We start from the raw sequence: 72,089 nt of genomic DNA on the forward strand, positions 1-72,089 counted from the left end.
AATTTGAATTCACATCCTGAAATAATCTTTTAGAATTATAGAAACTATTTTGTTTAAACTAGGCCTTAAGGGAGCTACTTAGGAAACATAAATATGTTAAAATAATTCTGTGAATAATTTACATTCTGTGGCATTAAGCTATATCCTTCGAGGGAAGGAAATCGTCAACATGTATAGCACAGAAGAAGGCTTTTTGGTCTGTTGGTGTTCCAGCTAAAAGGGACCATTTGGCCAAATTCTACTTTCCACTTGAACAAAAAACTGCACATGCCAGAAATCTGAAACAAAAACAGAAAATGTTGAGAACATTCTGTCGATCTGGCAGCTTCTGTGTGGAGAAAAACAGTCAATGTTTTTGGGCCTTTGTCCCTTCATCCCTGTCTGTTATTTAAAACACAGTTGTTCTATCAGAAGCAGCCCCAATGCAGTCTTCAATGTAGCTGAGATATTGGATTCCTTGACTCCAGCGAGACTAAGTGCAGACTCGGTGGTTGTTCTACTGAACACCTTTGCTCAGTCCGCCTCGGCACAAGAGATCTCCCAAACACTTTAACTCCCCTTCCTATTCCGCTAATGATCTTTCTGTCCTGGGCCTCCTCCATTGTCAAAGTGAGGGCATGCGTAACTTGGAGGACCAGCACCTCATATTTCGCTTGGGCGTTTACAACCCAGTGGTATGAATATTGAATTCTCTAACTTCAAGTAACCCTTGCATCCTCTACCTGTCCCTCCCCCATCCTAGTCATCGTACTAGTTTCACTGTTGTCCCATTGAGTTCTACTGTGTGTATAACTCATTATCATCTAGCCCATAGCCAACAATGGACCATTGTGGGCACCACCTTTCCTTGATCACCGTTGCTTTTTGCAAGTCTTCCATTCATTTGTCATAAATAACATCTCTATCTTTCCCTTTCCCCTGACTCTCAGTCAGAAGAAGGATCTCGACACAAAACTTCACCTATTCCTTCTCTCCAGAGATGCTGCCCGACCAGCTGAGTTACTCCATCTTTTCGTGTCTGTCCTCAATGTGCTTGCAAATATCTCGACTCAAAGAGTTGAGGGGTGATAGCCAACATAACAAAGTGATGGGGAGAGGCGGGGGCAAGAGCTGTCATGCGATCGTTGGATCCCGAGGAGGAGGGGGTTGAACGTAGATGGAGTCAGGTGGGGGAGGGGAGAGTGGAAGTAGTGACATAAGATGAAAGATTACATGGAGCCAACAAAGGATTGCGGATTATGGAATCTGATAAGAAAGAAAGAGTGAACCGAACAAATTAAAGATGGTGGGCCAAAGGGAACAATGAATGAGGAGAGTGAGTGGATACTGGCCTGGTAGGTAGGTAGGTTTTGGAGGGGAAACAAGCTGGTTGATAGGGGGCTGGGCTGTAAAGAAAAGTTGTGTGTGAGAGGACTTGGGTAGATCAGAAGGAGACAGAAAGGGAGTGGGTTACCTGAAATTTAGAAAATTAAATGTTTATGCCATTGGGTTGTAGTCTGAATATAACAGTCAGAAATTCATGATGCATCTTTATAGGACTTTAATTAGGCCACATTTGGAGCATTGCTTGCAGTTCTGGTCGCCCCATTAAAGAAAGGACGTGGAGGATTTGTTTAGGGGTATCTTGGTTGGCATAGGCGAGTTGGGATGCAAGATCTGTCTCTATGCTGTGACTCCATGACCCTAACGATGAGGTTTGAAAAACATTCACAACTTCAATGATGGTGGAGCTCAACGTTTGTGCAAGATACTGAAGCTTTTATAGTCGTCCTGAGCCAGACGTGTAACTTCAGTTGTCTCTTGCTTGGGTCCCCACATTACAGAAGGCAGTCCTCGGGCAACTTGATGAAGTGAAATGATGTCAAGCAGAGGCTTTAGGCCCCAGCAACATCCCATGTGTTGTTCTGGATATTCGTGATCCAGAGCCGTTTGTACCTCTAGCCAAGATGTTCCAGTAACGTTACAAATCTGGCATCTACTCAAAGTGGGGAGTTGCTCAGATGTCTAACGTGTCCAGTTCACGCTAAGCAGAACAAAAACCAATCTAAACAATTACCTCTCCATCAATCTACTCTCAATCAGAGCGTTGGAATGAGTTTGGACACAGCTGCCAAGCACACACTGACACATAACCAGCCACAGATGGTCAGTTTGGGTTTGGCCTGGCCCTGCCTGGCTCCAACCTTAGTCCAAACATGGAAAAGAACTGAATTCCAGAGAACCAGACAATCACTGTAATCTTTATGAACAAATTTCTCCTCATCTAATCATTCAACCAATGATTTAACAGCTCTTTCCTATCCACACTCAAGTCTTTGTGTAATTTTTATACACCTCCAATTTTCCCCATATCTGCCGCAATCTCAAAGGAAATAACTCCTGCTGATTTAATTTTTCTTTAGAGCTAACATTCTGAGATCCTATCAATAAGTTTGTGAAATTCTTTTGCACATTCTCTGGGGCAGTTATATCCGCTTCGTATCATGGTGATCACTACTCCAGCTTTGGCGCATCTAGTATCTAATACAGTTCCAATATAACCTCCCCACTTTTAGGGGAAAAAAGCATTTTTAAATGTCTGATCAAGCTATGGTTATCATGGTTTAGGGCAATGAAGCTTGCTTGAAAATTATTTGAAACTAAGCGGTGGTAGAAATTATTTTATAGTTGGGAATGAATTCTAAAGTAATTGGGATCAACTCATTTTGCTCGCTACTTGCCCATTTAATACAACAAATCTGTGTGGTATCAAAACTTCTTCTTATCGAGTCCACATCACAAGATTAGAAATTGTTCAGCCAGAGCTGAACACACTTCTCGGCATCTGCAAACAGCGGCGTCTTGCGCTACTTGCGCTTCTAGTGTGTAGTGGTGGAAACAGGGCCGCGATTGTGAACGCTCTTTCATTTACCCCGTGTCAAAAGTATAACAGCACGGTTGCATAGTGGTAGAGTTGCCTCCTTACAGCGTCAGAGACCCGGGTCCAATCCTGACTATGAGTGCTGTCTGTATAGAGTTTGAACGCTCCCCCCCGTGACCGTGTAGGTTTCGCCCGGATGCTCCGGTTTCCTCCCACATTCCAAAACGGTGCAGGTTTGTAGGTTAATTGGTTTCTATAAATTGTACCTCGTGTATGGGATGTTACTAGTGGGGATCGTTGGTCAATGCAGACTCGGTGGGCCAAAGAGCCTGTTTCCACACTATATCTCTAAACTAAACTAAATGTGAAAAATATACATCTTCTAGATGCGCAGGGACGCATCCACAGTGATGTGATCTGGGGTCATCGGGTGTTTCGGGTCTCACAACATCAGCCACCCTTGCCCAGGCGACCCAGCCGGGGTTGATCAGGCCCCGACTTGCATCCCAGCAGCAAGCCCACGGATCAGCCATCTTAATAACTACTCTGCAGGGGTTGGGAGATTCTAGTGCGCGGAGGGACTGGGTCTCTGTGGGGTGAGTCCTGGCCGGGCTCCTTCTGCATCTCACCAGGTTCAAGGCCTGCACGCTGCACCTCTTTCTCCTTCTCCAAGCATTTCATTTTCGCCTGATGGAGTTTTTGGCCATGGTGGTTCATTAGGCCTTCCCTGAGCTTTATTGGGTGTCTTTCTCATGAAAGACACAGACTGGGGAGCTAACCTAGCCTGTCCCGCAAACTGTCTCTCCAGTAGTCACCAAACTATTCTTGGTTGTCACCCAGTCTATTCCTAGGTGCCACCGGCTGAGCCAGACTTCAGTATGAAATATGTACATTTTCTAGATGCACGGGGACGCATCCTCAGTGATCCTCAGAAATAAGAGCTATTGGGAAGTTTGAGTGTTTTTTTCCAACCAGCAGCTTTTTTCCATTGTTTGTTTGGACAGCACCACTGTCCACCTCGGGTTTCAATGACAAGTGGTGGAATATTTTTTCGTCTTCTATTAAATCAAATTCTTAAGCCATCTTTCGTCAATCTTATCTACTCTTTCTTACTAGTTGCTCTTTATGGTGAGGTATGGGTGTTTGGCTCCCTCTACTGACAGTTCCCAATCCCACTGTCTCCCCATCACTTCTAATACTCTGGATATTCTGCCACCTACAGCTCATGTTTTGATTCACCATGTCAAATTCAAAGGATGCAAAGGGTGTGAAGCGCACAAGAACTGCAAGATGGTTTATAGTTGAATGGCTTAAACGAAATAGTAAACACTGCTACACCAAAAGCTCATGAGCTCATATATTTGCACAAGAATTCAGTGCACACACACATTTGTAACAACATAAAAAAATGCACAATACAAGATTTCCGTGCACACGAACTACTAAGAATTAAAGGGAACATTGATATCAAGAGATAAGGGATTAGCAGAGAAAAGTGACACTGAGGTTACAAATATCCAGCAATTATCTTATTGAAAGGAAGCAACGTCTAATCTTATGTTCTTGCGTCAGTGATTCTCAGTGCTGTCGGGATCATGAGAAATGGCAAGAGGCAGGCATCAACAACAGAGTCAGATGAGTCTCGACTCCAAAACCTTACCCATTCCTCTCTCCAGGGATGCTGCCTGTCCCGCTGAGCTACTCCAGCATTTTGTGTCTATCTTCAACAACACTGATGTTGATTCCTGTTCGTCCAGGTAAACTTCCTGCACTGGTGGACCCAGGGTACTGCTGGACCCAGACAAATTTCAAATCACCTCAATGTTATTTGGTCCTTCGGCCTTTTGTGAGTCTAGGGACTGCTGTGTATGAAGGAACTGAGGATGCTGGTTTAAACCGAAGAGAGACACAAAAAGCTGGAGTAACTCAGCGGGACAGGCAGCATCTCTGGAGAGAAGGAATGGGTGAAGTTTCGGGTCGAGATCCTTCTTCAGTCTGAAGAAAGGGTCTCGACCCGAAACAACATCCATTCCTTCTCTCCAGAGATGCTGCCTGTCCCGTTGAGTTACTCCAGCTTTTTGTGTCTATCTTCACCAACAGCTCATTATCATTGACCACACAGAATACCCTGGTAGAGATTAAAAGCTAACCTTGTATGAATTGAGCTCAAACTATGTTTCTTTGATATCATTAAAATAAAACCTCTTTCTATCTCAGCAATTTATTTCCTGCAAGAAAATTGATCCTGTATTCTGTGTACACTAGACTGACCCATACTACAAATAAAACTGTTGTTTACATTTCATCCAGGCTTAATAAACTTAGTTTTAATAGAATGGAGGTGTAGGATAGAATTTATCATTCCGCAAAATTTAAAATAAAGCAGGTTATCAGAAAAACCTCTTCCAATCACACATCCAGAAAGAATGCTGCTTATTAAAGAGCCCATGTTGAATAGACTGCCATCTGCTGGTGCATTGTGTCCACGTTCAGTATGGTTAATGTTAGTCATAAGATCATGTGATCTTAGGTCATTTGGCCCATCAAGTCTACTTGCCATTCAATCATGGCTGATCTGTCTCTCCCTCCTAACCCCATTCTCCTGCAAATCATGAAAGTCCCACTTGCATTGTCCTCGACTATATCCAGTATTTTGAACGTCTTCGACTGTTTCCAGCATCTTCATGCAGCCAGATGAGTTGAAAGGTCTATTGAGGCTGCCTCCTTCCTTCCTTCACCTTCTGCTTCCAGCTAGTGAAGGATTGTGTATGTTTGTGAACATTTGCAGTCACAGGGATTGGCCAAAAAAACATCCCCAAAATGACCTTCTTCAGAGGTTTTGCCATGGCTTGTTGATGCCATTAAAACTTGGAAAGGAACATTATTATGAGATCACCAGCCCTCACAGGGAATCGAAGGGGAGAGACACAAAATGCAGGACAGGCAGCATCGCTGGATAGAAGGAATGGGTGACGTTTCAGGTTGAGACTCTTCTTCAGACTCAATGACTTCTGTTTCCCAGGCCCCCACTCCCTCATCTTTACCATATTATGAATTACAGGGAATGGAGGGGCATGGATCCTGTGCAGACAGAACAGATTAGTTTGATTTGGCATCATGGTTGACAGAGACACCAGGGCCTGTTCCACATACTTGTTGCATTGTTGCTAACATTTGCTCCAGTAATATCCATTCATGAGCCCAAGGTTTACTGACCTTTGTATATGGAACAGAATTTCGGGCAAGGAACTATTTGTGAGAATGTCAATGGAAGAAAGAGAGTGTTCGTACCTTGTAAAATTTAATGGAAGAAAGATATTTGTGCCTGATAAAAAATGTTATGGTGCAGCGGTTGTATTGCTGATCCTGTTAGGGTTGAGTTCCAGAATGTTTGTAGTGCTGTTCTGGTTGCAACTTTGGAAAGTTTAAAAGAATGCAGCAACATTGTTATCGTGTCTGAAGTTGGGTCCAGACCAGAAAGGTCAACCATCCTTTTTCTCCAAAGATGCTGACTGACCCGCTGAGTTACTCCAGCACTTTGTGTCTATCTTTGCCTGTAAGTATAATGGGCAGGGTTTGCAATGCAGTAGCCACTTAATTCAAGTCAACTGTTAGAGAGGACTGGAGTAATAGCTGAGTTGCATGAGGAAGCACTTACACTGGAGAGAAGATTCAGTTTCAGTTTCATTAAATCATAGCACATCTATTACTCACACTTTTCCCCTTTCATCGACGCATACCCCCTGGATATCTCAGGTTTGATCGTTTCAATTAAGCTAGTCTTTGGGGATGAGAGCATAGATCAAGTCAAGTCAAGTCAAGTCAAGTTTATTTGTCACATACACATACGAGATGTGCAGTGAAATGAAAGTGGCAATGCTCGCGGAACAACAAAACAACCAAACAAATTATAAACACAACCATAACACACATATTATTTTACATAATAAATAATAGAAGGAAAAACGTTCTGTAGAGTTAGTCCCTGGTGAGAAAGGCGTTTACAGTCCGAATTGCCTCTGGGAAGAAACTCCTTCTCAACCTCTCCGTTCTCACTGCATGGCAACGGAGGCGTTTGCCTGACCGTAGCGGCTGGAACAGTCCGTTGCAGGGGTGGAAGAGGTCTCTCATGATTTTGTTTGCTCTGGAGTTGCACCTCCTGTTGTATAGTTCCTGCAGGGGGGGTGAGTGAAGTTCCCATAGTCCGTTCGGCCGAACGCACTACTCTCTGCAGAGCCTTCTTGTCCTTGGCAGAGCAATTCCCGAACCAGATGGTAATGTTCCCGGACAAGATGTTTTCCACCGCTGCTGCGTAGAAGCACTGTAGGATCCTCGGAGACACTCTGAATTTCCTCAATTGCCTGAGGTGGTAAAGGCGCTGCCTTGCCTTACTCACCAGTGCTGAGGCGTGTGATGACCATGTCATATTCCATATTCAGATTTCCATGGCCTTGCGTATATGTGTAGTGAAAATCCACAGGCTGGATTATTAATGCAAAATTTTAAAATTAAATGACCTCACAGCAGGGATGAAAATTGAATTTAGCAAGTAATCCAAAATTTAAAAAGCAGTTTCAGTAATGATGACTACAAACTAACAGAGTCTTCGAAAAACTGAAGGCTTTTGAACCAAGATGTCACCTGTCCATGTTCACCAGAGACTCTGCCTGACCTGCTGACTCTTGGCTTTCTTTCCCCCAAAATACATGATGAATTAAATGTGAATAGGCCAATGGCCTACCATCTGCACCAGTGGATGGCAGACACTGAGATGTTGCAAATATCTCCAACACAAGGTAGGAAGCAGCCATCTGCCTCACTTTGCTCTGAGGTTGCAGTTGTGATTGGAGGAGCAGGTGACTGATTTTAGTCACGAGACACTATTTGCCAGCTAGATGTGGCTTTAGTGATTATCAATACAGCGGTACAGCATCAGCACTAGCAACCCATAGCTATTCATTGTGCTCAAGGGCAGGGAGTCAGTCCCAAGGTTCCGCCTCACCAACCACACACACCAATGCAATAGCTCGTGTATCTACAATCAATCACCAAGGACAAAGAATGTCTGGTGATTTTCTTTTCGTGTTCATTCATTCACAGGACGTGGACATTATTTAATGCTTGTCCCCAGCTGCTTTTGAACTGTGCGGTTGTTAGGCTATGCCATGGACTGAAGTCAACCACATTGATTTGGAAATAAGAGTTGCATGTAGATCAAAATGAGCAATAACACTTGTTCGTCTAATGGCCAATTAATTCCATGAGGGAAATCAGTAATGTATCTCGATGTTAGCGATGCCTACGGAATTCTGTGCAGAATGGTCTTCTGCTTTGCTTGCATGTTAATTGAGAGTACTGGAGGCCAAGTATAAATTGAAGCACTATGATCTAAAGTGCTTGCTGAATGACCCCCCCCCCCCCCCCCCCCCCCCCCCCCACCACCAGAAAACACATCTATGCTAACACACCTGTGGATGTTTCCACTAGTGGGAGAGTCTAGGACTAGAGGCCATAGCCTCAGAATTAAAGGATGTTCTTTTAGGAAGGAGATGAGGAGACATTTCTTTAGTCAGAGGGTAGTGAATCTGTGGAATTATTTGCCACAAAAGGCTGCGGAGGCTGTCAGTGGATATATTTAAGGCAGAGATAAATAGATTCTTGATTAGTACAGGGGCCAGAGGTCATGGGGAGGAGAATGGGGTTAGGAGGGAGAGATAGATCAGCCATGATTAAATGGCGGAGTAGACTCCTATCCCTTATGACCTTATGCCTACAATAGCTATGGTAATAACGTTGTCAGGTTGTTCAGAATGGTAAGAGATTGGTTTGAATTTTGCAATGCCTGTTTGACTTAAATTAGAGTTAAGATTTTAAACTTGGTGTGGTAAAGCCAATTTGCTAATCCTCAGCCATCCACCATCACCAAGCCCAATAAATGAGAGAGGCAGCCTTAACAGCTTCCATATTAAAACTAATTCCCTGGTTAAAAATAGATTTCCTGAAGAAGGAATTAGAAAATCAAGCAATGTGTTTTCATCAGAAAACACAACAGAAATTTAGTTTTAGTTGCTTGTCTAAGTGAGCACTACAAGCATCAACAACTTTTGTACTCTCACTATGTACAATTTTGCACTCTCAATATTGACTTCCATTGAAATCAAACCGATTAAACATTGGGAGTTGATTCTATCCGGAAGTGGCGGCGCTGTTGACAGCTGCGGCTCGCCTGCAACCCGTCAGTTTTTACTTTTTGTTGTTGTTTTCTTTTGTCCTGCTTTAGTTACATTTTAGTTTATTAGGCTGTGTATGTGTGTGGGGTGGGGAGGGGGGAAACTTGTTTTTTGTCTCTTCCTTTGGGGGAATGCGACTTCTTCTTGTCGTATCCCCCTTCTTTGCCTCCGTCTGCGCTGAGGCCTAATATGCGGCCTCCAACTGCGACCGACCTTGAGGCTCCGGAGGCAGAGCCAGTCAGGACTTGCCAACGCGAGGCTGGCCGACTTTGGGGCTGAGGTGGCGTTGGTGGCCCGGCTTCGGGGCTGCGGCGGCGTTCCCCTGAATTCGGGGCTCGGCCGCAGGCCCAGTGGATGACATCGTCGGGAGCTCGCGGGTCACAGGTTGGTGACCTGTTTTTCTGGAGCTCCCGCAACTACAGCTGCGTCCGCTGGACTGGAGGGCGGCAGCTTCGACCACCCTGGGCCACGGAGCTTGAACCAGCCCGTTCGCGGAGCACGGTTGAACCGCGGGACTTGCCATCATCCAGCGGGGTCACAACAACGGAGGCCTGGATCGCCTCAGCGCAGAGGGAGACCAAGGAGGGGAGACATAGATTTTTTCCTCCATCACAGTGGGGAGGTGCCTGGTGAACTCACTGTGGTGGATGTTAATTTGTGTTTATTGTGTGTTTCGTTATTTATTATTATATGTATGACTGCAGACACGAAATTTCGTTCAGGCCGAAAGGTCTGAACGACAATAAATGAATCTAATCTAATCTATATTTGTTTTATGCATATGGCTAAAAGGTTCACTTCTTTACAATCTGGTCTTCCAACAAGGTCTTCTGAGTGCAGTTCTGGTCATCTCATTACAGGAAAGATGTGGAGGCTTCGGAGAGGGTGCAGACATAATTTACCAGGATGCCGCTAGATGAGAAGGTATCAGCTACAAGGAGAGGATTGGCCAAATGTGGATTGTTTTCTCTGGAGGGTTGGAGGCTAAGAGGAGACCAGATACAAGTTTATGAAAGGCAGAGATAGGATGGATAGAAGTGTCTCGACCCGAAACGTCACCTATTCCTTCGCTCCATAGATGGTGCCTCACCCGCTGAGTTTCTCCAGCATTTTTATCTACCTTGGATGGGTAGTCAGAATCTTTTTCTCCCAGGCTTGGAATATCAAATGCCAGATAGACAGCTTTAAGATCAGAGGGCTAAGTTTAAAGGAGACTAGACCAAGTGCAGACCCGTTGGGTCTGCTCCCCCAATGGTGTGATCCCCCAACCCAATATTCCACCATGCACCCGTCTCCTCCAATGGAACTGAAGCCGTTCTCAAAAGTAAGATTCCAGCATTGCCCTGCCTCTTTTAAAAAAAAATCAAATGGCACCTCCCCTGCCTGCTGCAGCAGTGAAAAGTTCAGTGTTCCTGTCTTGCAACTTTGTTTCGAAGTGTGTTGGAAGCTGACATGTAAATGGAGAAGCCTGTTTATTTTTGAAATACTTGGGGGTGGGAGGGGGGGGGGGGGGGGGGAGAAGGATTTGATGAAAAACGTGTACTTCAACATGACGAAATGAAATGAGGAGCGGACACTTAGAAAGAAAAGCAAAATCTCTACCGAATTGGAAAATATCTCGGAGATTGAGCGTCTGGATTGGGCGTGGCAATGAATCAAAGGAAGAAATGCAGTCGGCAGCCGTACATGCAAATGAATCCATTCCGATTGGACATCTGCGAGCATCGGCCATTCCGATTGGACATCTGCGAGTATCGGGCACGAATCGAAAGGCAGGAAGGGCGCCGGTCGGCAGTCGGTCGGATGGCCCCAGAGTTTTATAGATATAATATAGATGAGCAGGGCAACACAGGGTGTCTAGTGACGGGAATGTGCTGCCATGGTGGGAGCAAATACGATAGAAGTGTTTAAAAGACATTAGATGGGCACGTGACTATGCAGGGAATGGAGAGATAATTTGCCATTATGTTCGGCACTGATATCATGAGCTGAAGTGTTTTTTTTCTGTGCTATATTGTTCTATGTAAAAGTTTAAAAAAGATAATATACCAACCTGAGGATATTTATTTCACAGAGGTTCCGACTGGCATTAGGGCACTAACACCAAAATAGTGACTAAAATCTCGAATAATACCATTTAATAGCCACTAATGATCTTTTTAGGCGACTGCAGGAGACTATGCAGTTGCCACATGTTCTCAGGTGGTTGCAGCGGGAGAGTTGCCTTCATGGTCGTGAGGAGTTCCCGCGTTCTGGGACAAGTTGAAAAATTAACGGCGACTAGAATGAAGCCGTCAGGGAGAGTAGCGAGAATTCTCGTGCCGTAGGTGGGTTGCCAGGAGGTCAAAGGTTCTCATAGGTTGTAGCCGGTGGTGACTGGTGAATTTCATTGGCTCATTGGGAGAAAAAAAACGTAAGCAGTAGTTTTCAGAACCAAGGATAAACGACCGGTAACGTTAATGTCGGCCAAGTTTCACAACCGCGTGTGTGTGTGTCTGCGCAAAATGAAGAATCAATATTTGTGAACCATATTCCAATTTTATTAAGTTGAAACAATTGTAGAAACAATTGCAAGTGGAATTACAAAATATCCTACCCATTTTATAATTATTCTGTCTGAATCTCTCTGTAAATGGACAAGACTAAAACAGTGATAGATTATCTGCTTTCTGACGGAACGTTTCACTGTAGTTTTTGCTTGTATTTATATTTTCCTTTAATACCACTGAGACTTAATCTCTTAAATCCATCTGTAGATTGAGCAGCTCAAATATGAGACTTTAGTGATGAATGCTGGTCTGATCCAGCCAACTTGCACCAGAAGTGAGTTAAGGCATGTGTGAAACATTCATTTGAAAGAAAGAAGTATGCTTATTCAAACTAAAAAAGACCCAGGAAGCAAGACCGAGTATTCTGACTTCTTTAAAAGGTAATTTACAAAATAGATACAAATTCATTTCTTAGTGTTTGTCTAATATAAAATATATGACTTGGGGTGGTCGCATTATGTCAAAATAAACAGCTAGCTTTATTTGAGAATAACGTTCGCGGAATCTGCATAAAATGCAACAAATTTTGTAAGAATTATTTCACCGCAAGTAACCTTAAATCTACACTAATGCCATGGACAGCAAATGATTCAAGCTGCCACGCAAACCAAAAGCATTTCATAATTAGGAGATTTTCCTGCACAGCAAGAAATAGTTTCAACCCTTCTCTTCCATTGCACAACTGAACACCATGTCACCATATCCAAAACTGTAGTCAAAATACCACTTTAAAAATCACCATTGTACAGTGTTATGCATTAGCAGCTGATCAGTCGCCAAAAGTTGATCAGAATAGATAGAATAAAATACAGATAACGCAAATACTAAGAACTTATTGGAAAGCATCAGGTACTAATATATATTTCATATTCATTTATAAAGAGTGTTTTACTCTGGCTTCCAATTGAAACTGTTTCATCAACATTAAATTGGTAAACCTAATTCAATGAGCCTATGGCACACAAAATAATTGGTACAAAATTAATTGTGTTTTACCACAACCAGAATAATTATACACTAATTTGCAATGCTCATACAAACTGCTTTACAGAAACAGCACACTAACAGTTGAAAAAATCCAGCTATTCGCCAAAAGAAAGATACTCATGTTGGACATCCTAGGTCACTTATTTTTGTAAACCAGACTTCTAATGATTATTGTTTTAGAATTCATGCATAAATCATTTCCTTTTGCAAACAAAGTAGTCCTTCTCGCATCATTTACATCAGTGCATAATATCACCAGTGATCCTTTTAAATTCCTACACTAGCAAACCAAATTACAGCAGAAACTGCTGGTGCAAAGATGTTCCAATTTCCCAATTCACTTATCACCGTAAATGAATGAATGGTGTGATACTCTTAGTTAATCTACTAAATACTCAAAACAGTTCAGACATATTTTAACATAGTAGGCTAATGTTGTCAGATATTACCACATATCAAAAATGAAAAAATGTGCCAAAATATGAGGTATCAAGGAATCCATCAGTAACTTGGAACGATTTTTTTTGTGCCCTCAGCTCATTACATTTTATTTATGCATGGATAACCTAGTTTGCAGAATGAGTTTCATCTAGTATTCCTTGACCAGAACAGAACATGGTTGTTTCATTATTTCTTGATGATATTGCAGTTTCAGTTGACATTACCACTTCTGGGGAGAAATGTGATTCAATTTTATAGTTCATCCTGAAAAAGGAAAATTATAACAAATATGAGGAACACAATTTTATTTAGTTTTAGTTTAGAGAGATACAGCATGGAAACATGCCCTGCAGCTCGATCACCCGTTCACACTAGTCTATGTTATTCCACTTTCGCACCCACTCCCTACTCACTAGGGATCAATTCTACAGAGGCCCAATTAACCTACAAACCCGCATATGTTGGGGACGTGGTAGTGAAAAAGGATCAAATCCAGGTCGATGGCACTGTGAGGCAGCGGCTCAAGGTTGCACCACTGGTTGCCCCTATTTAACTAAGTATTCGTAGATCAAATTACAATAAAAATCCACGGAGCTTATTCTTCAGCGGAGCAAATAGACGATAAATCTTAAACTTCAAGCTGGAGGATCATTTGGGGACATGTTGGTTTCCCGAGAGCCAATTAGAAACTGGATGTCCCCGACAAGTTAATCCAAGAAAATATATTGAAATTATTACATTTAAGAAACATCCAACTCCAAATTGCTACTTGCTCTGGGTTTGTGTCAACAGGACAGGCAGCATCCCTGGAGAACATGCATAGGTGATGCTTTAAGTCGGGGCCCCTCTTCAGACTGGTTGTGGCTGGGGGGAGGGGGGGGGGGGGGGGGTAGAGAAAGATAAAGGGGCACAGGATAAAGCATGGCAGGTAATAGGTGAAGATAGGTGAGGGAGTATTTTGTTAGGCAGAAGGCTGGTCAAAAGTCAGAGATGAAACTGATTTTATCCCCACCACTCCTCCATCTGGCTTCACTATCTGTAACTCTTCAATCCTTTTGTCTCATACCTTTTTAATCATCTCTGGCTTTTGTCCAACCATCTGCCTATCAACCCTCCCATTGGCAGTGTTGACCTATACCTGCTGGGCTTTGCCCTGCCCCTCCTCTCTTCTAGCTTTCTATTCCTACCCCCCACAACAACAGTTTGAAGAAGGGACCTGACTCGAAAAGTTACCTTTCCATGTTCTCCAGTGATGCTGCCTGACCCATTGAGTTACTCCAGAACTTTGTGGGGTTTTTTTTATCCAAAGGGGATCACAAGCATCAAACCTCCCTCATTCTGTTGCATGGCACTGCAATCTAATCTACACTGTTTAAAAACGGATAGTTCATAATTACCTTTTTTGTTGAAAATGTGCCCATCTTTGGTTGCAGCTCATCTAATCGTTTTCTTAGTAGCTCAGATATCACTTTAGTATCTCTGGTGTTTATATATTCACCTGTGGCACTTTTCTGTAAGGTACAACATTACATACTTCGCTGAGCAAAACTACATATCACAAAATTGTGGACAGTACATCAGTAACCAGGAAGTATATATACATTTATAATTTACAATGACAGAATATATCGCCATTGTTCTTGACAATGCAAATCCCTAAATTTCAATATGGAAAATGGAAATTATATTTTTAGATGCAGAATGGAAGCTGCTGTATATCCATCTTTATTTTGGCCACGTGACCTAGGGTAGACATCTATGAATATGTGCTTTGTATTCATTAGCATATGCATTTGTGTAGGAGACTTAGGGCACAATAAGTTATTTTGGCTCCCTGTCAGCTATTTTCCGGTAATAATTTACCATATTGACAGCAAAACGTCAAGAAAGCTGATTAATTGCTCTTCCATTTGCTTTTTTCACAAATGGCATATTATCACAGAGCTTAATGTTAAATTCTTCACAGAATATTGGAACTGAAATTTGATGGTGCAATTATCATTTGAATAGGCTCTTATATACACCAGTCATTTCTCGGGCTCAGAAAGTAGAACAAAATGTCCAATGTTAATTTGTGTGCAGTAAAATTACTAGTCTTCAAAAATCTCAAATGCCACATTTATTTCCCTTTTTCCTATTTGATCAATCCAATCTCTCTTTCCATTTTTTGTATCTAATTTGACTAATTTACCTTCTTTCCTGCTTCTTCATTTACCTTAATCTTGGCATCATGATCGGTACGCACATTGTGGGCCGAAGAAGCTGTTGAGCTGTACATCTTTACATTTTGGTAGATAAAAGGAACTGCCAAAGGCAGCTTCTCCGGCGAATATGGATAGGTTGCGTTTTGGGTTGGGGCCGTACTTCAGTCTAAACATCATCTATCTGTGTTATCCAGGGATGTTGCTTGACCTGCTGAATTACTCGAGCACTTGGTGTCCTTTTACATTCAAATCTTGTTGATTAAAGGGAATTATGTAGCTGGCCCCAACCTCAGTTGACCAATTGCCACATTGCCCTCGTTTCTTTGTTGCCAGCTTGCTTTTCTAGCAGATTGCAACGTAAAACTCATTTCATACGAATAAATACCTATAGCGGCCAGCATGTGAAGCCCCAGACCAACAATATCCAGCCCAATTGTTTACCTTCTTTTCACCTTGGAAAGGATAGAATTTAACTGTAGGATATGCTCTGATTCCAGCAGTTTGACAAATATGTGGGTTATTCTGACAATCCATCTTTCCTGCGTTTACTTTGCCTTTGAATGACTGAAAGAAAACAGCATTTATATTAAATGAACAATGAATGATCTGTTAACATTCTACCAATACCACATTTTTCATATTATCCATGTCAAAAGTAGGCATTCAAAAGACACAACACTTTTGTAAATGTCTTCATTGTAATGCTAAAGTTTAAACTGGATACTTACAATGTACAAAAGGAATTAGCGGGTATTTAGATCATGAATAGCACTTAGTAGGCCCACTATTTCAATGTATTATGGGGGATAGATACAATGAACACACTTAACTATACAAAATTCAATATGAAGTTGAGGATTCAATGGTTATTTAGGAAGTGTGAGATTTATTCCCAGCAGCAATTAATGTACTGGCTTACTCACATTTTTGTTCTGTTCACAAAATACCCTTGGGCCAAGAGGAAAAAGTTCAATTGAATAGATTGAAAAACAAACTCAAATCCAATCCAGCTGTGAGGAAATGAATGGAACATGAAAGACACAATTGAACCACAGGCTTAAAATCCACTGCAGCCAAATAATTTAGTTATATTTGTGGAATGTCCATTGCAATATTTGTTTTACATGTTACCAACAGCTTGGTGCAACAGTAGGTGGTATGAACTACAGACGCTGATAATGTGCTGGTAATCAGTTCCAGGGTGTGCTGATAGTTGTAGATATCACTACATCCCTTGGAATGGTTGTTTGTTTTAAAACACATATAGGAGTGAGAAAAATGTTTTTGCAGAAAAGCTATGCAAAGATTAGCTTTTTAAGTTTGTGAAGGAGCAGGCATGGAAGACAAACTCATGGCATTTACAAAAATTGAAACCAGGCTTCTTTGTCTTGATCAATTTCACAATTATCACCATTGTCTGCAGGTCACATTGTATAAAATCCATTTACATTTGGATCAAACTTCTGGAAGTTTCTAACAGCAACATGGAAGCGCCATCACAGTAATAACAGTAATTCAAAGAATTCCCCACCATTATTTACCAAGCCAAGTATGTTACCTGGAAGTAAATTTCATCACATTGGAAGATCAAATGATTTAGAAATACCGCACCTGCACTTGTATGCATGATATAAATAATCAGTCCACCCTTCCAGAAAGATTTTCCCCTGTTCCTCAGAGAACTAATAATAGAGTAAACTCTCACTTTGAAAATTGATCACCCTTTCTGAATATTCACAAGTATATTCAAAACAGCATGGCAAAAATAGATCTCTATCAGAACTAGTTTGTTCATCTTCTTTGTAAACAGAAACTTGTGAATTTGAATAATATCACTCTACATATAGTTCTGCTATGATGCTACAGTTGCTTTATGGAAAAATAATTGTGTCAATGGGGAGGGTTAGGAGCCAGAGAGTTTCATGCTCGTAATAACAAAGATTTTTCACCCCACAGGATTTCCATAATTAAAAGGTCTTATTTTTGTTACTGCAAGCTAATAATACTAAAGGTTGTATGTTACTTTGTTTAATAGGGTATCATTGGATAAGTCAATAGAAGTGTTAGAATTCCGATTACTGTGGGTGGGGTGGGGTTACATATAAACCTTTTCACCAAAAATATTTTTTGCAAGGCAATTTTATTCTGCTTGTCAATTTCCAAAGTAGCTTTTAAATAGTTCTCTTGTTTCTTAAAACAATTAAAGAATCAAATTATTTTGTGCAAAGTAAGAGCTGAACTTTCAGTAAACCACATTTTTTTTCTCTCCCACAAATTACTAATTTTGTTCCATTCTGTTTGTCGTTTTTATTGCACAATCCGCAAGCATTGTCAATTTTCATTTCACTGCACATCTCGTATGCGTATGTGACGAATAGACTTGACTTGACTAATAACGGATCATGGAATGTCTTAAAATAGGTAATTTCAGTGAGTCCATCATTTCAGCCCTATTTTCTCATAATTAACATTGTTAGTAGTTAGTATTGTCAATAAATTTGCAATGCCACAAATATTGGTGGTATAGTGCACGGTGAGGAAGGCTACCTACATTTATAACGCATCTAGATCATTCGGGCAGACGGGGCAAGAAATGATAATAGAATTTAACTCTGACAAGTGTGAGGTGTTGCATATTTCTCTCCAACTCACACTCGTGCCCGAGCCAAACTACTGACCGATTGTGTATAGCTGTGGCCCAAGTACTAATTCCTGCACTAGTCACATCTACCAACCTGAGAAAGACTTGTTTATTACTATTCTTATTTCTGTCTATTAAGCAACTCTCAATAATTGGCACTGTATTAACCCCAAGTTCACTTGCTTTACTCTCGTTGATCTATCTCTTGCATGAGACCCGATTTAAAAAAATCTAAAAATCCAAACGAAATGAAATGAAATGATTGAAATGATTCAATTAATTGTCATTGTCAGTGTACAGTACAGAGACAACGAAATGCATTTTTAGCATCTCCCTTGAAAGGGAGACACAGGGCGTCGCGGTGTGCCCGCGTCACCTACTGGGTGACACCTTACCTACATCACACATCACCTACTGGGTTTTCCTTAGCTATTATACGTCGCACCCTCAAAGAATTTCAATAGATTAAAGAAATATGATTTCTCTTTTCTAAATTCTGTTATTCTTTTCCAAGGTGGCCTGTTATTACAGCCTTCATTGTACATTCCCTTACGACTGGTGATATAGACACAAAAAGCTGGAGTAACTCAGCGAGACAGGCAGCATCTCTGGAGTGAAGGAATGGGTGATGTTTCAGGTCGAGCATTCTTCTCGACCCGAAAAGTCACCCATTTCTTCAGTTTTAACCAGCATCTGCAGTTCCTTCTTACGCCTTAATACTGGTGTTGGTGATTCCCTTTTCCCTCTACCTCTTTTTTTAGATAGGGAGTCATACCTGGACCATTCGAGGCCCTGCAGAATGTTGAGAGAGGATGAACAATGTACTTACTAGCTATTTAGCCCTTTCTTTCTTATGCTGGGATCAAGATAATTGGTTCCATGGATTTTATCAGCTCCCAGCAATGTCACTTGAATCTTTAGTATTTTTGGAAAAACTCTGTGGCAATCTTAACCGAAGAAAACAATGTACCTGCTTAATTCCTATAGCATTTCCACATTCCCCATTATAAATTATCCTGCCCCTGTCCGTAAGGGACTCCATTTGTGCTCACTACTATTGTTTACCTACCCTTAGAAGCTTATACTTTGTTCTTCTTTTTACATTTTAGAGATACAGTGTTGAAACAAGCCCTTCTGCCCAAATTGTCTGCGCTGCCCAACGATGACCTTGTACACTAGCACTATCCTACACACTAGGGCAATTTTGACAGAAGCCATTTAACCTGCAAACCTGTTAGTCTTTGGAGCGTGGGAGGAAACAAGGGCACCCGAGAAAACCCACGCAGGCACAAGGAAAACGTACAAACTCCTTACAGACAGCACTCATAGGCAGGATCGAACCCGGGTCTCTGGCACTGCAAAGCAGCAACTCTACCACTGTGCCTCCCTTTTATTATACTTTGTCTTACTTTATTAACTTATTTGTCCTCCTTTACGGAGTTCTAAAGTGTTTTCAGTCCTCAGGTAAACTGCTATCTCTACTAAACAATGCATATTCTGCAGAAGTGTTTTTTGTGCTCATCTGGCTGAGTTCGGAAAACGCACAGTCCTCACTGAATTTCAGATAGTGAGGAGTGAGTCCATGATAGAATTTTAAAATAGTAACACAAGAGATGGCAGATGCTGCAAGAACAATCTGCAGCAAAAATTTATTTTACCATCTCCAGCTTTTTGTTCTCCAATTACCTCTACCTGCCTCTGTTACTTCCGTCATCTGACTGTGATCTGCTAATCAACCCATCCTCATCTGTATTTGCATATTTGTTTGCTAGCTCTTTCCTTTTCCTCCATGTCTTTGTACTGGCTACTTTCCATCTACCGTTCCAGTCCAAATGAAGGCAACATGTCAGCCGTCCACCTCTCCACAGACGTTACCTGACTCGCTGGGTTCCACTAGTGCCTCTTTTTTGTTTCTTTTTGCTGCAGAATTAAATGATTTTGTGGGACATGATGAAGATTGGCAAGGTAGATAAATGGAATTCTACCAGTTTGCAGCAGAGGTTTGGACGAGTTCCGATATAGCGAGGGTAAAAAAAGTGAGATTGGTGAAGAAATGACGGAGCTATTTGGCAGAATACAAAACTTGCAACCTCAGCCTTACAATCTCACAACCATTCTTCACCTCATCAATTGAATGACACAGACATTTTATATATTCCCTTATTTTATCAAAAGAATAATGTAGAAAGATAAAACTATTCAACATCATTTTGCAAAAACATTAAAGCACAGAGTATGAAGAAAGATCTCAACCCAAAACGTCACCTCTTCCTTTTCTCCAGAGATGCTGTCTGACCCACTGAGTTATGCCAGCATTTTGTGTCTATCTTCAGTTTAAACTAGCATCTGCTGTCCCTTCCTACACAAGCACAAAGAAACATACCGTTCGACATTGCAATGACAAGATAATTACCTTAGCAAGAAGTTCAAACTCTGGAGCAAAGTTCTGACAAGGACCACACCAAGGTGCATAGAAATCAATGATCCAGTGGTCCTTTCCCTTTAATACTTTGTCTGTAAAGTCTGCTGGTGTTAATTCAATGGAGCTTTGAGGAAGGAACCTGGACAAATAAAAAGTCAAGTTTGAAACGGAACTGCAGTTGCTGGTTTACACAAATGGCCACAAAATGCTGGAGTAACTCAGCAGGTCAGGTAGAATCTCCGAAGAACATGGATAAGTGAAGAATGGTCTTGACCCGAAAAGTCACCTATCCATGGTCTCCAGAAATACTGCCTGTCCCGCTAAGTTACTCCAAAGCTTCATGTCCTCAAATGAAAGTTGATCAACTAAAAATTGAAGGTGAATATTTAGCAGTTTGTGCTGAGTGCCATTTATCTCCACCTTCTTTGCACTTAAAGTTACATGAAAACATTGCATGTAGAGGAACTCTTTAGCCTGTTCAACCAAATCATAGCTGAACTGTATCTCCACCTCATTTTCATATCCTTGATCTGCACCCCATGATCTTAATCGTATACTTCAATTCGTTCATTGTCCACCATTTTTTTTGTGGGAAATGAATTTTAGATACCTAGGTAAGACTTAATAGCCATTCTTAAATTTGGATCTGTATAAAATTTGCAATGATTTTTCCAAGGCCCTGTACAGAAACACTACTTTTTCCTTTGCATATCCTAACTCCCTTCAGATATCACCCAACTTCCATAAGACTTTGTGTTAAGTCATAGTGCTACTGTGTGGAAACAGGCCCTTCGGCCCAACTCGACCACACTGGCCAATATGTCCCAGCTACACCAGTCCCACTAGTTTGGTCCATATCCCTCCAAACCTGACCTATCCATGTACCTGTCTAACTGTTTCTTAAATGTTGGGATAGTCCCTGCCTCAACTACCCCCTCTTGCAGCTTGTTCCATACACCCACCACCCTTTGTGTGAAAAAGGCACCCCTCAGATTCCTATTAAACCTTTTCCCCTCCACCTTAAACCTATGTCCTCTGGTCCTCGATTCATCTACTCTGAGCAAGAGACTGTGCATCTACCTGATCTATTCCTCTCATCATTTTATACACCTCTATAAGCTCACCCCTCATCCTCCTGCGCTCCAAGGAATAGAGTTTCAACCTAGCCAACATCTCTCTATAGCTCAGATCCTCTAGTTCTGGCAACATCCTCGTAAATCTTCGCTGTATACTTCTGCATAATTTTCATGCAGACTCAAAAAGAACTTCAGCCTACTAAGTCCTTTTGAGGTGTAATCACACTTGTAATCCAGGAAATGAAACGGCCTACTTTAGTCTAGTTTGGAGATACAGTGTGGAAACGGGCCCTTCAGCCCACCAAGTCTGCACCAACCAGCATTCACCCATACAAAAGTGCTATCCTACACACTAGGGACAATTTTACAGAAGCCAATTAACATTCAAACCTGCACGCCTTTGGAATGTGGGAGGCCAAATTTGGACCAAAATTGCACTCTTGAAGACTGAAACGGGTCGATTTATTATGGGGAACAAGGAAATGGCAGATGAGTTGAACAGATACTTTGGATCCGTCTTCACTAAAGAGTCTTAAGAGTCACAAACAATCTTCCTGATGTACCAGTGGCCAGAGGATCTGGGGTGATGGAGGAACTGAAGGAAATCCACATTAGGCAGGAAATGGTGTTGGAGAGACTGATGGGACTGAAGGCTGATAAATCCCCAGGGCCTGATGGTCTGCATCCCAGGGTATTTAAGGAAGTGGCTCTAGAAATTGTGGATGCATTGGTGATCATTTTCCAATGTTCTATAGATTCAGGATCCGTTCCTGTGGATTGGAGGGTAGCTAATGTTATCCCACTTTTTTAAGAAAGGCCGGGGAGAGAAAACAGGGAATTATAGACCAGTTAGCCTGACATCGGTGGTGAAGAAGATGCTGGAGTCAATTATAAAAGATGAAATAGCGACACATTTGGATAGCAGTAACAGGATCGGTCCAAATCAGCATGGATTTACGAAGGGGAAATCATGCTTGACTAATCTTCTGGATTATTTTGAGGATGTTACTAGGAAAATGGACAAGGAAGAGCCAGTGGATATAGTGTACCTGGACTTTCAGAAAGCATTTGATAAGGTCCGACATAGGAGATTAGTAGGCAAAATTAGGGCACATGGCCTACTCCTGCACCTATTGTCTATTGTCTAATCTAGCAACTAGTTTGTGTGGGTATTGCAACTTCCATTGCTCAGCAAAATCAATTACTTTCATGGAACATATCTCACTAATTTTAAGAGACGCTTATATCTAAATTAAACGTTAATCTTAGATATGCGATCTATGCTACTTTTGTCTTTTGTTCGAATCAGAAAGCACCATACAATAATCGAGAGCTTGTTTCATTTGCAAAAACTGTTACATTTTAAGGTTTGATCATTAATTGGCTGCTAACAGATTAAATATTTTAAGGTATTAATTTTCAACGTCAACCTATAGTCAACCAGACCATGCAAACTTACCCCAATGCCCAAGACCCAAGCGACTGTGCATTCCTGGACCAACCATTATAACTACTGTAGGAAGAAATAAGAAACTATTATACCTAAATCAAAAGATGGAGCTGTACAGTGCCCTTCATAATGTTTGGGACAAAGAAACATCATTTATTTATTTGCCTTTGTACACAATTTGAGATTTGTAATAGAAAAAAAAATCACATGTGGTTAAAGTGCACAATGACAGATTTTATTAAAGGCCATTTTTTATACATTTTGGTTTCACCATGTAGAAATTACAGCTGTGATTATACACAGTGCCCCCCCCCCCCCCCCCCCCCCCCCTTGAGTGGCCAAATCACCCGATCTGAACCCAATTGAGCATTCCTTTTATATGCTGAAGAGAAAATTGAAGGGTACTAGCCCCCAAAACAAGCATTAGCTAAAGATGGCTGCAATACAAGCCTGGCAGAGCATCACCAGAGAAGACACCCAGCAACTGGTGATGTCCATGAATCGCAAACTTCAAGCAGTCATTGCATGGAAAGGATATGCAACAAAATACGAGACATGACTACTTTCATTTACATTACATTGCTGTGTCCCAAACATGATGGTGCCCTGAAATGGGGGGGACTATGTATAAACACTGCTGTAATTTCTACACAGTGAAACCAAAATGAATAAAAATGCCCTTTATTAAAATCTGACAATGTGCACTTTAACCACATGTGATTTTTTTTCTATTACAAATCTCAAAAGGTGGAGTACAGAGGCAAATAAATAAATGATGGGTCTTTGTCCCAGACATTATGGAGGGCACTGTGCATTAACTAGGGTTATTCAATTACCAAGAATTGGTTTGGTCAAAGTGATGGATAACATGTTTGACACAACTACTGAAGGATTGTAAAAATTCTCTGCCCAAGATAGGTTTTCCCAGGTAATGTTCTTTTTGACATTTCACCAGTGACTACTGGAATGAAGATTTATTTATTCTGGAGCTTGACTCTCAATTAATCTTTTTTTCTTCATCCATGCAAACAATGTCGTTCATGCCATTGACCAATCCAAGCCTCTGCTTTATTTCTCGCAAGGACCTCAATTGTTCCAAGGCTTGATGTTCACAATCCTCTTGAACTGACTGCTCCATTGCAACGTTTCAATCTTCAATTCACCTTAAATGTATTACTGACAACCTAATTCTCATCAGCTAGTGTTTTAATGTTCAACACTTTTGTGTTCTGGAAAATCAATTAATTCTGCCTGTGATTTCTGCTATATACAATTGCCATATTTAACTCAATCTTTAAGATTCCCTGAAAAGTGAATATTTCCAGGGCAGTAAAGATTCTTTTTGCAGATTGAAAATTCTGTACCAGTGAGAATCTCTATTTCCAACTGCAACTAATCTTTATGGAGAACATTAATTTTTATGCCGAATTTTGACAGCTACATTCACTATGAGATAAAAATATCAACAAATCATGACCCTTATAACCACCATATTTAGCAGATTTAACCTAATTATAATACATTTTCAACACAATGCTCCAATTTGGACAAATTAGATTTTCCACAACTGAATGATTGTTTACCTCATCAACTATGCTTTCCAGTTTCCTCATTTAAATACACTGTTATCCTGGGCAGGTAATTAGACATACACAGCATTTGTAGCACGTGCCTATCGTCAGTGCTTTTATTGTGATGGCACTACTTACCGGCACCTCGACGTTAAATGGCACTATTTTGTTTTCTGATCAGGTGATATGTATGTTTACAAGAAAAGCACTGCTTAAAGTTAGCAGAAATCTAAAGTTAAAAAAACAGTTTTAAGCAGAAACTGAAGAATTAGTGATTCTGGAGTGGCATGGTAGGGAATGGTGCTGCTTTGTGTGGAGTTTGCATATTCTCCCTGTAACCGTGAGGTTATCCCCAGATGTCTTGATTTCTGCCCACATCCCAAAGAAGTGCGAGCTGGTGGGTTATTTACCTCAAGTGCAGGTAGATGGCAACAGAATCCCAGGATAAGGAGTGGGGGGGGAAAGGTAAAGCGGCATGTGAGAGAGAATAGGTTATAGGGAAATACAGTAAGTGGCGGAATGGAATTGAAGGGAAGAGCTGCATATACTCGATGGTTTCCTATTTCAGAAGGAAATATGAGAATTATGAAATTGCAACTTTCACGCAAGCCATTACTCAAATGAGGTTAAATTGACTATCAATTAAATAGTTTCACAAAGTACACATGAAGCTTTTTAATAATACATACTGGTATTTATAGGCATTATTAGTGTTCAGTGGGAAGAGTCGTATCTCTGGGTAGGCCTGCACATTTTCTTTCTGACACAGGGAATGGTACTTCTGACAGTCCATGCTGCCTACTTTGACCGTTCCATTTAGCATCTACAAAGAGAAGCCAGCTATACATTAGTACCCAAAATAATTTAGGGAAAACTGAGCCTTGCGAAATCTACTGGATGCACAAATTTGAGTGTTGCAATGACAAGTACTTACCCAGGTACATAACTCGACAATTATACATTGAATATCATTTCCTTAGCAGATTGAAATAGCAAGTTTATGGATCAATATTAGCTCAAAGCCTTTCAAATGTATCCATCTTGTACTGACATTGGGAGACTGGATCATACCTGTAGGTATTACCCTGCTTTGTAGCTCCATGTGTAAACTAAAATACATTGCTTTCTAAACAATATTTGACAGGTCACAGGAAGATTTGGTTCTATGCTCGGATCCAGTGACCTACCTTGCTGAACACGGCACATGGTGCAGCATATGCAGAAGTATTTAGCAAAACACAACACTGAGTTCTTTGCCACGTTTATCTTTCAAACTATCACGCATTCTGTTCAATGCAACAGGACAGGTGACATAGAATCCTCTCATAACTATTATTTGTGATGGAGAAAAAAGAAAAAGAAACAATAAACTTCACCTTCCAGGAAAATGCAAAAGTCAGTCAGTTAAAGCTCATATCTTTTTTTATCTCCAGGGCAGCTCCCAGGCTCTGGAACTCCCTCCCCCAACTGATCCGCAATTCCGTGTCCCTCACCATCTTCCAGTCCCGCCTCAAGATCCATCTCTTCACCTCTGCCTATCCTTAGCCCCACGTCCCCCTCCCTTTTCATCTGTGCATTAATTGCCTCATATTATGTTTTGAATTGAATTCTGTCTTTACTTTGTGTACTAGTCATGTCTCTACTATTTATTTCATTCCTCTTACATGTTTTTCCTCTACCTGCTACATTTTTGTAAGGTGTCCTTGAGACTATTGAAAGGCGCCCATAAATAAAATGTATTATTATTATTATTATATCTTTATCAACTGGTTAGGTATTTATTAAAATAAAAAAATTGTCCGACTTTAAGATAGTGACATACATGGTCTTTTTTTAATCAAATGTCTGTTTTGGATCATACTAATTGCTCACATGGTTATGAATGATCAGAATAAAATGTATTTGTCTTTTCAAGCACGATAAGGCCAGATTGTTTAGAAAACTTACTTCTCTTATCTGTTTGAGTCAAGGTCTCAAGACAATGAATTTTACAAGCTTGATTCTATAGATTCGTAATTGAAAGTTAAACAGTCTAATTATTCAAAACAAGAGATTGAAATAAAATGGCACTTTCAACATAAATTCAAAAGGAAGCAATTAGCATAAATTCAATTGAACAGATTAGTTATCAAATTTAGAGTAAATTGATTCACTTTTTCCCATATCTGCCCAAGTTGCTTGTTCCATTTCATTAACTGACCAAAATTGCATTTTTTTCCGATTCCTTATGACAAGCAAGACAATAGTTGAAGATGACACAAAATGCTGGTGTAACTCGGCGAGTCAGGCAGCATCTCTGGAGAGAAAGGATGGGTGACGTTTCAGGTCGAAACCCTTCCCGAGCTCACCCCGAAATGTTACCCATCCTTTTTCTCCAGAGATGCTGCCCGGCCCGCTGAGTTACTCCAGCACTTTGTGTCTATCTTCGGTAGAAACCAGCATCTGCAGTTACTTTCTACACAAGACAACAGATGAGACCATTTGATGTAAATGGGACGTAAACTTTTCATGAGTATCACAGTCAAAAGGTACAAATGCACGTACATCTTATTTTTCATAAATGAAGTATTTTAATAACCACCATTGATTATGCAATATTGCTCTTTAGCTTCTTTGTTTATGTTATTCAGAGTAAAATTATTAGTGGCAAAGTGTGAAATAACAAACAAATGATTACGCACTGTCTTGTTAAAATGAATGCATTGGGTCAAATTGGGCTTTCCTCATATTTTCTCCAAATTATTAAAACTTCATTTGAAAATATTTTTCAAATGAGTTTGTATCACAAATTCAACCAAATGCAGGGGAAAAAAAGTAGTTTGAAGCTCCTTTTTGTTTCTCCTGTAGGATTCCTTATCGGATTTGAAAATGAGGTTATAATTGCCTTATTTAGCCCGTTGATAAAGGCATTTTGCTTACCCTAGCCATCTTCTTCCATTCTGGCATCAAAGCTTGGCAAGGACCACACCATGGAGCATAGAAATCCACCATCCAAACCTCATCTTGTCCTCTCCGTCGAACCAATCCTTCAAAGTTTTCTGCTGTCAGTGCAACGACTGAGGGATTTATGAGATCCTATGGAAATAGTAAATGAAAATAACAAGAAAAATCACTAGCAAATTTAAAATGGTTATGGAAGCCAATTCATTTTACATTATAGCTTCATACCTGTATAAACTCCAAAAGTTCAGTGGCTGTGTGAAGGCCCTCATATTCATGTACATTGGACTGGTTGAATATCAATGTTGTTGGATAAGCTTGGATACCGTGCTTGAAAACAACATAAAATAATCAATCTTTCTTCCCCCAAACACGTTTTTGTTTTACTTTCTTTCTTTTGTTATTTCCCTCACCTCACTTCCAAAATTATTAGCCCATAAGATCCACCTTTGGATCCCAGCCACTTCCCTAAATTGTTGACCATACAGTTTTTATCTTCTTACCTCAAAACCAGATATTTAAATCCCACCTTTCAACATTTTTATCATCACCCCTTTCCTGGAAACCTTGCCCTCAATCCTCTTGCGCTCAAATAATTGAACCATTTCCGCTCTCACTTTCCTCTGCAAACTCCTTGATCATGCTCTTATCCCTCAGATTCTGTCTCTCTTTATTCCCTTTATTTTCGATCACTCTGACAAGATCGATGCTTCTGGTACAGAAGGGAAACTGTTCTTATCAAAATCACATCCATGAATCCATTCTCATCCTTGACAGTCTATGATAACAGAACATCACAGTATGTTCTTCCAATATCCCACTTTATCCAGCTTAGCAATGCAGCCTGCCATCTAAGTAAAGGATATTGATTTAAAACTAATGCCAGTGACTAGCACACATAAATCTGGGCAGACAGTCAAGTATTGTGGGTGTGTTGCAATGCCTACTCTCTCTCCCTATCCTTTGGCTGTTCTCTCACATAGCCTTATCTGCACATCATCCCCTCTCAATCTAGTTCCACATATCGTGAAATGCCAAGTTATTACCTTTTGCCTCCACATATGTTCATTAACTTGTGTGTCCTCCTTCCCTCTGGGTCCCCAATTCCTTCCCTCCATTGATCCCATCAGAGTGGTTCCACTCCCCCTCACCTCTCAGATTCCATAATCTGCAACCATTTGTTGTCCCCATGTCTCCTCTCAGCCTCTGTTCACTCTTCCTTCCCCCACCTGACTATCTGCCAATCCACCCTTCTGCATCAGCTCTTGTCAGCTTTTAGACTATAGGCACACACAGCAGAAACAGGCCCTTCAGCCCACCAAATCTGCGCCGACCAGTGATCATCAAGTACACGAACACCATGCTAAACACACAATGGACAATTTACAATTTTACCGAAGCCAAATAACCTACAAACCTGTACTTCTCTGGTGTGTGGGAGGAAACCAGAGCACCCAGTGTCACAGGAAGAATGTACAAAACTCCGTATGGACAGCACCCATAGTCAGGATCGAACCAGGGTCTCTGGCACTGTAAAGCAGCAACCCCCTTATGCTGGCCATCCTTTCTCTATTCCTTCAGTTCGGAGTGGGTTTGAGACCCTCCATCTAAAGTATTGACTATTTTCCTCCACAAAATGCTGCCTGACCCGTTGTTTCCCCAGCCGTTTGTTTTTCCCTCCAGATTCCAGCATCTGCAGTTTCTCATATTCCCAGCCCATACTCTTTTCCGTACAATTCCCCACTCGTTCACCCCCTGTATTTGCTGGTCTGTTCCGATTATATTCCAAATACATCTGATTTAAAATGTTTATTTACAACTCTTTGTGTATTTGGCACAAACTATCCTACTCGGGGCTAATGGAACAGGCACTGAATCTTTGCACATGTTTGGCATTTCTGCACCTCGTCCTCCTACTGTCAACTGCTGTGCCTACAGGAGTCCAGCCTCTACCCCATCAAATTCTCCATTATCCCTCTGTCTTTATCTCCCTTAAACGCTCATCACAACCGCTGGTTTCTTTGAAACAAAAGAGACTGCAGATGCGAGAACCCAGAGAATCTCCAGGTCTGAATGCCGACATGCCGACAACTCCTTCCCCCACTACAGACGCTCCTTGTCCCACTGAGTTTTGCCACCACATTGTTTGCTGCTCCAGGTTTCCATTATATTTTTCAAGCAATTCTGATGCTTAAAATAAATACCTGACAAAAAAAATGCTTGTACTCACTGTATTACATAAATTTTCATGGATCGTACAATCCAATGTTCCAAACTTAAGCTGGCCAACCAGCTGCTTGGAGGTTTTACGTAGTTCTGGTAAAAGGGCTCGACAAGGAGGACACCACTAGAAATGAGAAAGCCGTACATTTTAGATCTCACACAGATGATATTATGCAGTTCATCTCATAGAATATTATTGGTTTCACTGTTTTATAGCTTTATGCATGCAACGTATGTACGTGACCCATTATGGTCATCATTTATTATACACTGCCAGAGAATGTTTATGAATTTAATGAATTACTTTTGCAGAATTAACTCCAAGTACATGCAAAAGTTATATTTTCCCATTGTAACATCAGGCATCATACAAAACATTAATTGTTTTGATGTGTGCTCATTCATAAAATAAATTGATAGAAACTTTTTGATTTTAATACTGTCCTCAAAGCTTATTAACAATGTTTATTTTTGAGCTGGACTCAAATAAGATTTAAATTATTTCCCCTGAATTATGCCATACACATCTCTATTAGGTATAAATGACATACCCAGAAAGCAAGTATCATTTTTTTTCATACACTGAATCCTAGCAACAGGTTACAGAAGTGTGCTTCCAGTATATGGCAGTAGAAGCTTAAAGAACAATCTAGAGATAAACAATGTATATACAATTACATTGAACAAAAATAAAGCCAGCAATAGTCCATGCCTCCATTGAGTACACAACCCTAAAGAAGAGCCCAATATACTTTTACAAAAACATATGTATAATAATAAATAAATAATACATACACTTACAAATCTCTGTAAAGTCCTAGACCATTTCTTCAGGTCAGGTAAATGAGCCTTAGAAATGCCTGAATACATTTAACACCGTTCATTGGCTTTTTCCAAGTTGTGATAGGGACTTAAAAGCAAGCCTTTACTTGGCATTCCAACAACTTTACCACATTTAAAAGCATACGCTTTATTTCAAAAATGGCTTCATTAAAAGTAACAGTGATTGACCATGCACAGATATTGTTTATTATACTTTTACACCGTCAAAGAGGCAATCTGCTCACATTTTCTTTGTTTCCTCTCTCTATTCCATCCACAAAAAAACCAAACCTTATTTAACTACTCTGCTCTAATATGCACCTTGGTGAGTTACAAGTAACAGTCCTTGTGTTAGGACAAGGTTGATAATTAAGTTTAAGCAAAAAATGTAAGTGATTTTTATTTTACGATATGATCGAACTTTATTCATCCCTGGAGGGAAATTGGTCTGCCAACAGCCATAACACACAAGGTACACGAAAACTGGAAATTAAAATTTAATTAAAAGTGAAAAAAAAGATAAGCGAGTTGGCTGGCTGACAAACAAACAAACAAACGCAGACTTATCCCCAGGGCAGAGGATTCTAAAACTAGAGTCTCCCCCCCCCACACCGGGTCCCCTTTGTTCTCCCGACGGTCCACTAATGTCGGATCCTCCATTGTTCCTCACGGTCTTTAAGTATGTAATGGGATAATTAGATTACATTCAAATGTTGGAGGGTGCATTAGCCCATGAAATTACCCAGTTGGCAAACACTGTTGATAAGCAAGAAAGAGCTTACAGGTGCAAAGAAGTCCACAAGCCAAGGCTCTCTCTGGTTCTTCGGAAAGTTCTCTGGATTTAGTGTGATGACAGGCGCATTGATGCTCTCCCTGGCAAAGGACACAATGTCGTAGAGAACCTTCTTACCTTAAGATGAAATACATTGTGAAATAATTAGATTAATGAAAATAATGTAAACAATTAGAATTTTCATATATTAGTGAATGAAAATCTGGAGAAAAGATGACTTCTTTGTGGAGACGTAAATGCTACATATATCTTAGGAAAAACTCATAAGTATTTCATCTCCAATAAGTTACTTCTCAAAAGCTGTTGCACTGTAGCCAAATGCCATGGCCACTGTAGCCAAATGCCATGGCCAATTTGAATACAGCAAGCTTTCACCAACATTAAGAAGATACAGGGTCAATTTAATTTAGTCATATGGGTTAAAATGGCAATTTCGTCCAGCATTCCAAGATAAATCTTTTTTGTATTCAAAATATATTATTTACCCTCATATCAACCCAAAGGAGAGGATATTATCTTGATACAATGGGTCTTCTGAAAGAGAACCATGATTGACTACTTTATTTCAATAAGAAATTAAGTTGAGCAACCTTAACTTGTCGTTAAAGTTCAACTTCGACCCTTTCTGAGGCCTTGACATTTTGCTAAGAGTTTGTTCAGCTAGCAATGTTTGTCCTTTCAGATTATCATTAAAGCCTTGGACTGTGCCATTAAATCATATATGACAAATATCTTACCACTGAGCCAAAACAATGAAATGCAAAGCAAACCATTAAAAAAAATGTATGCTTTCGAATTGTCAACGCAACCCAGACCATTATGCAAACCAACCTCCCTTCTATTGGCTCCATTTACATCTCACGCTGCCTTGGCAAGGCCAGCAGCATAATCAAGGACAAGTCACACCCTGGCCACTCCCTTCTCCCCTCTCCCATCGGGCAAAAGGAATAGAAGTGTGAAAACGCACACCTACAGTTTCTTCCCAGCTGTTATCAGGCAACTGAATCATCTTACTGCAACCAGAGAGCAGTGCAGAACTACTATTTACCTCTTTGATAACCCTCGGACTATCCTTGATCGGATGAAAGCATAAGTATGTAACGTGAGTAAGGCAGTACATGGGAAACTGACCCTTCATTGCTTGAGCACTGAATACAAGAGAAGGAAACTTAACATAACATTTATCAGGCCTCAGCTAACATACTGCATATAGCTCTGTTCACCACACTGTAGAAAGGATGCGACAGAGTTAGAGGGGATGCAAACAAGATTCACCGCGGTGTTGCCTTGGTTGGAGCTTGTTATTAATCAGAGAGTGGATGGGTGTGTCAGTTTTCCTTGGAGTAGAGGGTGCATATTGTGGTATATAAAATTATGAGAACAGATATAATAAACTGCAGGAATCTATTCCACTAATCTGAGGTAAATAAAACAGAAGGGACAGATTTAGGGTAAGGGTTAAGAGATTTAGCAGGAATTGGAGGGGGAACTATTATTTACATAGCTAGTGGCGAGTGCCTGGCATGAATAACCATATAACAATTACAGCACGGAAACAGGCCATCTCGGCCTTACAAGTCCGTGCCGAACAACTTTTTTTTCCCTTTAGTCCCACCTGCCTGCACTCATACCATAACCCTCCATTCTCTTCTCATCCATATGCCTATCCAATTTATTTTTAAATTATACCAATGAACTGCCTCCACCACTTCCACTGGAAGCTCATTCCACACCGCTACCACTCTGAGTAAAGAAGTTCCCCCTCATATTACCCCTAAACTTCTGTCCCTTAATTCTGAAGTCATGTCCTCTTGTTTGAATCTTCCCTATTCTCAAAGGGAAAAGCTTGTCCACATCAACTCTGTCTATCCCTCTCATCATTTTAAAGACCTCTATCAAGTCCCCCCTTAACCTTCTGCGCTCCAGAGAATAAAGAATAACTTATTCAACCTATCTCTGGCCAGAGAGAGGAGGGGGGTGGGGGGGGAGGGGGGAGTAGAATTGCTAACAGCATTTAAGGGATGTCTTGATGAGCATTTCAGTCGCCTAGGCACAGAAGACTATCGGATTAATATGGATGGGTGTTCACTGGTTGTGGATGTGCTGGGCTGCATGGCTTGTTTCCATGCTGCCTGCCTCTATGACAACTTTATGACCAACTGGGACTCTTACCATAATGAATTTCAAAGGCATGTGTTCCACTGCCTTTGAATATTACAACACAAGGCTGTCGTATATAGAGGTTCTTGCAGATTTGTGGTCCTGCATGGCAATCAAAATTTCCAACCTGGAAATACATCATTGTTAGTGTTCAAGTATTTATTTCAATTGCACGTCACAATTCTAGGAACTTCTCCGCTGTAGCTTTAAAAACAAATCTCCAACATAAACAGAATGACAGGAAACGATGCATAACCAATCCTCCTCGAGTTATAAAATGCCATTCCTGAAAACTCTCCATGGAACAGTAGCAGCTGGCAAATTCATCCTATTAGTCTCCCAAATGCTTGTTTGTTCATACAAGCTGTTTGCAAGCTGGGGGAGGATCTGTACTAGAAATTGGACACTTTTAAAGTTTCATGTATTGGGGCAGCCATTAATTTTGCAATGGCAACTTACAGTTGGGTCTTCGTCCTAACATAATGTTTGGGACGAAGAACCATCATTTATTTATTTGCCTGTACACAATTTGAGATTTGTAATAGAAAAAAAATCAAATGTGGTTAAAGTGCACATTGGCAGATTTTATTAAAGGCCATGTTTATACATTTTGGTTTCACCATGTAGAAATTACAGTTGTGTTCATAGACCTCCACAGCTGGTGACAGAATTTATCTCTATAATTCACTCTATAATAAAGAAAAATTCCCAAACACCTGTCCGACAGATCAGAAACACTTATTTGTCAATGACCACTGTCCACAGAAGACTTCATGAACAGAAATACAGAAGCTACACTGCAAGATGCAAAATAAGATGGCCGGATTACAGTTTGCCAAGTGTTTACAAATACACAGGCATTTGTAATTGCATGTGTAAAAGAGCAACCATAGTTCTGGAAAAAGGTCTTGTGGACAGATGAGACGAAGATTAACATCAGAGTGATGGCAAGAACAAAGTATGGAGGAGAGGAGGAACTGCCCAAGATCCAAAGCATACCACCTCATCTGTGAAACACTATGGTGGTGGTGTTATGGCCTGGCATGTATAGCTGCTAAAGGTACTGGCTCGCTTATCTTCATTGATGAGACAACTGCAGATGGTAAAAGCATAATGCATTATGAAGTGTATAGACACATCCTATCTGCTCAAGTTCAAACAAATGCCTCAAAACTCATTGGCCGGCGGTTCATTCTACATCAAGCCAATGATCCGAAACATACTGCTAAAGCAACAAAGGAGTTTTTCAAATCTAAAAAATTGTCAATTCTTAAATGGCCAAGTTAATCACCCGATCTGAACCCAATTGAGCATGCCTTTTATATGCTGAAGAGAAATCTGAAGGGTACTAGCCCCCAAAACAAGCATACGCTAAAGATGGCTGCAATACAGGCCTGGCAGAGCATCACCAGAGAAAACACCCAGCAACTGGTGATGTCAATGAATCGCAGACTTCAAGCAGTCATTGCATGCAAAGGATATGCAACAAAAAACTAAACATGGCTACTTTCATTTACATGACATTGCTGTGTCCCAAACATCATGGTGCCCTGAAATGGGTGACATTATATATAAACACTGCTGTAATTTCTACATGGTGAAACCAAAATGTATAAAACCAAAATTTATTAAAATCTCACAATGTGCACTTTAAACTCGTGTGATTTTTTCTATTACAAATCTTAAATTGTAGAGTACAGATGCAAATAAATAAATGATGGGTCTTTGTCCCAAACATTATGGAGGGCACTGTACAAGTTTAGAAGTAAGAAAGCAAGTTAAGTGATCTTAAATCCTGCTAGAGATTTATTTGATGTTCAATGCCATCTTAAGGACTTATCAAGGGCAGCACAATAGTGTAGCAGTAGATCCTGACTGTGTGTGGTGACTGTGTGGGGGTTGCAAGCATTTTAATTCTATCATTATCAGGTTCTTGAAACAAAGTGTACAACCTTGACCCTACCTCAACTTGGTCTACTTCTTGCACTACCATAGACAAGCTTTTCTTTTCTAATGTCTTGTTTTTGCATGTTTCACTGGGTCTATGTGCCAGTGATGCTGCTGCAAGCAAGATTATTCAGTGTACCTGTCTGTCACTACAATTGAGAATATGACAATAAACTTGACATGACCTAACTTGCCATAGATCTGGGATTAAATCTAGGCATCTCCAGTTCGTACAACTCAGATTTTACACAGTAGTCAAACCTTACATCTCCCGACTTATTTAAGTAGATTTAAACTGCTGTACCTGGATGTTATCACTTTGTAGAAGTCCCTTACACTTTTTAAACTCGTATTCACCAGTCTCTGTTGTGTCACCAAATTTAAAGAAAACCAGCCATCGATGGTGGGCTAACTTGCTCTAGAAAAAAATAAAATACATTTTCTTTAATTGCTTTGTCAATCTTATTTTGATTCTATCATTAATCTTATTCCAATTTTCCCTTGGCCATACCTGGATTGAATGTTCAGTGAGCTTCTCCAGATCTGGTAAATGCTGCATTACTTCAATGTAAATTTCTCTGGCATCCAGGCTGTGGAGAAACTGTTGAAAAAATGATTCTCTTAAAAAAAAAAAATACAGCAATGTACAAGAATGGTATTCTGATGAATTGTAAAATACATTTACAGATTACTAGACAGATTAATCATTTGTCCTATCCCCACTGGAGGTTTCTACATTCTTGCACCGTTGGTACGGAATCCAGATCGATAACCACATGAAAATGTGACAACTTTCCAAATATTGAAAGCTGAACACAATGAATTACCCCAGTGCTTTTCCTATCCTCCTGGTTATCTATCCACTTTCCTTTTAAAAGCCAAATACCCCATTGCAGAGTAAAGCAAAATGTAGGATGGACTCTCTTGAGCAACATCTCATTCTGTCAAAAAGGCTTGTGGTTAGCTACAATTTTATCTGGACAGCTTTCACTTATAAACAGATAACGATTGCTTCCTTAACTGAAGAGTTTCCTGGGAACTGCATGAGGAATGACCATGAACGTGGTCCTGTGCTTCTTCACCAAATAGAGTGACAACAAGCGAGTTCGGTATTCCGACTATTGATCCCCAGGTCATAGGTCACTCGCCATAAACATTGTTGCTAGCTGAGCAGCTGAACCTTGGTTTCATCCGTATTTTCCAGCTTTGATTCTTCTAGGTAAGAAAATACTGCTTTCAAACTATGAATTGGTTATATTTATTGTTCCTTTGCACAAAGCTACGATGATTTTGTCGATTTTATTGCTTTATGCTTTGGTGTGTGAGTGAGGGTGCAGACCTGCGTTTCGTCCATGGTCGGTGTTGGGCCCGGGTCTCCGGTGCTGCGGGCGCTATTGAGTTGCTGCTGGGCCGTCCCCGTCCCTGAGCAGGGGCGGCCGGAGGTGTCTGGGGTGGACCTGATGGCTGGCGGGGCGCCGGCCTGGACTGGCAGCCGGCGAGGAGAGGTGGCGCTGACTCTGGCTCGACTCTGCTCCGACTCCCAGGGGGGCCGTTCCCCGGCGGACCATGGAACGTCGGCTGCGCCTCTCTTCTTGTCCAGTGGCTGTCAGTTGGCCCCCTCAGTGCTGGCGGGGGCCGAGCACCATTCATCAGCGGGGATGCACACGGGGTGCTGCGGTGGCTCGGTGAGTCGGGCAACATCGCTGGAGAAGGATCTCGACCCGAAACATCACCCATTCCTTTTCTCTGGGGATGCTGCCTGACCCGTTGAGTTGCTGCAGTGCCTTGTGTGTATCCCCGTTGATGGCTGGTGCTGGTGAATTGGTTATATTTATTGTTCCGCACAAAGCAACGATGATTTTGTCGATTTTATTGCTGGTGCCGGGGGGTTGACCATCGGCTGCTGGGTGGGGCATGGGGTATGGCTGGCAGTCCCCGGCCCATCTGGGAGTGGGTTCCTCGGGAGTTAGAGTGGGGTTGGGCTGGAGTTGGCGTTTCTTCTCCTCGCTGGCTGTGGGTCCGGGGCGGTTGGTTGACCAGGCGGAGTTGAGCTGTGGTTGGCTCTTCTTCTCCGCGCTGGCTGTGGGCCTGGGGCCGCAGGTGTCCCGTCAGCCGAGAATGTCTCTTCCCTGTCTCCCACTCGCATCTGCCCTCTCTCTCGCTCTCACTGTTACACCGCACTCTCCCGCTACCTGGCACCCTCCTTCCTCAGATTAAATATATTTTTACACGTAAATTATGAATATAGATAAGAATTTATACACAGTTTATACAGACAGTACTTTGTTCTTCGCTTTTTCTTTATGGTGAATGACCTTTGACAAATACCATGATTCCTTGCGTTTTTCATAATATCGAACTCACTTATTATGCAGGAAAAGATAAGATCACAAGAGCTCTATTTTGAGGAGACAATAGGTGAAAATGGTACAGACGGTTTCAATACAAATGGAGGTAAAAGTCAGCTATTTTTACAACAGGTTTAGGTGCATTATTGTCATGTGTATGAGGTACGGTGAAAGTTTTGTTTTGCATGCTATCCATTCAGATCAGATAATACTACACATAAATACAATCAAGTCAAACTCAAACGGTTGGCTCAGTGGTGAAACGGTAGAGTTCCTGCCTTACAGCACCAGACACCCCGGTTCAATCCTGATAAACACTGCTGTCTGTACGGAGTTTGTACATTCTCCCTGTGACCACGTGAGTTTTCTCCAGGTGCTCTGGTTTCCTCCCATACTTCAATGTTGCACAGGTTCGTAGGTTAATTGGCTTTGGTAAAATTGTCCCTAGTGCGTAGGATAGCACTAGTGTAGGGATGATTGCTGGTCAGTGTGGACTCAGTGGGCCAAAGGGTCTGTTTCCTTGCTGTAATCTCTAAAGCTTTTCACCATACCTTGGTGCACATGACAATAAATAAACTAAACTAAAACTGAAGTCTAAAGTACAATAGATAGAGCAATGTGCAAGAGACAGAGTGCAGAATGTAGTTCTTAGTACAAAGGACACAAAACTAAAAGCGGGTATTAAGCCACGCTCTGAGTTTGGAAACAATGTAGATAAGATTGGGGTTGGGTAGACAATCAATGTCATGGACTCTGCCAGAGATCTAGATGGAGCAGTGACATTGTGGCCACTGAAGATCATCCCCATTTATGCCAATGGTGGACAAGTCTCAAACTATGATCACCCAACTGTATGGAAATGGATTTTGCATACAAATACATACCAAGATTTTGTCTTTCTGTTTAATGGTAGATCCAGGTGGAAAATAATACGTTGAGCTGGAGGTTATCTCTAACTCTGTGCAAAGTTGCGCCTGAGTGTTGCAATCCATCCAGCCCACCTTAACAAGACCTTCCTGCAATGGAAATAAATTAAAATTGGAATTTGTGTTTCCTGTCAAAGGGTTTATGGAAAGAACAGGTGCTGTAATAATTAATTTACTATTTAGTTGCATGATCGCTCAAAATAAAAATGGGGGGAAAAAAAATCTGGAGTGTTGTATTAGTCAGAAACCACAAATTTCATTGCAGTTAACAGGACTACTCCCACTTATGTCATGAATTACCATGTCTTTCTGTTGACACCCAGGATATGGGAGTTCACCAATATAAATTTGACATACATCATGCTGGAGTGCTAAAATGCCATGTAACCCATATTAGGAGGAGTTAGAGGTTGCCATATGGTTAGAGGTTGCCATATTTCACACTAGTTCAATCAAATAATGGACAGCAGAATGGACTACTTTATTCTTTCAGATGTAACTTAAATCCAATAAAACTTCAGGCAACTGTCTATTGCAGCGAGGCACTCATGCAGGCCAGCTTATCATATTCACAACATGACTCAATATTGTGTCATGATGGCATGCAAGGGTTGAGCGAGCACAAGCCAGTTTCCAATAATAACTAAATTTTTCAGCTGAGGAGGTTCAACAGCTAGTCTTAAAGCTGGAAATTACCTAAATAGCTTTAAGTGAGAACACAGGGGAGGTACAGGGGTGCAGCTGGAGGAGCACCAAAGACCTGGGTTCGAAACCGACCCCAGGAGCTGCCTGTGTGGAGTTTGGATCAAGTGCTGGGCTCTGATACTTATAAACCATAAAAATATAAATATTGTAACTGACATGCATTGCTCATGGAATAAATGGTAGCAGAGGCAAAACTCCTGAACTAACCAACAACAAACACAACAAATACAAACTTTAGATTTACACTTCTCCACAAGTATGTGTTAACTGTTTATCCTTCATTTCTGAGTGACTATTGTTAATGGTTAGAGGTTGCCATATTTCATCTGCAAGTTTAAAGCATATTAATCTAGTCATGATACTGAGGCTAAAGTTGATTTATGACAAAACTAAGGTTCAATTAATGTCCATCAAATAGAGTTTATTGCACAGTAGCCAGAAGTTACAATAGACAATTTTCTCTCCCTGATGTGCCTGGACCTATAGTGAACCTCTTATCACCACAAATATTAGGAATTAACAGTACACAAATTTATGCAATTAGAATCACAAAATATGTTTAAATTAGTCACAAGAATTGAATAAAAATTAATGAATAGTGCAATTCAAAAACCAAATCAATATTGTACAATAAAAAGAAATATGTAAGGACATCAAATGTAAATTTCATAACCTCCAGCCTTACCAGCATTCCAGCTAACTTAAGTTGGGTCTGTGATGACAAGCAATCTAAAATACAAAAACCAGCATGAATGATTTCTATCTTGTTCCATTTTGTTCCCAGTAACTTAGTAATATTATTTATAGTGAGGTTATTGATACATAGTGCCATTGTCGAGATTAAGATTTTACTTTCCAGAACTCACCAGCAGAATCCATATTACTGTAATCACATATTATTAGTCTCCATCACCTTAAACTGTTCAGAACAGTCCGTTGCTTTCATTGCTTTACATTCTCACCTGTTTCCCCCTTCCCATCCGCCACGCTGATTATGTTATCATCTCCCATCGTTCTTGATTATTTACTTTTAAGTTTAGAGATGCAGCGTGGAAACAGGCCCGTTGGCTACCAAATCCACACCGACCAGCAAGTTCACACTATCCTACACGCACTAGGGACAATTTACACTTATACCAAGCCAATTAACCTACAAACCTGTATGTCTTTGGGGTGTGGAAGGAAACCGGAGATCTCTGAGAAATCCCACGTGGTCACGGGGAGAACGTACAAACTCCATTCAGACAGCACCGGTAATCGGGATCGAACCCGGGTTTCCGGCACTGAAAGCGCTGGAAGGCAGCAACTCTGCCGCTGGTTCCTTCTAGTACTACATTCAATTTTCTTCATTCATTCATGCAGCACTGACCTCTGCTACCGATGCATTATTTATTTGATGAGATTCTATTTACCCATATTCATTCAGAGTTTATCAACAGAGTGCTTGGTTCATTGGCTTTTCATTTAGGATCTGATTAAAAGTTCCACGTGATTCAGTTGGCAGTCCAGTTCTGATAATTGCTAGAATTCGGATACTGGACTTAGAAGTGGACAGAACAATTAAGTAAAATAAGAAATTGAATATCGCTAACTCCATTATTTGATAACAGCAACTTTATTTTGGGGATTAGGCTATAATTTAAGCAATAGTATGAAATTAAATACATTTCTTACCTTCTGTTTCGGCACAGAAAGTCACCAGCCACCCAATTCCTGAAGAGTACGCTGAATTAAAAGCACTTGCGAGATTTCCTGCCAAGAAGTAATTACAGTTATGATTCAAGCAACATATAACATTCCATTTCAATGTTTGTTTATAAGACTAGAAGCATTGGTCACATTCAAATGCCTTGCCTACTTGTTTGTTATTTATGCATGACAATAAAATTGGTCACAAAATGCTGGAATAACTCAGTGGGCCAGGCAGCATCTCTGGAGAGCAGGAATGGGTGACGTTTCGGGTCGAGACCCTTCTTCAGACTAATCTGAATCAGTCTGAAGAAGGGTCTCGACCCAAAACGTCACCCATTCCATCTCTCCAGAGATGCTGCCTGTCCCGCTAAATTACTCCAGCATTGTGTGCCGATCTTCGATTTATACCAGCATCTGCAGTTCTTTCCCACACATAAAATTGGTCACGTTTTGTATCATCCCATTCTGTCCTGAAAGCAGGATCTGCGGCTTAAGATTGGAAATAGGCTCATTGAAATACTAAAAGCTTCAATAAAAATAGTATAAATAGTGTATTTGTTGAAATGGCTAACTTTAACCACATCTGAGAAATATATGGACCCCTGAGTTTTGAGTTTTTGGAATAAAATTTCAGTAACAGAATTCTATGAACACAAAAATCAAATGACATGGCTTCTTCTATTATGGATTCCCCCCCCCCCCCCCCCCCCCCCACCTAAACATTGTGGGGTCATCTGCATGGCATATATAATGGACCTCATCTAATCTTATCTGGGTGAGGAAAATTGACTCTGTGTACACACCGGTTTAATTTTGAGGTAAGGACTAAACTGAAGAATATTCTTCATAGAAACATAGAAAAATAAGTCTGATTAAGTACCTACCGGCCCATAATTCTGACACCTGGCTCGTGACATACTTCATGGCAAATGTAACAAGTTCCTCATTTGAGCGTTCTCCAAAATATTTCACTGGACTCTACAAAAATCCAAATCATTATGAGAATTAGCTTAGTGATTAAAGAATTGGCTACAAGTAAATTCATTCCATTGTTCTCAATTCTGAATATTGTTAAAAATTTCAGGCCCCAACTTTAGCATTGTAGGTTATGCATAAGTAACTTCTCAAAACAAACATTAAATAACCTGTTTTAAGAAATAATTTTGTTTTTGCTAGATTAAATTAATGCGATTTATGTTTTGACAGAACACGAAGGTTTTAGTTATCCCGTGTTGGTAAAATGCGATCATGTCAGAAAAAATGTTCATGATTTTTGTTTGATTCCTACCATCCCTGCTTTAAAGATGTATAGACTTGGGTAGCTGGTGATTCCCTGGGAACGGCACAACATCCTGTTATCCCCGCAGTTCACTGCTCCTATGCGGATGACTCCATCCATCTCTTTGGCAAATTCTCTCCACTGGATAGTAAAAAAAAACAAGTTTACACATACATTCTGTTAGAATTGGACAAGATTTTAAAGAGTCAAAATATTAAGTTTAATGAGCAGAGTTATAATGGTATAAAACATACCGTGGGAGCAAGATCATGGCAGTGTGAGCACCGAGGAAAGTAGAAGTTCACAAACCACAATTCACCCGAGGTAACAGCAGCATCTATTAAGCAAAGTGGAGCAGCACAATTACACGGAGGTCCACACGTCTACACTGAGGTAATTACAGCATTTAGGCCGTCAGAGCATTTGTCCTTGTGGAGATGCAAGTATTGCTTGTTGGCAGATTTTATCAGGGCAATGAACAATGTGGAAATACATATTTGATCTTTTCAAATGATAGAGAGTTTGTGTATATCTTCAAAAAAATAACCTCAGTTAACATATCAGCACAGTTATTAAAAATATAGGTTTGTGAGAATTAGTAAATCCACAAGTAATAAATATTAACCCACATAACTCACCAGTAGAAATCATGGAAGTAAAAACTTTGTATAAGAAACCAGATTAGTGGCTTGGTTGTTTTTCCCCACAAGGGGGCAAGTTTGAAATCAGTCGTGCAATCTGAATATAGCATCTCCTGATGAATATTTACAGGGGGATATTAGAAGGTTGGCACAGGTTACTTGGCTGATCTCATCCACGTGGTTTGGGAAATGGAATTTAAGATGAACTCATTAAAGTTTGAAAGGTGGGCATCAAATTCCATCAACCTACATCAGGCCAGTCGACACAAAGAACACACAGGTCTAAATTTCAGAAATGTTGGGTGTTGCATGGCTTGTTGCTGAGTTTTTTTTGTGCAGTTACTACCATTGTTTCAAATACTATTTACAAACTCAATTTGCAAAGTTGACGAAAGCTGTCATACATTAAAAAAATGTTGAACAAGCATTGAAAGTTGGTTGGAAAGAACTGATAAGCACATATGCAGATCTTATAATATTTACACAGAAACTATTACAAGATGAATAATATAGCATAAGGTGTACAGTGAGACCTTATATAGAGTAAGATATCAATACAGGGTATTTATATCCTAAAACTGAATTCCTAAAACAAACGTACCAAAATCCCCTTTATCCAATGTTATAATTTCAACATCATCATCATATATGCCTGGAAGAGAAAAATAAAAAAAGCATGAGTATTTATTGCTTTAAATAAAGGTTAAATGTATTGCGCTTATTTTCTGTCCCGTTATCACTTTAATATTAATAGCATCAGTATACACAATTATTCTATATATACACTAAATGGAACAATCGGTAACACAGAAAATGTATTTCCTTACCAAAATCGTAACGGTAAAAGTTCCAGCTTTCATATTGACCAGCCTGGTGATCCTGCAGGCCTTTCTCACCATACTTGTCATACTTTTTCCGAAGATCCTCATCTTTTAAAACTTCATATGCTCTATTTATTTTCAGAAAGTTGTCATGTGCTTCTGGATTATTCTACCAAGACAAGAAAGCGATAAATGCAACTGTACACACAATAGGATTAACACTGGAGAAATCTGGCATTTATTTTTGTCTCGGTTGAAAACTGCAGGTGGGATATTATATGACCAGGCAGTTTGAGGTCAGTAAACTTATTAATATAACAGCATCTATTCATGTACTGCCTTTTACATAACATAATGTCACGCTGATTAACAGGAGCATAATAAAAAAAAAAATGCTGCTAAGACAGTTAAGATGACTAAAACAAAGAGATAGGTTTTCAATGTTGGTGAGCTTTAGGGACAGAACACCAGATATTAGGGCCCTTCTAGCTGAAGGCACAACTACCAGAGTAAATATTTAGGTAATGATCAAAAACCCAGAATTAGAGGAGTGCAGATATCTTGCAATGTTACATTACGAGGGGAGGTTATTAATAATTTTAAAAAGGTAAAATCATAGAGGGTCTTAAAAAAATGAAGAACATTTAAAAGCCATGTAGGCTGATGAGCACAGGAATTTGCTGCGGGTGACATTGGTGTATTTAATTCCGGGGGTAATAAAGGCTTGGTTCAGCCAAAAGGAAGACATAGTCACCAGATTTTAGAGATGGTGGGTAGATCTTTGTAATGACAGACTGTAGTGGTTAACTTATTGAACCCATAACCAAAGTTCTGGAATATTAATGTTTGTCAGTTGAAATTTCTGAATTCATGTCATCAAATAGATATAGAATTCACTATTTTTTTTTAAAGTGCTAATCTCGGTTATGGTGACCATGAATCAATTGGATTGTCATAAACTCAACTCTTATGTCCTTCAGGAGAGGAAATCTGCCATCTTTATGTAGTCTGGCCTATATGTGACCACAGACCCACCAATGTAGTTATCACTTAACCTCTCAGTTCAGGGCATTAAGTGCTGAAATTTGAAATTGTTAGCAAAGCATGCAAAACTGGAATGTAGTTTGAAGGTCACTTCAGGGTCAAGCAGGTCAAAGAGCTGAGTACAGCCTGGTTCAATTTCAGATACTTACCAGGCCGAAGTTTGGAGTCAACACTTAGGGCCTAAGAATTATGGCTCTGTTAATGTGAAAATTATAACCAATTGTAGATTCTCCAGTACAAAGACTACATGAAAATGTGCAGATTTATAACCTCAATGTGTTAATTTTGTGCACCACAAAGGGTCATGCTTAATTATGGTGCAGAGAAGCTAATAACTCAATCACTTTTCAACTCAAGCACATTCATGCACTACAGTGACTATTCTTTTTAGAACTTGCTTGACAGTGGTCTGATCTTTCACTCCCTGGTGAATCTGAAATGTATAGATGCTTCAGACTGTTCTTGAAAGCCAGAATATTTCAGCTTTATTCAGAATTTGATCTGTTCTAATGTAGTCCACCAGATACCAGAGCAGTCGCATTTTAATTTCTTCAGCGATAGTGACATGTTTTCCACAAAATGAAATGGAGAAAAATTGTACTGAAAAAGTGAAAAATTGTTTGCATGCTATCTAGTCAAAATCATATTATACACAATCGTAATCAAGCTGTACACAAGAACAACAGGTAGTGCAAAGAGAACAACAGGTAGTGCAAAATAGTGTTACAGATTCATAGCATTACAGTTACTGAAAATGCAGGTTTTAAAAAATGCGCAGGGTCTGCAATGAGATACGTTGGGAGATCAGAGTAGAATCACGACTGCAGAGGAATCCTGGTGGGCAACTGGCACGTGAGAATCAAAGTAGCATGGAGCAAATTGACAACAGCAGTGGAAGGCATTGAGGACAGGCACAGGGTACACCAGCACATGGGTCAGCTCAGGGTGGCTGCAATGTCACATGCCTGCAAAGTAAATCAAGGCCCCGACACAAGAGTATCTGTATTATTCACCAGATGCACATAAAGGATAGGCTTGTCCTTGCTGGCCTTCTTAAGGTATAATATCAGCCACCCTCCAGTCTTCCCTTACTTCACCTGTGGCTGAAGATGATGCAATTATCACTGCAAAGCCTCTGATCTTTCCTTTCCATTTTCCCACAAGGTCTTAGGATCCACTTGATCAGGCCTTGGGGAGTTATCTACTTTAATGAACTTTGAACCCACCAGTACCTTCTCTTCAGCAATTTGTATGTGATCCAATGCATCACTACTCCTATGCCTTATTTCCTCAGCTGCCATGATTTTGTTGTAAAGAAGAACCCACAGCCAAATAAACAAATTTGACTAAAGTTTAGAAAAATTGAGGACTAAGAGCAGGATGACTGACTGACTGGCGAAGAGCAGGTGGTCCTTTGGTATTTATGTGGAAATTGAACACATGGAAGACATTTACAGAACTGGAGAAACTGAGTTTTATTTTCCTGAACAAATCAGTAATGGCCGGCAGAATAGCAGACAACAGGAAATCTTGTCTTGCAGACTTTGAGACTGAAGGACAACATCAAAGAGTGCTGTAGTGTAAATAAAACAGGCTGCTGGAACACACAAGAAAGCCCAAATTGTGGGGAACTATTCACTTTTACGGAGGAAATCAAATTAGTTAATGGTTCATCATGGTTTATTAACTACCTGCTGCACAAGTCCTCGTAGATTTTTGAAGAGGTTGTTAACATGACAATAATTGAACTGAGCTAATGGAGATCCTGAGACTTCTCCAATACAAGTCTGAATCCTTTAGATCTCAAAAGTAAATCACATTTTAAACTTTGTATTAATGACTAGCTGGGAGCATTTTAATTGTCTTTGAAAATGCAGTATGATGCATGTGGATGTTTCTTTAAACGGATAGATCATGTGATGATGTTATTTAGTGTATACATGCACCCATCTTGATTCTTGAGCAGACTGAATGGAATATGTAGAGTTTATTCAAAACCCTAGCGGAGAGTTGATTTCCTATGATGAAGGAACATTTTGACAGGAATCTTCCCAAGAGACCACTGCTAGTTAAGATCTGCGCAGAATCCTTTTGGAACCAGAATGGAGAGGAATGGCAATGAGAAACATAGGTAGATTACACGTTTTGTTCACATTGCATTTAGTTAAAAAGACATGAAATGTTCTGAAGTCATTTTGAACCATCTACATTTGTTTTGTTTTTTAAATAACCTAAATTTTTAATTATTTGATATTTAATAATTTCTGGATTATTGGACAAAGTTGATTTTACTAGCTGTGTCACAGTGGGGCTTTTCTGACCTCCCATGTTATGGGAGCTGCACATGGAGGGCCCTGCTTCTACACAGGGCCGTGGTGTTGAGAATCAAGCCAGCCCTTTTGCATAAATTAATACTTGGAACTGCAACAGTTAAGCAGAGGCTTTAGCAAGCCAATGGCAAACGATGTTGCTTCTTGCTAGCGTGAAATTTGTTGACTTTCTAGTTCAAGAGCAAAATACTCATTTAAATCAGGATACGTTAAATGGCTTAAAAATACAGAATCTGCTCAGAAACAATCTGTGGAAATCTCATTCGGCAATACACTACATTTTCTTTTGATGCTGAACTGTATGACGTCCTCATTTCGTTCATCCAGCACAGAATATCTATCAGGCTACATTTGAAGATACGGATCAAAACAATCCTACTTACTGGATTTTTATCAGGATGCATTGTGAGTGCAAGCTTCTTAAAAGCTTGTCTTATCTGTCGATTAGTTGCACTTTTTGTTAATCCAAGCAATTTATAGTAGTCCTCATCCGTGCAAACTAGAACTGCTAATGACGTAATAATAAAGAGAAATAGAACTACTTTGTTTGAAGATTGTTTACAGTTCTTTAAAGTCTGAAAAATGAGCCCGAGATGTTCCATTTTAAAGAATAAAGTTCCAATTAGCTTTATGTTTGCTGTATAATTACAGCACTGGGTGCATTTGGATAATTTTAATGCATTGTTCTGGATCTTCGGCTGCAATGGTTTCAATATTCTTGAGTTTTAACAACAGGTTTTGAAGAAGTCTTCAAAATGAAAATCTGTAAACAAACAAAAAAAAGTCACTTAAGCATTTACATCTTTCACTTTGGAGGGACAGCAAATTGATACAGGTTCACCACCGTTTTTATCCATTTTACTAGACCAAGAGAGGTCACGGCATTGGGTGAGTGGGGAAGAGGAAGGTGGGGATATCGGTCTCCAAAGCCGGTTGTGGAAGTCGGCTAGAGGAACGGATCTGCTGGCTCCGGCCAGGCCGTAGTTCAGAGCCCTGGCCGCATGGGGCAAATTCGACCTGCCGACTGGCCATGGAAGTCAGCTATGAGTACAGATAGACACAAAATGCTGGAGTAACTCAGTGGGACAGGCAGCATCTCTGGAGAGAAGGAATGGACGATGTTTTGGGTCGAGATTTATGGTTCTTCAGATTTATGATTTGTATGATCATTTATCTTATTGGCTAACTGTGTTTGCTTACATGAATTTTGTAAAAGGCGCTCAACAATTGAATAGTTGTTCTGGCAGTAAAACTATTATTTTTATGTTAACACTGTCATTTGATCAAATGCCATTGCTGAAACCCAATAGTTAACACGATAGATAGTTCAATGATTAAATATTGTTTAGTTTAAGTTTGGAGATTGAGCGTGGAAACAGGCCCACTTAGTCTTCAACTACCTGCGATCAACGAAAATCAGTGGTGGACCTGTACCTTGTACATGGAAATTAAAGGATGGGATGTACAAGGGGGTTGCTTAGTGCTACACAATAGTGTCATATGCTACGGGTGGTGAAGGATAAATATTGAGGTTAACTTCATTGCTTTCCTGTAAAATGCTCCCCCTCTGATTATTTTGCCTGGAAAAAGTAGGTATCGGCTCATTTGAACAATGCCATGCACCTGGTGAGTCAGCCTGGACTTCTATACTTGCCAACCTAGATTAGGATGAAATGAGCCCTAAAGAAACAGCTGAAACATTTGCAACATTGTTCATCTAGAGGTGCCATATTGATGATCTACCTCTGCTTCCTCCCAAGTTCCCCATCATCACTGAAGCCAGACTGTAGCCAATTATATTCATTACACATGACACCAGGAATAACTTTAGTCTAGTTTAGAAATACACAGTGCAGAAACAGGCCCTTTGGCGAACAGCGATCCCTGCAAACTTACAGAATCATACACACTAGGGACAATTTACAATTATATTAAGCCAATTAGCCAACAATCTTGTACATCTTTGGAGTGTGGGAGGAAACCAAAGATCCCGGAAAAAACCCATGCCGGTCATGGGGAGGACGCAAACAATCTGTACAGTCAAGCACCCGTAGTTAGGATTGAACAGGGTCTCTGGTGCTGCAAGGCAGCAACTCTACCGCTGCACCACCCAGCAGTAGATAAAGCCAAGGCCACAGCACAGGACAACATCCCTGCTGTGGCACTGCGCTCCAGAAGTCTGTGCCTGCAGCCAGTTACGGACAATCTCCAAATTTGCCAAATTATGTCCCATTCACAAGATCCAAATAATCACTGGCCAACTAGTCTAATCAATAATCAAGGTGCTGGAATCTGTTGCAGACAGTGTTCTCATATCTGCTCACTGACCAAATAGGACCAATGGGTTGAATTCTGGATGCAAGGCGACTGTAACATTAATACACTAGTTGACTAAGTATTAATCAAAATACCCTGGGAAAACTGAAAACAATGGGCATCAATGGGAAAACTCAGTAATTATATCTTATTTGAAGATGGCTGTGGTCATTGATGATAAAACATTAGATTCCCAAGACAACTCTAGAGTAGCACCTCAAAGCAAATGTCCTATATCTAGACTTATTTAGCTGCTTCATAATAGGTATTTTTTGTTGTACATTCAGTGTGGATGTTCAGTGACAATGGCACAAAGTTCAATTCCGTTCACAGTTTAGATGAAGCACCTCCTGCCAACATCCAACGAGACCTGGACAACGTTGAGGTGTGGGCTGCTAAATGGCAGGTAATAAGCACATTATTTAATAGCCAACCAATTATATCTTCAAAAGATAGATACAAAATGCTGGAGTAAATCAGTGGGACAGGCAGCAACTCTGGAGAGAGGGAATGGGCATTCTTTTCTGTTCCCCCGAATTACTCCAGCATTTTGTGTCTATCTTAAGTGTAAACCAGCCTCTGCAGTTCCTTTTTACACATATCTCCAAAAGAGTCAGGCCATCTACCCCTTGCATTCAGTGACATTACCATGGCTGGGTTACCGACCATCGATATCCCAGGGATCACCACTGACCAGAAACTCAATTGGATTAGTCGCATAAATGTAACTGTCAGAGTCAGTCACAAGCCGAATACACCGTGAGAAGCCACCCCTCCCTCCACACACCTGACAGCAAGGCATTTCTATCATTCACAAGGCACATTGGGCATGTGATATAACAAGTCATCCCCAATAACTCAAAGCCCGATACCTTCCATGACAAACAATGGCCACAGTGGGTACCATTTACAAAATACACTGACTGCACCCTACCAAACCTGATATTGCTACTACCAGGAAGGTCAAGGGAACCAGGAACATCACCTGTACATCTCCCTGCCAAATTGCACATAATCTCATCTTTCACCAAATTCTTCACAATCTAAATCCTGCGCTCATTCTCCAACAGTAGAGCAAGAGTCCTTTTGGTGGAATGAATAGAGCCCCCACTCCATCTAGGGCAGTTGGGGATAGGCATGAAATTACAGCTATGCGTTATGTAAAGAATACAATAATGAATGAAAAAAAGCCCACTAACCTTCAGGCATAGGTAATGGACTATCAACACAGCAAGGGGTAAAACAGTTTTACCATAATACAAATGCCCAATTAAGTGGTTTTGGACTCACTAAGTTTATGCGAGTAAAGAAGAAAACATGACTCACCATGTCACCAGAGCTGCCAAGTTTTGTCAGAGCTTTCAGTATTTTAGTACCTGAAAATCAGTATTTTCCTGAGGAAATCAGTATTTTTACGCTGTGCCATTTTGCTGATTTAAAAAAAAAAATGTGGATCATACCTATGCAAGAGTACAAAAATGCATAACTTTGCTACCATTTGACATGTCTTCTAGGTATCTTACTTGCCAGTGCATTCATTGCCATCTCTTTGCATACTGCTGTTTGAACAGCTGCTTCCTGCTTTTAGCACCAGATGATGTAGAACCAATTTTGCATTTGTAATCCCTATTCTTTCTAATCTTCTCGCGTCTCATCTCTCGACTCGCAACACCTTCGCATCCACCACGCCACGTGGTACGTAACGCGCGCGAGCGCCCGTGAAGCCCCGACCAAAGATCAAAGCCATAGTACGTCATGGGTAATTTTTCGTGCCATCTTAATGTGCTTGCGATTACCGTCATAGCATCCACATCTACAACTCACTGACTGAATGATAGACGTCCTGACTAAAAATCCAACACTTCTGATCAATTATTTTAAGTTAAGCCTTTCCAGAGAATATGCTACTTTTTGCTTCACCTATTTTCAAAAATTCATTCATGGGCGGAAATCACTTTTAAAACATGGGGGGGGGGAGACACAAATTTCTTGCCGGCCTGGTGACAAGTGTGCATGACAATGAACAATTTTATTTCCTCCCACTCCCCCCCGGACAACTAGAAGCACATTTTATTTATTGTTTAAACACAGTAATACCGTTTGGTTGCCTGCGTAACGCATACAAGCTCCCACGCACAAAACACCTGATAATCTGTATTTTTTCCGTTTAATTGCAGTTCATTTGTTTTTTTGAACTTTGCGCATTTAACAGTGCCATTTTAGCAACGGTGACGAGTAGGTCGTACTTTCCCCCCCCCCGAAGACGATACATTACTCTCAAATCACATATCTTACCTCTATTACCCCTCTACATAAAAACAAAGTGTCAATGTCTCTTCAACGTGTACTAATCCCAGTGCTTCCAGACCTCAAAAAAAAATTCCTGAAATAGAACCCCAAATTTCCTGGAATTTGATGGCATCTCCTGAAATTTTCAAAATGCTTCCTGCGTGCTATTTGTTGTTGCTTTTTTTGCGGGCACATGTTAACAACGCAAAGATGAGCAAGGCAAAGCAGATCTATGTAACTACACCGTGTCTGCCTGCTTCTGTTACTCACTTGTACAGTGTTATGCAAGGCAGCTTTCGTTGCCTCCAACAGCTTTCGTTATCTTTGTTTTTACAACCTGCTCTCATGTCTCAGCTCACCCTCTCACTCTCCCTCCCTCCCTTTGTCTCTCCCTCCCTCCCCTCATCTCCATCCCTCTCGCCCTCCTTTTCCCTCTTTCTCTCCATTCTTCCCCCTTTCCCTCCCACCCTCTCCTCCTTCCTTTTCTTCTCCTTCCTTCTCTCCCTCCCCATCCTCTCCCTCTCTCCACCCCTCCCTCTCTCCCCCTTGAGCCCACCCACTGTTCTGTTAAATCAAGGCCAATCCCAATGTAACTGCAACCCCACTGGTAACCTTTCACCACTAGGCTTATCCAGAATTCTACCACTGCCTGAAAAATAATCAAAGGCTCAACTTCCACTAAGAAAGAGAATTCCATAGATTTTTATACGATAATTTTCCCGAACAGTCTGTGACCATAGCACTGTGGCCATATCGCTATGTGTAAAGCCCATAGCGCTACGTTTAGATCCGATAGTGCTGCAGTGGCAGCTCTTCTTTTAAATTCCCAAGCGTTAAACTGACAGCGCTCTGTTTAAACCTGGAGCGGGACAGGCAGCGACTCTGGAGAGAAGTAATGGATAACGTTTCTGGTCGAAATCCCTTTTTCAGACTGAACTGAACTCTCGTCGGTGAGAGTACTTATGATTATCTGAAGAAGGGTCTCTACCCGAAACGTTAACCATTCCTTCTCTCCAGAGTCGCTGCCTGTCCCGCTGAGTTACTCCAAGTTTTTGTGCCTATCTTCAATTTCAGAGTTAAATAAAAAACCACAGAGCGCTGGTCGAACTCAGTGGGCTAGGCAGCATCTGTGGAGGAAATAGATTAGGAGTTGTTTCGGGCCAGGTTCTTCTTCTATAGGAAGGAACTGCAGATGTGGTTGTCTTTGCAAAACGCCAAATGATTCCCGGAATGCCGGAGGGGGGGGGGGGGTGGGAAAAACAGGAGGAGGGGGGAGTCCAGCCTCTTAACTCCAACGCTTACAAAATAATCATCCAGATCAACGCTTACAAAAATAATCATCCAGATTTTGAAATTTAAAATACTAATAGATTTAATCTGCCATAATTTTTAGAGGTACAGTATGACTTTTGCATTTTTTAAGCAACAAGATCTGAAGTCAATTTCACCGGGTTATTACTTTTCCATTGGCGAGTGTTCTGTTAATGAAACAGGAAGTAGGGCTGGTCTCGGTTGTTCCCACCTGCCCACTGCATCTCGGCCGGTACAACAGTGACTCGTTGTTATGATTATCTATGGTCGGATTTTAAAAAATCCATATTTAACAACGCAAAATCATACATCAGTATTCTTATTGCAAAATACGGAAAATCCGTACTACTTGGCAGCTCTGTGCCACCTATGCATGTTCTCCAGAGATGCTGCCTGAGTTTCTCCAGCAATTTATGTCTTCTTTTTTGTAAACCAGCATCTGCAACACCTTATTTCTGCCTTATTCAAATACAACTTGTTTTTAAAAGATTAACATCTTTAGTTATATAATCTATGGAACCGTGCAACTGTATACCCTCTTCACCGTTACACAGGAAATGGTTAGATCTGTACCTTCCTTCATCTCCCATAATCATAGAGCTCAATGTTCAGAATTTTATATGCATATTTCTAAGCATTAGCAACGAATAACAACATCTGCTGGGCATTTGGGTTCAACAATTCTGTTTTTACATCCATAAAGAATAATCAGTGATGCCACTTAGAACATAGCACAGGAACAGGCCCTTCAGCCTATGCCATGCCATACTTGATGTCAAATTAAACTAATCCCCTCTGTCTACACTTGATCCATTTAAAAGCTTGTTATATGCCACCACCCCTGGAAGTGTGTTTCATGCACCTCCCACTGTGAGTGGTGAAAAAACAAATCTCACCTCTCACATCTACTTTAAACTTTCCCTCTTTCAACTTAAAGCTATAACCTCCAGTACTTGTCTTTTCCACCTCAAAAATATTTTAACGATCTACTCTATCAATACCTTTCATGATTTTAAAAGCCTCCGAGATCTTCAAATCAACCGCCAACGCTTCAGATAAAACAATCCAAGTATGTCCAACCTCATTTTATGACTAATCCTCTCTAATCCAGGCAGCATCCTGGCTAACCTCTTCCATGCCCTCTCCAACACCTTCAATTGGGTGACTGGAACTGCACATAGTATTCCAAATGCAGCCTCACCAAAGTTTTATAAAAATGCAACACGACTCAGAGTTTTATATTCATTGGGCTGACTGATGAACGCAATCCATATGCCTTCTTTACCAGTCTTTTTACTTGTGCTGCTACTTTCAGGGAGCCATGGAGTTGGACTCAAGGGTTCATTATATTAGCATAATATTCCTTTATTAACTGATAACGGTGTATGTTTTTAAGCCGATCAGCTATATGGTTAATATTTCAAAAAGATTGCGTCAGAATACATATTATTTGCATAGGATTTATGGTGAGGTGGCCAGAATCAAATGGTGGATGATATTGTAAAGCATTCAATTGATGCAAATAGGCAATTGTAACCCATGACAACGATCACAATCTGGCAAAAGGGGAAATAGAAACATTGATAAGTCAGAAACAGGATCTCCTGTTCCTCGTTGGCACAATTTGCAGTTTCATGAGTGCATGATAACTTCAAGGCAAAATGTTGATGCTGCCTGACCCACTGAGTTTCTCCAGCAGGGTGTGATTTGTTCAAGATTGTAGTGTGTCTTGGCCACTTCCTTATACGCTGTAAAATTCTTTGTAAAGAGAGGTGCGAACGAAACTTGCTGTCAATGAGAGTGATTGAAGTGAATCGTACAGATGCACTTTAAAGATACAGCATTTAAAGGTGAAAGGGGGCGGCATAAATGCTGGCATGATCTGACAGGCCTTTTTCTGTACATATATAATCATCATTCAGCTGATACCCAGGCCGATTGATCCAAGTTCTGATGAAGGGATATTGAGCTGATAGACTAGCTCAGAGGCCCCTAGACTTTCCGAGCGTCCTCTGCTGTTTTCTGTTGCTGTGTCAGAGTGGTTAGGAACCTCCACTGCCGGTGGCATCTGCAGCTTCCTCGTCCATCTCTGGCAGCGCTGATCTCCCAGCACTGGCCTCCCATTCCCCCCCCACCTCCAACCACATTAGAGGAAACCCTCGGATGGAGAGAACGCCCAGTCTGAAGGTCTTGACCCAAAACGTCACCTATTCCTTTTATCCAGTGATGCTGCCTGACCTGCTGAGTTACGCCAGCATTTTGTGCCTTCCAGAAGCACAGGTTAAAAATAAAACATAAAAAGGGAGGGGGTGGTAGGGGGTCGATTTTCACTCTCCCTCTCCCCCTCCCTCCCCACCTCACCACTCTCCCCCACTATCCCTCCCCACTCTCCCTCCCTCCCCCCCACACTCCACCCCTCCCCACTCTCCATCCCCCCCCCCCACTCTCCCCACTATCCCTCCCATCCACACTCTCCATCCCTTCCCCACTCCCCCTCCCACTGTCTCCCCCTCTCTTCGTCCCTCCCTCCCTCCCTGTCCTACTCCCTTCCTTCCTTCCTCTCCCACACTCCCCCTCTTTCGTCCACTGTCCACTCCACTCTCCCCCTCTCCCATCCCTCTCTTACTCACCCACGGACGGACCGGTGAAGCTGCAGCCTGTGCCGTGCGATGCGATGCGGGGCGATGCGGGGCTGGACCGTGTGTGTGCGGTGCGGTGCCGGCTCTACTGTGCCTGTGCCCGTGCCGGTGCCGCTGGGCTGTGTTGGGCTGTGACCACCCGGACTGTGCTGGGCCGTGCCTGTGCCGCTGGGCTGTGCTGGGCCGTGCCGGTGCCGGCTCTCTGTCCCTGTGCCCGTGCCCGTGCCGGTGCCGTTGGGCTGTGGCTGTGTTGGGCTGTGACCACCCGGACTGTGTTGGGCTGTGTTGGACCGTGCCGGTGCCGGTGCCGGTGCCGCTGGGCTGTGTTGGGCCGTGCCGGTGCCGGCTCTACTGTACCCGTGCCCGTGCCCGTGCCTGTGCCGTTGGGCTGTGACCACCCGGACTGGACTGGGCTGTGCTGGGCCGTGCCGGCTCTACTGTGCCTGTACCGCTGGGCCCGTTGGGCTGTGACCGCTGGGCTGGACTGGACTGGACTGGACTGGACTGGCTGGGCCTGTGCGGTGCGGTGCGGTGCCGGCTCTAGCCTGTACCTGTACCGTTGGGCTGTGACCACCCGGACTGTGCCGGTGCCGGTGCCGCTGGGCTGTGCTGGACTGTGCCCGTGCCTGTACCGTTGGGCTGTGACCACCCGGACGCCTTTGTCGGCAGCGCGCGGACCCGGAGTGATTTCCAGGACACGCTCGCCGTGACGTCAGGCGGCGGCTACGTGGAGGGGGCGGGGGAACCCCACGCGCGGGTCGGCCAATGTGTGGGTGCCAGGCAACCGCGGCCGGGCCCGGGCACTGCACAGTGACAGACAGGGGTGCGCACCTCCTGCACCAGCTGCAAGTCAGCAGGCAGCGATGTCTTTTACAACTGCAGGCAGGCAGCTGGGCACTGCTGCATCTTTTGGGACACGTCACACTACAGCAAGGACCGTACACAATAAAAAAAGAAATAAAGCCAGAAAATGCTGGAAATCTTTAGCACGGTTGCATTTGTGGAAAGAAATGTGTGAAAAGTGGGGTAGGATCGGATGCAGAATCTACCAGCAGATGAAAGGGAAAAAATCCTCGCATTTGTGCAGCGACTTCCTCCTCTTTCGCAAAACCTTCTCCAAAGGAGTATACTGTCATCTAAGTATTTGGAGGTGTAGTCGTTGTAATCAAAGATCATAGAGCGGGCCTTTGGTTGTAATATAGGAAACGTGAAAGTTAATTTGCATGCACTGACACCAATGAATAGCGCCGTGGTAATAACCAAGCGATATTTAATGTGTAGGAAGGGATTTCAGATGCTGGTTTACACCGAAGAGATGGACACTAAATGCTGCAGTAACTCAGCGGGTCAGGCAGCATCTCTGGAAAAAACGATATATGCAAATATGCAAAGACGAGGCACCGAGGACAACTTCCCTCTATTAATTTTTGCGTTGGGATATCTCACAATTGCATGAAGGGGAAATGGGTCTCCAATATTAAATAATGAAGATAACATCTTCGGTCGTGAAGCACCCCCGCAGTTTTACATCCAGATCAATTAAAAGAAAATTTAGAGATACCAGTAGAATTCCTAATACTGACATTAAAAAAAGTATCCCAGATTAATAGTTTATTCATCTGATGGATGCACCTGCTGCAGGATAATTATAAGAATTATTCATTTTAATTGAATTTGGGACTAATAGAAAATCGGTTTGCTGATGAGTAGGATGTTGTCAGTTTCAATTTTAGGTTTGTTTTTTTCTAAGATTTTGTCAATCTTAGCAGGAAAGTACTGTCTCCATTGAAGGATGGCTGCCAGGACCAGTTCGTGACTTTTAAAAGTTTATAGGTGAGCATAGAGAACATACAGCACAGAATTGTGATCAGCCATGATCACACTGAATGGCGGTGCTGGCTCGAAGGGCCGAATGGCCTCCTCCTGCACCAATTTTCTATGTTTCTAATCATGTCCATTAGCCCACAATGTCCACAACAAACATGATGCCAATTTAAACTAATGTTGCCTGCCGGCATGTGATCCATATCCCTCCATTCTCTGCATATCTGCCACTCTCTATAAAAATAAAAATTGCCTCACACATCTTCTTTAAACTTACCTTAAAGCCATGCCCTCTAGTCTTTGACATTTTCATCTTGGTGAAAAGGTTCTATTAACTATCTACTCAGCCTCTCAGCCTCTGATGTTCCAGAGAAAACAATCACATTTGATGCTCAGAAGTGTCTGATTCTCTGAAATGTCAGATTTTTACATCCTGTCTGTAAAGCACAAGAAGTTCTGTTGGCATGGATTATCCATTCCAGGCTTGTTTAGAGATGTTACTTTATTAAACAGTGCATCGTCAACACTTATAAAATTCTGGCATTTATTTCTGCAGTCGTTCCACAACTACAATTTTTTTTAAAAGATAATTTTTCTTTCAAAACATCTGCGTGCATTCCACGTGCAATTATGTATCTTTTTGCAGATTCCATAAAGATATTGACACATTATGGTAAACCTAGTGTGCCAAGATTCAATCTTTTGCTTGGTCTTTTAGTGGTTTTCTTTCTATCATCAGTACATAGTAGTCAGTTTCTTTACCAGGCTATTTAAGATGTAATCAGCAAAGATAGACACAAAATGCTGGAGTAACTCAGCAGGACAGGCAGTATCTCTGGAGAGGGAATGGGTGACGTTTCGGGTCGAGACCCTTCTTCAGTGGACCCATCTCGACCCGACATATTCCTTCCTACAGATAAGATGTTATCAGATTCCATTACACACCATTCTCTTCTAATGATTCAATTATGGCTTGAAAATAAGCCGTTTATCTGAGGAAATATGCAAGCCACAGTTGGGGGGAGGAAGGAAGGTTGTTTAAATATCTTGCAGAAATATATTGGGTGCTTTTATTCTGCCTAGAAAAATGATTTTACAGCCTGTGAAGTTGTAGTGTTTTCACTGAAGCTAGGACTATATATAGCCATCTGATATTATATCCCAGTATACTTTTTTATTCTTGCCCAATGTACTCTCAGATGTTTTTCAACATATATCCAAGGGTCTTGATTGGAGAACTTGCAGTGTCAACTGGAGATGGGCCTGCAACAATTCTAGTGCATTTGTACATGCTATGAGCAAGACATTCAAGACTAGAGGGAACAGTAGAGGAATTTAGGAGTATGAATGAATGAATGAATGAATGAATACTTTATTGTCACATATGACCAGTCACAGCAAAATTCTTTGTTTTGCATACCCATAAATGGCGCTGACAAAGTGACAAAGTATCCCGCATCAGCTCCCCTCCACCTCCCCCCACCCCCATGCTGGGTCCTCCTTTCTTCCTTTCCCCCCCCCCCCCCCCCCCCCTCACCTCTCATGGCAGTTCCCCGACGCCGGGTCCATAGTTTCCTGAAAGTGGCATCACAGGCAGATAGGGTGCTACAAAAAGGCTTTTGATACATTGGCCCTGATCACTCAGGGTATTGAGTGCAGAAGTTGGGCGAAACACAAAATGCTGGATTAACTCAATGCGTCAGGAGAAAAATAATACATGCAAGTGACATCTTGGGTCAGAAGGTGTATTAACCAGCATCTGCAGTTTCTTCCTACACATAGAAGTTGGGATGTTGTGTTACAGTTGTAAAACATGCTGGTGAGGCCCCTCTGGAGTATTGTGATCAGTTTTGATCACCCTGAAAATGAAACCCAATCTGTGTTAAGGATTTTATTTTTACATCAACATAAAGTTCCAATATTCATACATACCAGTGTAGAACGAAAGTTAAAGTTAATAATGCACTTCAAATTGACTAGCACAAGAAACGAAAACAATGGGAATAACTTGGTGTGGGAAGGAATTGCAGATGCTGTTTTCAATTGAAGATAGATACAAAATGCTGGAGTAACTCGGCGGGTCAGGCAGCATCTCTTGAGAGATGGAATGGGTGATGTTTTGGGTCTAGAACCTTCTTCAGACTCAACTTGGTTAGTCAACCAGAATACCTTGGTGTTTAGTATTTTTCAAGGTGCTTTTTTGTTAACTTACATTATCGTTACAGTCACCAATCTTTGCTGAGCTTTTGCACTGGTGTGAATGTTTAGTCTTCGTGTGCTCGGGTATTGGTATAATGCACATTCGCTAAAATGCTAGAAGATAGACTCATAAAGCTGGAGTAACCCAGCGGGCAAGGCAGCATCTCTGGAGAGAAGGAATAGGTGACGTTTCGGGTTAAGACCCTTCTTCAGACATTAAAGTTTATATTGGCATCACGTATTGCCTGCGATTGTAGGCCAAAGGATCTGTTCCTATGCAATACTTCTATATTTTCTATGATACCAGGGCTCTTTGATAAGTCAAATATTAACTTACTGTCAAGACAGTCACTCTCACTGCCTCTGATATCAGGTCATCAATTCATGTTTGAACAAAGGTTGTAATGAGGTTTGGAGATAAATGGTGCTGGTGAAACCTAAACTAGCATTGGTACACAGGTTATTTGTGTATAAATCCTATGTAATAGAACTGTTGGTGACACCTTTATTTCATCGATTTAATCAACTGTCTATTTTGAGAAAAAACAATTCTGCACATATGTTCTTTCATATTCAGCTGCAAATATTTGTCATTTTGTAACTATATTTTAGGGTCGGTGGATGATACTTATCCAATTAAATGTTCATTAAACCATAAAAGGAACAGATGCTGCTTTCACATACAAATGTAATTTTGGTTAATGTATCAAAAAGTAAAGTCGGTTTACATTTCCCTTCATCTATATTATTTGTTTCATGTCGATTTTTTAATAAACAATTACCGAGTTATTTATCAATTTACGTAATGGTTATGTAGAAGCTACACAGTGGAGCTTTCTGCGTCACTTTACACATTGGATAAAAGCAATTCATTTTGATATGCAGTCAATGGAGGTATGGATTGAAATTCGCACTGGAACTTCTTGAGTTGGTTATCTGGAAATCAATTAATGCAGGCATTGGTATTACACCCTTGGAAAATCAATCATGAAACTTGGGCAACATTGAAACAAAGTTCTATCATCACTGTTGGGTCTAGAACCAAATGTATTGACTAGCAGTTAAAACAAGTGGTTAGTTCGGAAATTTACAATAATAAACTAAACTAATTTCACAGCATGCCACAGTGTTTTATTTGAATTAATGTAATGCAGAGTTATTTACCATCTGTCTCTGCAGCATCAAAGCAAGAGAAAAATAGTCACCAGAGTAGACACTCTGCTTTAAAGCTGTCCAGGACTGAAACCAGGACCAGCAAACTTCCCCAACTGCAGATGCGGGTTAGACACAAAATGCTGGAGTAGCTCAGCGGGTCTTGCAGCATTTCTGGAGAAAAGGAATAGGTGACGTTTTGGGTCAGACCATACAGTCTGAAGAAGGGTTCCAACATGAAGCGTCACCTATTCTTTTTCTCCAGAGATGCTACCTGACTCACTGAGTTACTCCAGTGTAAACCAGCATCTGCAGTTCCCTCCTACACAACGTACTCCAGCATGTTGTATCTATCTTCCTGAAAGAGTTACCAAGAATGATGTCCCATCAGAAGATTGGTAGAGTTATCCTTGTCAGATATTTGATCCTTAAAATTGCAGAGGTCGTAAATCACCCTCCTCTAAGCATGATATGAGAAGTAACGCTGTACATTGTTTACATGTTGTTATTCTTGTGCACTTGGGCACCAACATGATCTTTACCATCCAGTAGTTACCAGCTCTTCATAATGATTTACATTAAGAGAGCTCTACCTTAGAACATCTCACTATGGTTAGTGCAGTCACTGGCTTATTCAGACTAAAATCGAGGGTCTGAACTATGGGGAGAGGTTGAGCAAGCTAGGACTCTATTCCTTGGAGTGCAGGAGGATGAGGGGTGATCTTATAGAGGTGTATAAATTCTTGAGAGGAATAGATCGGGTAGATGCACTGAGTCTCTTGCTCAGAGTAGGGGAATAGAGAACCAGAGGATATATTTTTAAGGTGACGGGGGAAAGATTTAGTAAGAATCTGAGGGGTCACTTTTTTACGCAAAGGGTGGTAGCTATATGGAACGAGCTGCCAGAGGAGGTAGTTGAGGCAGGTACTATCGCAACGTTTAGGAAACCATTTTGGTAGGTGCATGGATAGGACAGGTTCAGAGGGATTTGGGCCAAACGCAGGTAGGTGGGATTCATATAGACGGGACATGTTGGCCAGTGTGGGCAAGTTGGTCCAAAGGGCCTGTTTCCACGCTGTAAGACTCTACGACTCTATATAAAGCTCCTTTGTCCACTTTTAAATTAGGGGTCGTAAATTCATACATTGTAAGAGCAGAATTAGGCCTTTCGGCCCATCTAGTCTACTCTACCATTCAATCATGGCTGATCTATCTTTTCCTCTCAACCCCATTCCCCGCCTTCTTCCCATAACCCCCGACACCCTTACTAATCAAGAATATGTCAACCTCCAAATTAAAAAATATCTATTGACGGCCTCCACAGTCGTCTGTGGCAATGAGTTCCACAGATTCACCTACCTCTGACTAAAGAAATTCCTCCTTAATGTTGATTATGCAACAACGCCCCCCCCCCCCCCCCCCCCCAATAACCATGAAGTGCAATAAAGACGTTTATGTTTCTGCACAGGTGAGTACAAGCGTGATTAATAAGCTCACACCTCAATGATTCAACTAATATTGTAATATGCAACTAATCATTACATTGGGAAATTCATTCATTATAATCCGAAAGCAGTCCAGTTTGAATTCATACACATACGCCTCATTGTAAATGGAGGGACCGTTGTTTGGCTGAGATTTATATGAAGACTGGTCCCTCAAGGGATAAGCATTGCCTTGGTACTATTTTGAAGATCAAGTGAGCTATTCTCTGAAGTCTGGCTAATACATGCCCTGAACTAAAGGCTTTGTATTTCATGGGAGGCACACAACCATTTGAACACTTAAAATAAAAAAAAACCATGAGAAAAAAGTTCATATATTGATACAGTTTGGATCAAGTCAATTCGAGTTTATTTTCCTATGCAGCAGTACGGTGAGTTGCAGATACAATAACAAATCTTGCAGCAGCATCACAGGAACTCCCCCGATTCATTCCCTTCAGCAGCTGCATGAGAATGGTTTTCACTGGCCAACCTTCCATGTGCAACACCTTGGAAAAGCTCGCTCTCCGTGGGAAATTAGGATGCGTAATTTGACAGTCACGAAGCTTGTTCATGCACAAATATACCGAGCAGAGTCTGTGGTTGGCACAGCTTCGTCCTTTCCAGCTGAATAAGTCGTGCCTGTGAATGCAAAGAAAACACTGCATAATACTGGGCCGTTATATGAAGTTTGTTTGGGGTGGGTAATTGACACCCTCGGAATTAAACAGCGGCCACTCATCATAGGCTTTGGTGATTAGTGTCTAAGAAGAGGAAAGTGATTACTGTTTCATTTCCCACAGGGGGATGTGCTGAGATAGTCCAGTGTGGGAGATGCCCGGGGTGGATGCTGATGAGCGCGGAGCTGACAACACAGTGTCCGCTTCTCTCCACATGGGGACCGTCTCATCGGTTCGCTCCAGACCGGCTCCGACTCCGGCTGCAAGACGGGCCCCGTCCGCAGCTCAGCGGGCACGGACAGGCGGCGAGGCGAAAGGATGCCCCTGTCCATCTGGACCAGCCTGGCCGGGAAGGGGAAAGGTGTGTAGTTCCCGGGATACAGCTCCGATCAGTGGCACTGGAGCCCGTCAGCGAACAGGTAGGAACACCACGGCGGCACATTCCCCCTTGTCTGAATCAGTAAGCTGAGGAGAGAATGTGGTTCTTTTATACGGTAAACCGTTAATAAACATGTCCACAGATCGGATAAAAAGACAAACCAAATCCCGATTGCTCAAAGCTGATTGCCAACACATTTGCACAAGAGGCACATGAGTCAGACATTCAGATATTTCCTGCTGGTTTCTATATCCTATCAAGGATGTTCTTTCAGTACCCTATCTCGCACACAGAGCCACGTACGCGCAGAAATATTGTGGGCAATACAATTTCCCCCGACTGGCGATCAGGATCAAACTTTAATTCCAAAGATTCAAATCAAGTGGTGCCAGATTATAGCCCAACATACAGCAGTATGTCTGAATAAGTGTCTCGACCCGAAACGTCACCCATTCCTTATCTACAGAGATACTGCCTGTCCCGCTGAGTTACTCCAGCTTTTTGTGTCTACCTTCGGTTTAAACCGGCATCCTCAGTTCCTTCATATACAGCAGTACCTAGACTCACCAAAGGCCGAAGGGCCAAATAGTATTGAAATGTGTCTGGGTTAATCAGTACCTTGGGTCCACCAGTACAGGAAGTTTACCTGCGATGTATGAATGGACGAACAGGAATCAACATCAGTGTCGTTGAAGATCGACACAAAATGCTGGAGTAGCTCAGCGGGACAGGCAGCATCCCTGGAGAGAAGGGATAGGTAAGGTTTCAGGTCGAGACCCATCTCCAGACTCTGTTGTTGATGCCTGCCTCTTGCCATTTCTCACGATCCCGACAGCACTGAGAATCACTGACGCAAGAACATAAGATTAGACGTTGCTTCCTTTTAATAAGATAATGACTGGATTTTTGTAACCTCAGTGTCACTTTTCTCTGCTAATCCCTTATCCATTCATATCTACAAAATTCCTGCCCTCTTGTGTAGAGAATTGCAAAATACATAATGCCCTGGGTAAAGAGGTCTTTCTCAGCTTTGTACTGAATGGTCATCCTCTTATTTGGAGATTGTGCTCCCTGGTGTTAGAGTGGGGAAATATCAACTCTGACTATTTTTATATTTCAGTGACATCACCTCTTTATTTATCAGTTTTAGAGAGAATTGGTATAACCTGCTCAATTGCAGTCCTTAGAACAAACCTGCCGATCTAGGAATCGATCCAATTTAGTTTTATTCATTAGTTTTAACGATACAGCATGGAAATAGGTCCTTCAGCCCAACAAGTCCATGCCAACCAGCAATCCCCATACACTAGTTCTATCCTACACACTAGGGACAATTTACAGATGTCAATTTACCAACAAACCTGCAAGCCTTTGGAGTGTGGAAGGAAACCGGAACACCCTGAGAAAACCCACGCAGTCACAGGGAGCCCAACAAACCCCATTCTCTTGCCTTCTACCCATAACCCCTGATACCCATAAGGGGCTTACGGATAGAGTGAATGGGCAAGGTGATTGATAAGGTCCCACATAGGAAATTAGTGGCCAAAATTAGAACACATGGTATTGGGGCTAGGGTACAGACATGGATAGAAAATCGGTTGGCAGACTGGAAACAAAGAGTAGGGATTAACTGGTCCCTTTCAGAACGGCATGCAGTGACTTGTAGGATACCGCAAGGCTCGGTGCTGGGACCGCAGATATTTGCAATGTACATTCATGATTTAGATGAAGGGATTAAAAGTAACATTAGCAAATTTGCAGATGACATAAAGCTGGGTGGTAGTGTGAATTGTGAGGAGGATGTTATGAGAATGCAGGGTGACTTGCACAGGTTGGGTGGGTGGGCACATGCATGGCAGATGCAATTTAATGTGGATAAATGTGAGGTTATCCACATTGGAGGCAAGAACAGGAAGGCAGATTATTATCTGAATGCTGTCAAGTTGGGAAAAGGGGAAGTACAATGAGATCTAGGTATCCTTGTACATAAGTCACTGAAAGTAAGCATGCAAGTACAGCAGGCAGTAAAGAAAGCTATTGACATGTTGACCTTCATAACAAGAGGAGTTGAGTGTTGGATCGAAGAGGTCCTTCTGCAGTTGTATAGGGCCCTGGTGAGACCACACCTGGAATATTGTGTGCAGTTTTGGTCTCCAAATTTGATGAAGGACATTCTTGTTAATGAGGGAGTGCAGCGTAGGTTAACGAGGTTTATTCCCGGGATGGCGGGACTGTCATATGTTGATAGAATGGAGCGACTGGGCTTGTATGCAATGGAATTTAGAAGGATGAGAGGATATTTTTGAAACATATGATTGTTAAGGGATTGTACAGGCTGGAGGCAGGAAACATGTTCTTGATGTTGGGAGAGTACGGAACCAGGGGCAACAGTTTAAGAATAAGGGGTAGGCCATTTTGAACAGAGATGAGGAAAACCGTTTTCACCCAAAGAGTTTCACACAAAGAGTTGTGAATCTTTGGAATTCTCTGCCTCGCAAGGCAGTGGAGGCCGATTCTCTGGATACTTTCAAGAGAGAGTTTGATAGAGCTCTTAAAGATAGCGGAGTCATGGGATATGGGGAGAAGGCAGGAACGGGGTACTGATTGTGGATGATCAGCCATGATTACAGTGAATGGTGGTGCTGGTTCGAAGGGCCGAATGGCCTACTCTTGCAACTATTGTCTCTTGTCTATTGCTATGGTAAAGAGAGTAAACAAGTTGGAAAATGTGAGGATATGCACTTCATTAGAAAAAAAGTAAAGTATATATTTAAAATAATGGGAGACTGAAAGGTGTTGTTCAGAAGGACATGGGTGCCGTTGTTCATGAATCACCAAAAGTTAACCTGGCAATTTAGCAAATATATTTGTAAAGGCAAATTACATGTTAGCCTCTGGGGCAAGTGAATTAGAAAACTGGAGTTAAATCATCTTGCTGTAATTATACAGATTCCTATTGAGATCATATCTGGAATAACGTGTTTGGTCTCCCCAACATGAAATAATGAACCTGAGAGAGAGTGGGTGCAGAGAAGGTTCATCTGCACAGTGTGTGTCATGGTAGAATTGCTGACTTACAGTGCCAGAGGCACGGGTATCTATTAGTTCTGTTTTGAAACAATCTTCCATCTACACCCATATTTTACCCACTACATTGTGGAGTCAAATTTTCCTCAATAATCTTTTACGTGGCATGCTATTAAAATCCTTGTGAAAATCCAAATACATTACATCCACCAGTTTTCTCTACATCTATTCTCCTGGTTCCAACCTCAAAAAAATCCTGCAGAATTGTCAAATATGATTTTTCTTTCATAAATCCCATGTTGATTCTGCCCAATCTCATTTTAATATTCTAAGAGCCCAGTCATTATTTTGAATGACTCTTACAAACTTCTACAGATGCACCATGGAAGGCATACTGTTGGGTTGCATTAAGAGCCTGATTTGGCAAGAGCTCTGCAGCTGTAGAGTGCTGCTGCCTAACAGCACTCGCAGAGCCTGAGACCCTGATTATGGTTGCCGTCTGTACGGAGTTTGTACATCCTCCCCGTGACCACGTGGGTTTTCTTCAAGATCTTCGTTTCCTCACACACTCCAAAGATATACAGGTATGTAGGTAAATTGGCTTGGTATAAGTGTAAATTGTCCCCTGTGTGTGTAGGATAGTGTTTATATGCAGGGATCACTGGTCGGTGCGGATTCGGTGGGACGAAGGGCCTGTTTCCGCGCTGTATCACTAAAACTAAAAACTAAAAACCGACTGTTTCTGAAGCTTCGTGATGATCCTCCCACACTTCAAAGACGTGCAGGCATGTTGTTAAATTGGCTTGGTAAATGCCGAAGGGCCTGTTTCTGTGTTGTATCCATAAACTAAACCAAACTAAAGAAAGTTGTAGATGTAGCACAGTTGATCACACAGACCAGACTTTCACCATTGACTCCATCTACACTTCATATTGTCTCAGGAAAACATCCAGCATAATCAAAGATTTATAATAGAGCTTTGGGGTTTTTATTTTTTTTCTTTTTCCTCCTTTCTTTTCTAGGGTCTATTTCTTAATTCTTTTCTCTAACCAATGGGTCTCTGTTTTCTTTCCTCATTGATCACTCTTTTAAACCAACACAACTTTCTTTCTCTTACTTTCTCTACTTTCTTTATCTATATCTTTCCTTAAAGCTTAAAAAATGAAGGGGTACAATAAATGTAATAAGATATATCTGGCTTGTACTATTGTAATTTACTGTACTTCTAATAAATAAAAATATTTAAAAAATAAATAAATAATCAAAGACTTATCATTTCCCCCCAGTCATTCCTTTCCCCCTGTTCCTGTCTGGCAGAAGGTACAGAAGCTTGAAAGCGCACAAACCAGACTCAGGAACATGTATTAACAATTCCCCTGTATTAACAGGCTTCTGAACAGTCCTTCCATAAGCTAGGTTACCATACAATTCACCTATATCCCATTGTGGATATTGGACCCTGTCTATGGTACTAACACACTGCAATGCTGAGGACTATATCCTGTACTATATTCTGCACTCTGTATCTTCCGCTTTGCTCTAACCATTGTACTTGAGTTTGACTTGATTGTATTTATTTATGGTATATCTGATATGCTTGGATAGTATGCAAAACAAAGCTTTTCACTGTACCTCAGTACACTTGGCAATAATAAACCTAACCTAAACATCAATAATAGTTTTCAGTATTTTTATTACTACTAATGTGAGACTACAAGTGTATCGTCTCCTGTTTTCTCATTCTCTCCTTTCTTAACTAGTGGAGTTACATTTGCTTTCTTCCATCTGTAGTAACCATTATAAAAATGTTGGAACATGGTAACCAGTGTATTGACTATCTCCACAACAACCTCTAAATCAACATTTTAGATCAGCAGGTCTTGGGGATATTTTGCCTTTGCAGCAGAATAATTTCTCCAGTTCTTGTTTTCTGCTAATTCCAATTTCTTAAATCTCATTTACTCTAAACTTGCTGGCCTCTTAGACTTTAGACTTTACTTTAAAGATACAGCACGGAAACAGACCCTTCTGCCCACCGAGTCCACGCCGACCAGTGATCACCCCACACACTGACACTATTCGGCACACTTAATTTGAACTGAGCCACTGCTGTTTACTGTAATATCTTTTCAAGTGGTTTCCCCATCTACCTCATGCATTTCTGCTTTGCTCAAATTGAACTAAATCACTTTCATTGTTTATATACACTTCCATGAGCATTGTTCCCTGAAGTACCCTTAATTACTAGGTCATTAATTAGGCCTTTCCCATTACTAAGTGTAACTAAAATAGCCTGTTCCCGCATTGCTTCTTTAACATACAGAAACCATAATTCATGGAGAACATGAATACATTCCAAAGAGTATTAGTGCTAATCTGCCGAGTCCATATGTAAATTGAATTTCCCAATGATTATTGTATACCCTTGTTATATGCAGCTCCAATATCCTCATTTATTCAATATTTGCACTACTAGTCCTCTTTGTGGAGTGAAGGGAAGGAATCGGACAGGAATTTGTATATATTGTAACACCAGCTAATATTTTTGACCCTTGCTATTTCTTGATTCTACTCAAACTGATTCTATTTCTTGATTATCTGGGCGAAGATCCTCGCATTGTAACCCTTTCTTTGATGTTACAATTACACCACATCCTTTTCAATTTCCCTTGTCTCCTTTAAATGTCAACTATCTTGGAATATATATCTTGGAATATATCTTGGAATTCCACACTTTTGCCATTTTCAACCATGTCTCTTTAAAGTAATAATCCATTACAACATACTCATTTATGTCCATTTGAACACTTCTTCCTCGATGACCATCAGCACAGGAGCACTTCAAGGCTGTGTGCTCAGTCCCTTGCTTTACTCATTCTATACCGATGACCGTGTACCTGGACATAGTACCAACTCCATCTTTAAATTCGCTGACAGTACCACCATTGTTCGATGAATTACGGGTAATAATGTCAGAGTATAAGAGAGAGAGTGATTGATTGAATGGTGCCAGAACAACAACCTTGATCTCAACATCAATAAGGCCAAGAAGCTGATTGTTGACTTTAGAAGAGGAAGGCCAAGGATCCATAAAACTGTCTTCATTGATGTGTTGGTGGTAGAGAGAATCAACATTTTCAAGTTTCAGGGTGTGCATATCTCTGAAGATCAGTCTTGGATCCAGCACATAAAGAAAATGCATCGGTGCCTCTATTTTCATTGAGGAGATTCAGTACGTTGACAAAAACTCTCCTGAACCTCTCCAGGTGTACGATAGACAGCATATTGACTGGTTACATCGTTGCCTGGTTCGGCAACTTGAACACCCAGGAATGATGGAGATTATAAAAAGTGATGAACACTGCCCGGACCAGCATGGAAACTTACCTCCCTACCATAAAAGGGATCTACAGGAGGCACTGCTTCAAAAAGGCAGCCAGCATCATCAAGGATCCACACCACCCTGGCCACACTCTCATTTCACTCCTGCCATTGGGAAGAAGGATTAGGAAGGAATCTGAAAACCAGGACCTCCAGGTTGTTTCTCAACAACCATCAGGCTATTGAACACTACAAACACCAACTAAACTCCGGACTACGAACTGTCTTGGTTGTAATTTGGACTTCGGGCCTTTGTTTTGTTTTGCATGACTATTACTTTAGAAAAATGAATTGAACTTTTTGTTGTTGTATTATTATGTTATCTGTTAAATACTATGTTTACGGGACTGTTATGCTGCTGCAAGTAAGAATTTTATTTAAGGTGGACAAAAATGCCGGAGAAACTCAGCGGGTGAGGCAGCATATAACCATATAACCATATAACAATTACAGCACGGAAACAGGCCATCTCGGCCCTACAAGTCCGTGCTGAACAACTTTTTTTCTCCTTAGTCCCACCTGCCTGCACTCATACCATAACCCTCCATTCCCTTCTCATCCATATGCCTATCCAATTTATTTTTAAATGATACCAATGAACCTGCCTCCACCACTTCCACTGGAAGCTCATTCCACACCGCTACCACTCTCTGAGTAAAGAAGTTCCCCCTCATATTACCCCTAAACTTCTGTCCCTTAATTCTGAAGTCATGTCCTCTTGTTTGAATCTTCCCTATTCTCAAAGGGAAAAGCTTGTCCACATCAACTCTGTCTATCCCTCTCATCATTTTAAAGACCTCTATCAAGTCCCCCCTTAACCTTCTGCGCTCCAGAGAATAAAGACCTAACTTATTCAACCTGTCTCTGTAACTTAGTTGTTGAAACCCAGGCAACATTCTAGTAAATCTCCTCTGTACTCTCTCTATTTACTAGCATACTAGCATCTATGGAATGAAGGAATAGGTGACGTTTCGGGTCGAGACCCTTCTTCAGACTGATTGGGGGGTGGGAAGGAGAAAGGAAGAAGCGGAAACAGTAGGCTGTGGGAGAGCTGGAAAGGACAGGGGAAGGTGGGAGAAAGTAAGGACTACATGAAATTGGAGAATTTTATTGTTCTCTTTTGGAAAATAGGAGAATTAAATACTCTTGACTCTTGACTTGACTATTAAATCGCACTCCTTGTTACAAAGAAACAAGTATTCTGATGAAAAGCTTTCAGTTTTGTCTTTGTGCTTATTTCCCATGCTCTAACCCCTATTAGAGGTATACCCTACGGGCATTAAAACAGCCATTGTTTTTGCTCTCGATGTGTAACAAGTCTCAATGCATGTGATCTGGTATTTATATCTGCAGCGTTTTAGCAAACTATTGCCATAATTAGAAAGTAGAAGCTGTCAGGAAGGAGTTACTCCTTGATCTGACAGGAAATCATAAGTTTTGAAAATGAAGAAATCTGAATGTCCTGACTGAATCTAAGTGTGTCAGCCAGTGAGCTGGGGGTGGGGGTGGGGCTGGGCATATGACTCACAGCAGCATTTTGTATGGCAAAAAAAAAAATCAATTTGCTTAGCAAAAAGTCTATTTTAAGAGCAGATGAAACAAGCTAAAGCAATTTCTCCAAGTTAAATCAGGGTTACCAATCAATTATGTGCATAAAATCACTCAAGTCACATAATAGTCAGCATGCTTGATCTACGGGGGAATAATCTAATAATTTTCAGCTCATAGGGTCATTATATACAACCAAACTTGAATGTTATCAAAACTAAAAAAATATACATATGTAATATTGTCCGGATTAAAGGAGGAGCCGGAACACCAGCTACTGGAAAATTGGGACTGGACTTGTATATTTCAAATAGAATTCCTGCAATAAAATTATCATAACCTAATCAGAAAACAGGTTGAACAAGAGTCATGAATGTTGAAATGTGGGATTTAGCTATACTGTAAAGATCACCTGCCACATTATACACCTTGTTACATCTCAGAAATACTGAAAAAACATCCTTTCTTAGCTGTTTTGGATATTTATGAAGCAGTGTATATTTATACCAATTAAAATGTCCAACATTTCCTCCTTGGAATCAGGGTTGTTTTGATTTTGGGTCTGATACATTTCCCAAACCAGAACTTTGAAACATCTAGGCAGTCTATCTCTGTGGTATTCCTGATACCCAGTTCCATCAGTGATTTCATGCATCATGCTTATGCACACTGACAGGGATTGAAAAAACTGCCTAACCCTTGCAGTCATATTCCAGCACAGTGTTTGTCTTTTGCGCTTTGTCACAAGGTTATAGCCA

General features: G+C 41.2%; 2 protein-coding genes across 4 annotated transcripts in view; one reads left to right on the top strand and one right to left on the bottom strand.

The window, feature by feature from the left end:
• Nucleotides 1–11,608: 11,608 nt before the first annotated feature.
• dnajc10 (DnaJ (Hsp40) homolog, subfamily C, member 10) lies at nt 11,609–55,709 on the bottom strand. Its single transcript, XM_055637849.1, has 23 exons — nt 55,649–55,709; nt 47,486–47,865; nt 43,735–43,897; nt 43,509–43,559; nt 42,521–42,603; nt 42,276–42,407; nt 41,872–41,965; nt 40,970–41,047; nt 39,981–40,024; nt 38,549–38,680; nt 35,828–35,917; nt 35,621–35,734; nt 33,382–33,496; nt 31,199–31,326; nt 29,602–29,718; nt 27,600–27,701; nt 27,351–27,506; nt 25,121–25,254; nt 22,870–22,923; nt 20,326–20,473; nt 15,713–15,835; nt 14,465–14,578; nt 11,609–13,331 (listed from the first exon to the last, which is right to left on the bottom strand). The coding sequence occupies exons 2-23, from the start codon at nt 47,702–47,704 to the stop codon at nt 13,320–13,322; spliced, it is 2,403 nt and encodes an 800-aa protein (XP_055493824.1). The 5' UTR covers nt 47,705–47,865; nt 55,649–55,709; the 3' UTR covers nt 11,609–13,319.
• A 6,599-nt stretch (nt 55,710–62,308) lies between these two features.
• The window catches only part of pde1a (phosphodiesterase 1A, calmodulin-dependent), a 386,755-nt gene continuing 376,974 nt past the window's right edge, over nt 62,309–72,089 (top strand). For all 3 annotated transcript variants that reach the window (XM_055637850.1, XM_055637851.1, XM_055637853.1), the window contains exon 1: nt 62,309–63,415. In XM_055637850.1, the coding sequence (XP_055493825.1) occupies nt 63,151–63,415 (265 nt within the window). In that variant the 5' untranslated portion in view covers nt 62,309–63,150. The remainder of the gene's footprint in view (nt 63,416–72,089) is intronic.

The sequence above is a fragment of the Leucoraja erinacea genome, chromosome 7, assembly GCF_028641065.1.
Source record: "Leucoraja erinacea ecotype New England chromosome 7, Leri_hhj_1, whole genome shotgun sequence".
Taxonomy (NCBI): domain Eukaryota; kingdom Metazoa; phylum Chordata; class Chondrichthyes; order Rajiformes; family Rajidae; genus Leucoraja; species Leucoraja erinaceus.

Bases quoted from the DNA above. Each gene is read 5' to 3' on its own strand.
- dnajc10 (XM_055637849.1), bottom strand. From the start codon at position 47,704: ATGGAACATCTCGGGCTCATTTTTCAGACTTTAAAGAACTGTAAACAA. The intron at 41,966-42,275 runs GTAGGAATCAAA...GGATTTTTGTAG, and splicing joins ACATCTTTAAAGCAGGGATG to AGTCCAGTGAAATATTTTGG. The intron at 14,579-15,712 runs GTAAACAATTGG...TGTACCTTACAG, and splicing joins CTTTCCAAGGTGAAAAGAAG to AAAAGTGCCACAGGTGAATA.